Source organism: Fukomys damarensis, unplaced genomic scaffold, assembly GCF_012274545.1.
Source record: "Fukomys damarensis isolate Sample0158 unplaced genomic scaffold, DMR_v1.0_HiC HiC_scaffold_15, whole genome shotgun sequence".
NCBI lineage: Eukaryota > Metazoa > Chordata > Mammalia > Rodentia > Bathyergidae > Fukomys > Fukomys damarensis.
Genome location: NW_022900927.1, coordinates 26152026 through 26224114, shown reverse-complemented (window position 1 = coordinate 26224114; position 72089 = coordinate 26152026).

The following is a 72089-nucleotide window of genomic DNA, read 5'->3' as shown; positions in this document are numbered from 1 at the left end:
ATTCTGACTGCATATCTCATAAATCTGTAAAATTTAAAATTTGAAAAATTGTTCCCTATTATCATTTTATGTATTATCACAGAGGTAAGTAGAGACATATATGCATATTTTCTACATGGAACATTGGTTTTGTCTATTTATATGTGTACAAAGTAGTTTTAATTTACCAGTCAACATGTTTCAGAAAATCTTATGAGAATTTCTGTTGCTACTCATGTCTTCAACTGGTCAGTGCATTTTTCTCTCTTTCCAGCCCTTTCATCTTTCTTTCTTTTCTTTCTTCTCCCGCTCCTCTTGTTCCTCCTTCTCATTCCTCTTCCCTTCCCATTTTTTCTGTTTTCCTTTCTCCTTCCTTCTGTCTTTGTTTGAATGAAATGTTTTTCTATGCACTCTACTAAGTATAATGATTAAATTAAAACTTATTTTCCTTAGTGCGGATCTTTAGAACCTTCTTCCACAGTGTCCCCCACTCCTTATACATCACACAATATTTTTGAACCCCACTTTTGAAAATGCTACTCTGGATGATAGGCAAAAACAGAGGACAATCTACACATATAATGTCATCAGGAAGTTGAACATTCTGGAACCATTCATATTTTGGTGTATAGGGTATTTATAATCCTGTAGAACAATCTTTTTAAAAAATGTATTGTATACTTTGCAGTACAAGTTTACATTCCTTGTATGTAGTGGTATGTGTACATAACTCACCTTAATTTCCTTTTCATCCCCTTCCCTTTTCTTTCCTCCCCTGTATACTCATACTCTTACTTTTTTTTTTTTTGGTACATGTTTGCAGTACACAAGGTTTACTTTCTTTGTGTGGCATTGGCACATACACATAATTCATCTTAATTTATTTTTTCATCCCCTTTCCCTCCTTTACTCTGCCCTCCATATCTTGATCCCCTCCACACTTGAGAAAGATCTAAGTCTTCTTATTGACCTTTTAGAATAATATATTTTCAAATGCTTACTTTGTTTGATTCATGGAGTTGCCATTAGAGTCAAGCTGTAGAACATGATGTAAGATGCTTTAGAAGTAAGTCAACTCAATTCCTCACCTGATGCTTGGATTTCATAGGCAAACCATTTTAGATACAATTTATTTTAGCTTAAAAAGTTCTAATTTTGAGAAAAATATTCTTTATATTGTCAAGATTGTTTAAATAGGACTCTCCAAGTAGAAGATGCATTTATTCTACTGTACTAGATATTCCAATGGACAGAAAAATAGATAAGAAAATTTTGTAATCTCAAAGCTTATATTTGGTGGGAGCATATGATAAGGAACATAGTTAAAGGTAAAATAAGATATTATGGCATAAGAGAATAAAAATTTATTCTGGGTGTTCACGAAAGATATTTTACATCTTGTTAGGAAAATCAGAAATAGTCATAAAACTGTAGGGAGTATTAGATGATCAGTAAGATTGTTCTAGATATTGAACTGCCTGAAAGAGCAAGGCTTCATGTGAGTAAGGGTACGGTGAGGATGAATGGCAAGATCTTTGCATAGTAACTGATCCCATATGTTCAAAATTGAGGAATAGTGAAAAATCAGATATAACACAATTAATGTAAATCAAAATTGATTTGTTGTAATACAGCTCTAATGCCTCAGGCTTTGCAGAAATATACTTACATGCAGTTCCAAACCTAGATAATGGCTACCTAACATTAGCAAAGAATGTTCCACTACATTTTTCTTCTTCCACTAAGGCAACTTTAGTGACCTACTGAGAGCTTTTCTTAAAATAAAAAGGAATGTGCATTTACTCCACAAGAAATAGAAGTATTTACAAAGTAATATTAACTATTATCACAACTTTATAGCATAAATTATTAATAATATTCTGTCTTTGGGTAGATGAAAACTTAGTTGAGCAACAGGTTTTATTCTATTCTATTTAATTTTGTCTGAGCAACTGGTGTTAATTTTACTTTTAAAGACTCTTGAATCACCAGTAGATATTTTCTCCTTAAATTTACTAAGAACATTTATTAAAAGTTGCAAGTTTTAACTCAACAAATGTCAAACCAAATTATTATCATAATAATCTTGTAAATGCTTGTAACCACATTTTTTAATTTTTTTTATTTTTTATTTTTTTTGTACTGGGGATCGAACTCGGGACCTTCCACTTGCAAAGCAGGTGGTGGGACCACTGAGCTAAATCCCGGCCAAACCAAACTTTTAATTACATTCTTAATCATCTTGAAAAGGAAAATTAAGCTTTTCAATAATGTTATCTTTCATATAAATTGTATTTAAAAGCAAAATTTATCAAGGGATTGCCATGTGGCAATCTTAAATTCAATTAAGATTACATATTAATTCTAATGTGTGAACTCTAGTGTAAATTTGAAGAATTCACTCTAAATTATGTTCTTTCCTGGAAACCAGAAAAAGAAAAAGCACTCTTTATCTTTGACCATTTAGAGATATTAAATTCAAATTATGACAAAGGCTTTAACAAAACTCGTAACAGTGTGATATAGAAGGCCATACACAGCCAAAATGAACTTTTCCAGGTCTGATAAAAGCTAATGTTTATTGATATCACAGCAACATTTTTTTTCAAAATGAGATGCCACTTCCATTAGACTTATAATAATGTGATTTTATTTTAAATTAGAATGACAAACTAAAAAAATATTCAAATGATATTAATAACTACATTCACCTCCGATGTTCCATTATATTTTCCTATTCTATGAAGATAAAATAATAAAGGAAAATATTTTCTTACATTTAAGAGCCCCTACTTGGAAGGCAGTGTAACTACAATGAGTTATCTTGCACAGAAATGTGGTTATCAGTAATTAAACACATGATAACCTCATAACATTTGTACAATTACCTCCAATTTAAGATAATTATCAAGAAGTACTTACCATAGCAGGGCATGATGGCACATACAAGCGTTAGCACTGTGGGAGAGTGAGGCAGAATGACTGCAAATTCAAGCAAAGTTAGGGCAACTTAGTGGCTAGCAAGATCTTTCCTTAAAACAAAACTAAGTGGCAAGGAATATAGCTCAGTGTGAAGGCCTGGGTTTAATCCACAGTAACAAAAATCAAACCAGTATTTACTATGAATTGAACCAGCACTGTCATGTGTCAGTGAGAAAAGCACTGCTAGGTGATTCTGCTGGGCTATGAGCAACCTAAGTGGACTTACCAAGAGTATGAATGTGTGAGGAGGTTACCGCCGCATGACAGGATAAGTCATTTTTTGTAAATTTTTTCTATGATAGATAGTGGTTTTGGAGACACTGGACCCCTCATGCACCTACACTCTAGACAGATCCTCATTCCATAGTCATATTTATATGCCTTGGGAGGAAGACCTTCAAAGGAAACTGCAGCAATACTATGGAGGAAAAAACTGGAGAGTAACCACACAAAAAGGATCATGAAAGAAGCTACTTCCTAGGGCATCTTCAGAAGGATAAGAGCAACAAAAGGTAGGGACTGTGTCAGTCATGCAGCAGGTGCCACAGAGTATCAGTGGCCTGCTTTGCTGTTGTTTTCTCCAAGGAAGTAACCAGCAGCTTTTGTCACCACATACGCTTCTCTCTGACCTCCAGAGAGAAATTGCTGCACAGCCTGCACCAAGAAAGAGACACCACTGTGCTGCCCTGGAACCAGGCCACTGCCACCCCAGCCCTTTAAGTGCCAGAATCCTGGATCCTTGGTCATTCTGTGAGTGTTGATGCTCTACATTCTGACTCCATGGCCTCAACACACACACTAACAGTGCGTGAGCTGGAGCCACTGCTGCAGACAAGTCAGCCTCCAGGCTTTGGAGCCACTGGACTCCGCAGGCACCCACGCTCTAGACAGAGCCTCATTCCACGGTCACTCTGAAAGCACCTGCACATCAGTGACGAAGCTGCTGCCCATGTTCTTGGCAGCAGTGCCCACACCCCAAACCCTGGAACAGCTATGCCTCTGCATACGTACGTCCTGGACCTATCTTCTGGCCGCTCCCCAAATGCCTCTACCTTACCCAGCATTATCACCATGGCGGTAGGAACACACATGTGAGGCATGGTACGATCCCTCCCCGGGACCTGGAGCCATGGTGCCTCCTCTGCACGCAACTCTTCAGAAATCCGGCAGACAATACAGAAGCAAACTTCTGGCAAACAAATAGAAGAGGTTATTTCTGAAAATAAAGTCTGTGTTTTCAGTGAACCTTCTTATTACGTATTTTTATCAGTACATGTTTGCAGTACATACTGGTTACGTTTATCATGAGGACTTCGTACTTTTACATAGTCGGTCTTAAATCTTTTTGTCCCCTTCTCCTCCCCTTCCTCTTTACCCACTAATTGTTGATCCCCTTCACATTTGAAAAGCTTTTATTTCTATTTTTCAAATCTCTCTTTTTAAAAAAGAATTTATAACTGTAATATACTTAATTCAAAAAATCTCATCCAGATCTCATAAAAGAAAAAAATTTATTCCAAAAATAAGGAAAAGTTTCTAAAAATATTGTTTTATACATGATATGTTTTCACTAAATATAATTTTTAGAGGTAAAAGTAAAACATAAAGACACAAATACAAATATACAGCTAAACACACAGTTTTATATAGATAACTAAGAATGTTATTATAAATTTAATTCATAATATAAAACCTTTTTCTTTAACTGTAGAGCAAAGTTTTTTTTCTAAAAGCAAAAATAGAAAATAGACCTAAGTGACATTAAAAATGGCCAGATTTAAAAATATTCTATTGGAATTTGTTTTTAATCTACATATTTGTCTTCCATATGCAGAGAAATGTAAAAAGTTACCCGATAGCAATATTTTCTGTGAATACAATCCTCAAAAATAAGATTAAACTGTCAAGGCTCTAAAAATAACTCCACCTTCTTCTATATCATTGTAGATAGAGACCAATGACTGCACAGTGTTTCTGCTAAATCTTTGCAATTCTGTTTGATGAAGAGGCCAGATTTTTCTTTCTTGTTTCCTCAGACAGGAATGATGAGAAAATATGACTGCTAAAATAATTTCACTTACCCTGCCCTCTGAGGCAGTCTACCACAGACTATGTATATAAATAAAATAGTTAATTAAAGTTAGCTGATGTCATATAAAATTCAAAAAAAGGAATTTAAGAGGATATTATTCACTGAGTACAAACTCATTGACTGTATTCACAAATGTAGATGATACAGATCTTTTGAATATTTATTTTCACCAAAAAATACAGATTTTTTCCTCTAATATCCTATAGTCTTAAATATTGCCTAGATAACTGGATAACAATTAATTTTACTTCTCAAGTTGTGATATGGATAATTTTCAGGTTAAGAAGAATGTTGAGTAATTTTACAAGCAAACTTCCTGGCTTACCAGAGAATTTATAAATACTAAGAAAATATTATTTTTCAATTAACTTCTTAAGTAATATGGTTATCTGAACAAAAATAATTTTAAAAATCAAAATATATGCCAATAATTTCAATTTATAAGCAGTAACTTTGTCAGTTTTTGAGGTATTTGACAATATTGTTAGAAAGTGGAATCCAGTTGAATTAAAATTATTTAATTGCATTTTCATAGAAATAAGTATTACCTTTTTGAAAGACAAATATTTGATCAAAGAGGATTTAAATGTAAAGGTAAAATGTGAGAAATTTTGAAAAGAAACAAAAGGTCTCCTCGGAGACAAAGACTGCATTTTCTAACAATCTTTCCGTGAGGTTCAAGGTTAAATTCTCTTGCAGAGGACGGTGGGGGGAAGGGTAATAAGCACGATCATTCTGAGAGAAGTAAGGCCAACAGGACTATGCTTGCACTGCATAAAAAAGGAAGGGACAGTTTGAGTCCGAGATCTCATTTAATTCACATGGTGGACAGATTTTATCCCCAAAACGGTGATGTGCATAAATCCACATGTTTGTTTTTAATATTTGTCAATTTATATGGAGTATTAGTCTGACAGTGGAAAAATTAACCTGTTTCTCATCCTCAAGAAATCTTGTGGTCTTTTGCCCTAGAGGTAGAGGGAGTGACCTGCATTGGAAGCTGGCCCCAGAACTACCCTGCGCACTAGTCACAGTTCAACAGATGCTGCAACACCAGAGTAGCTGAAAAACAGCAGCGCCGCAGTCAACAAAGGCCATCTGCCCATCAGTTGGAAACTGGATAAGGCCTTACGTTGTTTACAGATTCTATCTCTTTGGGATTTGGCTCTAGCACAAAACTTCAGTGTCTGAAGAATGGGCTCACTTCACTAAGTTTCTTTTAGAAAAAACAAAGGAATCTTTTTAGTTCATCTAAATTCCTCTTTCATCAAGGTGAGGTTAAAAAAAAAAAAAAAAAAAACGTAGCAGGACTATACCCAGGGCAGGCTTTCGTGCATCCACACTCTCTTGGACATATTAGAGGAAGTGGAATAGTGTAGATTATTCACTTTGAAATTTCTTGGGTGGAGATTATGGACATTATTTTAATGCAATCTATAAATCAAAGCATTCTAGTTATTGCTGAAATATGACTTAAGCCTTACAGGCTAATTGCATTTTCACTCTTGCTATAAGCAAATTTCAGTCAACTCCCTTTCTTTACACTTCTTTTTTGATTTTGAGTTTATATGGGTACTAGTTGATCAGCAGTTAACTTGTGGATGGTAATTATTCTAAACATAGGGATGCAAATAATGTAGTTAATTCCATAGGTCAAAAATTTATTGATAGAAGTGATTATTGGGCAAGCACAATATTTTTATTTTTTACAATTAGAAAGATAAAAACAAATGCTTCCAAATTTCTTTTACAAGGCACTTAGAAACAAAGAAAGCAATAAAATAAAAATCATCCTCTTTAATACTGCAGAGACAACCTGAAAACTGTTTCTTCTCTCCTCACCTTGTGTTTTGTTGTTCTGCAAAAGGATAATAACACCATTTTGTTTGATGTTGCTGTTGTTAAATAACATACCAGTCACCCAATAAAAGCAATCAAAGTTTCATTAATGTGGGAATCTTTATGATAGTTACGATGTTCATGTGACCACTGAGGTTTTTGCCTGGGCTGTTTTGAGGAAACTCAGTTTTCTTCTTTTCTCTATACTAGAATATAAAGAATGAAGTTTGATTTACAATGTTTTTGTTTTTGCTACCATAAATAAGCAGATAGCTTGCCCCAGTCTCATTTGGTTCAGAGTTTAAGAGTGATAATGTCAACTACTGAAAAAGAGTAGATAAAATTATTGCTATTAGACCAAATAACTGTATCTGAGGAGAGAAGGATATGCTCCCAATACAGTCTATTAGAACAAGCTTGAAACAATGGGTCACAGAGACTGGCTTATCTTTCACACTGATTTGGTATTGAGGCTGAGGTGATATTTCTCAGGTTCCACCTGGGGCTTGTGTGGTGTTAGCTTTCTACTGATGCCAAAGGAGAGAACACACAGCCTTTTTTATAAGGTTGCCAAGAGATAAGGTGGTAAATAAAGGTCAATAGTGTAACCAAAAAACTGTTTATTATTAAGCATCAAAGCTAGACTTGTTATTGCAGTTAACCCTGATGTCTGATGACCAATCTTTCCAGATTTCATTACACTAAATTTTAACTGAAGTTATTTTGGTGCTTTATGAAATCTATAGCTCAGTGCTGAGGAAGAAGTTATCGAATGCCTTGCTTAAGATCTAAACATCATATATATTGAGAACTGGTACAAGTTCTCTGTTTACAACTAAGAATTTATGGAACTCAGATAGGGATGGGGAGTAGATTGATGAAGTTTTATATAATATTTTTAGAAACACATGTGACCTTGAATTATATATTGCCTATCTATGAGGCAAATATTACCCAGAATCTAAACCTTATTCTAAAGGAAGAAATACTGGATAAGAGATTATTGTTGGTATTGGCCAGACTAACCATAATTTTGACAATGACCAAAGAGTTGATAAAAATCATGCAAATCAGACTAATTGTTGACCAGTGAATCCAGTGCTAAGATCATTGTTTGAAATTCAATCCTTGGTTTCCATCCTTGAGCAGGATATTCTAGTAAAGTGATTAAAAAACAATAACATAACAACAGTTAGTTCTCTAGAATACTCCATCCATGGAATTATCACAATCGGTAAAGTATAAAAATTTCATTTGTGATTCACTCAGTTGAATTAAAAAGATTCTGTTATGTGTGGGGGGAGTGAGCTCCCACAGAATGGTGCAATCAATCTGACAATGGACCGAGGACAGGGAAGGCCACTATATCTGCAGGTAGGATATGCCAAAGAACCCAGATTTAACTCAATCCAGTATGCATATTTTCCATTTTATCAAGGAAATGATGATGAATATACAAAACTTGCTTTCATAATCAAGGCATAATGAGAAACTGGATAAGGATGAGCTCAGAGACTTTGTCAATCCTACATGCAGGTAGCATTCAGTGTTTGAATGGCTTGTGGTATAGACCCAGAGAAGTCTCTAGTAACATTTTCAAGAAATCCCTGGGTAACTTAGGACTGTCCTGTTTGATCTGCAAACTCCAAGAGGCACATAAGAAGAGCTTGCTAAAACTTCTGCCATTAATAAATGTGTAGGGAACGCTAAGAGGAGTGCCTAGAGGATTGCCGTTGGGCTGTATTTCAGAGCCTACTGGTGTACGACGATACCCTCAAAGTGAGCTGATTCACAAATTAAAGCATAAATGGGTGTAACTAAAACTACAGATGAGGAAGATGTTACCTTCATAACATAAAATGTTCCAACAGACTCTGGGCTTGTGTTACAAAGCAGATCCACAGCTATTTCTTGACAGTGTTGAGATCAAACAGCCCTTGACCTGACGAAATAATTTTGAGGTGAAGCCTTGTACTATGAATGGGTTAGTGCCCCATTCCCTCTTTATTTTAATATTTTTATGCCTTGAATAAGGATATCAAGTAAATCTCCTTTGAGAAAGGTTCATGAATGAAATATACTTTAGCTTCCGGAGAAAGTTAGATGCAGTTAGGATCTTTCCTGAAGAGCTTTTTTTCAGTTACTTCATGAAGAAATAAGAAAAAGTGCATTTTGTTCATTTGATCGTGAAGGTAAACTGTAGCTGAGAGGCTGTTTAGTCACTGAAAAGATTATAATACCTCAATGTGTGACTGCAAGGTATTTAATAATTTTGGATTGAACAGAATTAGTAATTTAGTAATAATGGTTGTGTCTTAATAAACAGAATCATGCAGTAAGGTTTCTGTAGTACATGAGGCTTTACTTTTCATTTTTCTAATGTTAAGATCTGGCCAAATGGTATAATTATAGAGAAATTCTGGTGAAAAGTACCCATTTTCACATTACATTTGTATTCTGAGTTTCAATCTTTGAAGATTTCTTTGAACTTAGATTGGACTATATTAACTGTTTTAACTTGGGTACGATGTTCAAAGAAGGTCAAAAGATTATCCCATTTTGTCAGGCTGATTCTAAGATCCAGACTTAGTTTAAATTCAATGTATTTACTACACAATGAGATAGAATGTCCATGGACATCATGAGATATTTCAGGGAAATGTGTGCTGTAATCATAGACTTGTAGGCAAGGCATTAGTTGCGGGGGTTAAAATGTGAATTTTTATATTTTGTAACTCCCAGAAAAATATAGGAAGTATATAATCTAAACTCATACAATCTCCAATATAATTTTAATTGGAACCCTACTATCAATTAAAACATTGAAGTTTGTCAAGTGCCATATCTCAGTAGATGTTAAAGTGAATTTAGAACTTACATTGTGAAGGCACAATAGCCACATATTGTTGTTTTTACCTTTTTTAAAATAAAATTGTTTTATTGTATTTTGGATTTTCAAATAGTTCAAATTTAAACTTCTGTTTTAGGTAGGTGTTTGTTGTTTTATTAATGTTATCGATACTTTTGACATACGTAATTATCATATTCATTGTAGGTAATTTGTACCTGTATGTAATATGTTTGTATTTGCTTTTGTTTCCTCCCTCTACATCCAGGTGGCAAAGATGGACTATTTCCCTTTCCTCCACCTCTTCTTCCTTCACTCCTACTCTTTGTCCTCCTCTTTCCCCTCTTTCTACTCCTCTTTACCTCGTTACTTACTCTAGCTACTCCAAGGTAGTATTGTTTCTATTCTGCCCACATTTATGTTTCTTTGTTCAGAGTTCCTTTGATCAACATTGTGTGAATGGTCTCTCCAATAGGAGTGGTTGAGACTCTTGACCCTACACGTACACACAAACTTCAAGAGGGTTTTAAAAAAGATAATGACCAACACATCGATGTCTTCTGTCACGATCAAAATGGTCTGATAGGTGACTGGGTCTACTGTTACAGTGGGTAATAGTGGCTGGAGCAAGGGTTCCAATGGGTGGGTCAGGGCTTTCACATTGTGAATTTCTCACTATCACAAAGGAGAAAGCACAAGGATGAAGATTTCTCTGTTTTTCTAAGCCAAGAGACAGAAGGTAGAGAATGGTAGAGCTTGAAAATTATCAGTAATCAAATATCAAAAATGAAATCAGTCTTTATTAGAATTCCAAATGATTCCCCTGGGCTCTGATTACTATTTATTCAATTTTTTATGAAAGAAAAATATGATATTAAATATGTTAGGGAAATAAGAACAATAAAATGAATATATATCTCCATAACATTAATACAAATATATGATAAAAAGCATTCAAAGTTGAGGAACATTAAAAATATATGTAACAAGACTGAAACTAAATTAGAATTTTATATGAAAGAGTATAATAATTTAAATGATAACTTCAAGTGCTATACACATATAATTAAATTTTTAGCTCCTTCATAAAGAATTATTTTGTGGATTGCATTAAGCTTTGTATATTACCTTTCAAAAATCTTGCAATCAGATTTAATTCTGAATGTTCTCTTTTTTCACAAGCTATCAAACATTAAATTGAATTTAAATAATTTAGTATTAATTATGTAAAAACATTAAGCCAGAAAAGTGTAGTGAGTTGTTTCAGAATCAAGAAATTAAAGCCAGTAAAATTTCAAAATACTCTGCAATTTTTATGTTCACAAAAATGACAATATTCAAGATAGAAATAGGAGTGGGTTTTTTAACATCACTAAGATTTAGGAATCAATTTAATAAACAGACTGACTGTTAGTCCCTCTAAATATCTCAGATGTGCATGAGTCATATTTTGCCTTGAGTAGCCAAAAAATGCAATTATGTGTAATTCTATTATGAGTTACCTCATTTTTTGAATGTCGCTTATTGGAAATAGAAGTCTCTGAAAAAATGCATTACATATTTCATTCGTTTTGAGTAGGAAAATGAATATTAAAGTCAACTACATAGTATCTGTTGTCTAAGTCTATGTGGGATATACTGGGGTAGTAGAAGAGAAAACATATTCTGCATAAAATTTTATAATGTATTTTCATTGTCACACTAACTAGTACATATAATTTGAAAGAAATTTTGAAATTATTTATTACAATATTTTTATTTTACTCTTTAATAAATATTTTGGTGAATATTTTGCTTTTTTTTCTAGAGCCATAATCGCAAGCAAAAGTTTAAAAGCTTAGAAGAAACTTTAAAAACTGTAAATTATTTGTTGGAATAACATAGTTTTATTTGGAGTACATCCTGGGATATTTCAGGGTTAGTAGAAGCTTAAGATTATACTTCCCAAAATTAAATATCCTCTGTACAATTTAAGATATAGATTTGTAAACCTCTCATTAAATAAACTTCCTAAACTTTGCCTATGTCTTAAACTGTAGATTTAATGAGCTGCAAAATTGGGCTTCATCCTCAAAGCAGTCACTTTAAGATGCCAATATAATTAAGAGTCTGACAAATGTCAACACTTGAAGATAAAAATACAAAATATTTACTAGAAAAAAATAAAGATTTAATTAGAAAAATAAATTGTCTATGCAGTTGCCCACAAGCACAAACTTATAGCAAAATGAGCTTACACAGCCAAAAGCCACAATACATAAAGTGCTGTCTGCTCAAGAATTACACTGAAAGTAAAGCTACAGGGGCAATTTTTTACATAATATACTTGTTTTCTTTTGTGTGTGCTAGGAATATTTCACTGGGTTTTTCAAAGTATTTATCAAATATCCCTTTTCATCAAAATATTTTATCGATTGTACAATTTCATTGTCATTATGTGCATCGGAGAATAGTTTTGGTTTCAGTTAGCAAAATACCTGACTAATAGGATCTTGAAACATAAAGAAGGTAATGGGTATTCTGTAAATAAATGGCACTCAACCATAGCTAAACATCACACAGGATAGTTGAGTCTTTCTGTTTACTGTCCTCCTATCTTTACCATTTTCCCTTTCTGTCTCCTTCCCCACTAAGTTCACAGAAGGGCAGCACAGCCCCAGAGGTACCTGAACAACAATAATAAAAGGCAAGGAGCAATGATGTCTGCATTGACTCTTGCATTAATAAAGCAAAATCTTTGTCAGAATCTCACAACCCCTAGAATATGTTTTATTTGGTGCATGTTTGTTTTACAGGATAGTGATATTTGGTTTGGGGATTGGGTACATGCTCCAGAATTATGTGGGCTATACTAGGAAAATATGGTTATCTTTATCAAGAGAAGAAAAGAAAGCCTGTATAGTTGGACTCACCAAGAGACTGATGTCCCAAAGCAACTGGGATCGACTGTATCAAGAAATCTTTGGGAATTAATCTTTTTTAAAAAATGGTTTCTTTAAATAAGATTCATAGGAGCATCTTTGAGTAAGTACATTGGAAAGAAATCCTTTCCCCTCATGAGTTGTTTTCCTCAGGTATTTTGTCACAGCGACAGAAAGCTGACTAACACAGGAGGCAAGAACTCAACCTGCTTAATAGGAACCTTTGACAGTTTAGACGTTCTAGTGCACTCAATCAGCTCCCCCTTGTTACTTGAACAATGCCTTGGCATGAATACTGATGAACAGAACACAAAACCTAAAAACCTCAAACATTTACTTTCTGGACACCTTTGAAACTGAGGCATAAGTACTCAAGCTAGACTCCAATAATCAAATGCTTGTCTCTTAGGCAGATTCAGGAACTAAAGAATACCAACAGTATAAAATTCTTGATGCCAGTGATTGTACCAACAACAACTTTTGTTTCTGGGGCAGTGATGGCTGTTGTGCCACGATAGGATTTAATGTTGAGTAGCAAAGCTAGCAGAAGCATCAGCTAGTAAAGTCCTCCTTTGTTGAAGGAAACAGTATCCTCCTGAGCTGACAGTTATATCATCTTGGATATAGTACTATTTGCTATTGATTGTCCATTTTATGAGGCAATTTTAAAGATTATTTTATACAAACAAAAAAATCTGAGGATTTAACACAATAAGCATTTATATTTTAGGACTCAGACTTTAGGTTCAGCCCCTATGTGGGATATTCTCTGTTATGTGACAGAGAAAAGACAGATGGTAAAATGATGCCTTGTCTCTTAAAACCACTGAAGTGGTATAAAAGAATTTCACTTACATTTCATTGCAAAGACAAATCCCAGGATACAGCTCATAGCTGCACAGCAAAGCACATGGCCAAGTACTATAAACCATGTTCTTACCTGTTTGCTTTTATTTTTTAATTTAGTTCAAAAAATTTTCCATAATATTATGAATTACGTGATATCTCTTAACTAAAATGCTATTTTTCTTATGTTAGTTTCTTACAACTGTATTGATAAATATCCCTAGGCTATAGACACAAATTCCTTGAATCACATGCTTTGAGCACATGCAAAAAGGAGCACAGAAAGAGCATGTTACAAGCAGGAGAGAAAAGTCACTTGCAGAAAAAAGTGCTTGGTATAATTGGGAGTGTGAAATAGGAAGAAAAGGGCTAAAGGAGAAGTGGGACTGGGAGGAGAAAGGAAATAAGGAAAAAAGAAAATTGTGAAAATATTTAAAAATGGAAATAAAGTCTCTGTAAATAGGGAAGGGTGAAGGGGGTGAAGGGAGGGCAGGGGTATGGGGAAAAATGAGAACCAAGACCTATCATGTAAAGAGACAAGATCCCAATGATGAATGTAACTGTACTGTTTTCTTTGAGTGTGTCAATAAACTTCATGGGGTAAAAAAGTGCTTGAGTGCAAAAAGGGGATAATAAGGTATCCATTTTCTAGGGCTGATATAGAATTGGAATGTATGAATGTATGGGTATAGAGTTATATGTGATGTATAGGAAGCATTTAGTTTAAATCTAATTGTTTTGTTGTTATTATTCCTGAAATAGAGCTAAGGACTATAATTTGCCCTTGTTTATAAAGTGTGTTGGAAATCCAGCAAAATATAAACACTACTTCTCCACTACAGAGTGAACTAAGAATTCAGAGTAAGATAAGGTCAATGTGCATTTGAGTAATTGCTTTAAATCACAACTCAGAGAAGCTCAGAATGTGTTTATACTGTGGCTGTATTTGGTTATCAGCACCTCCAAAGGTTAGGAAACCACCCATCCAAAGACAAGCTGGGTCCTCATGATAAGTGTTGCCATAAATATTATGCCTAGAATAGAATATTCTCTGACCAGAGCAGATTTGTTGGATGAACTATTTCACTGGAGAGAACTTAGTGCTTCTTGATTTTTAAGGGATAACTGATAATTCAGTGTATCCAATTTGGCTGAAATATTACCTTGACTCTGTGTGTATATATGGGTTTAATGACAAGAGGAAAGAGAAATTATATTCCAAACCTTTCCACAGTTCATTGTGCTGACTGCTTCTATGCATCAAGTAATGACACTTGCATAGGGACTTTTTGTTGTCAGTCGGGACTAATATATTAAATTCTTCCCAGCATAAATACTCCAGTCACAGAGGAAAAACAGAAAGGAAAGAAAGTTGATGTCATTTGGGACACATTTGATAGCTCCTTTTACAGTTTGATAATAGAATTGAAAGGGGGGCATCTGAAGGAAGAGACAGGGTGGGTGTCCGTGTCCGTTAGCACCTCAAATTCCTAAATAGGAAAAGCTCTGCTGTCTGTTTTAAAATAAAATAACAATGCAAGAAAGGAAAGGTAAATACCTACTTGTTTTCTTTTTCATTAAGGATGAAACAAAGTTGTACTAACCGGTAAGAAGGAAAAAAATCCAATGAAAATAGTTAGATGGTTTAAAATGGAAATTATAGAAATACGAGACTCACAAATGTAATGAGTTTATTCAAAGAGCAGGTAGCTACTATAATTTTTTACTTAGATTGTTAAATTGTTGATTATGCAGAAAGTAATTTTAGAAAATAAATATGGGGCCGGGGATTTAGTTCAGAGGTTTGGTGACCTGCCTTGCAAGCACAAGGACCCAAGTTCAATCCCCGGTTCCAAAAGAGAAAAGAAAATAAATATGAAAAATAGCATTTTCATTTTTCTGATTTCTTATTTAAAAATTGCAATTAATTAGTTTTTTGAATGAGCTTCTTAGATGTTAAAAAAGGCAAAAAAATCACAATAGATATCATTGAGAGAATGTGTACAAATCTGTAATAACATTATATTAGTATATTTTATTATAAAAATACATGCTTAAAAATCAGATCATGTTGACTTTCCAGGGGACTTCATTTCTAAATGTAAACCACATCAAACTATCTTTGATGTTAAATGGCAGCCATTTAACACAGTTTTGAAAAGCCAAAGAGCATATAGGACAGTCTGTGTATTGTTAATTTCCAAGATGGTTGGAAGGAAGTCCTTGGATTGGTGTGAAATATTTATTAAAATGACAGTCTTTTTCAATTAAAAGTAAAAATTTATGAGGAATGTGACTGAAAATATAAGTATCAAGAAAGTAACATGGCCAAAAGTTAATTTCTTGCTGATTAAAATATTTAAATTGGTAAGTCACCATTGTTAGGTTACGTTTATGTTGTGTCATAGGATCCACACAAAATTCTTTTTTTCTTAACCCCCCTGGTACCAGGGATGAAAGAAACTCAGGACATTGTGCTCTCTAGGTTGGTATGGTGTCAGTGAGCCACATCCTGGCCCAGCCACACAAAATTCTTAAGAGAGAAATAAAGAGCCCTGTTCTACAGTTGGGAGAGTTCATGTTCAGAGAACTAAGGATTTTTTCCAATGTCACAGGGCTGGCAAGGGGCAAAATAAACTAGGAAGAAGTCATTATCATATTTTGGACTAGGACTTTAAAACCAAAAGTAAAATCTACAGATACTGGAAAGACAGTTAAAATATATTGATAGCAAATAGACTAGATGATTGACAGATATGTGTTCAAAGTCAAGAAAGAACCAAGCTAAACAGATACCCGCATAATACATTGAATACAGCTAAAGGCTCACTCCAGCTGTATGGTAAAGGTCTCTCGTCACGGTTCATTCATTTAGACACATATGCAGGGTCTCCATTTATGGCTAAATTTTCAGCTTAAAACAAAAGTTGAGAATGGCGAAGAAGACCAATGATACCATATTTTATACTTAAAATGTATTTAATTTTATCTTAGACATAATTGACATGTAAAAGATGTGTATATCTAACATGGGTTTGAACGTTTATGGCCCTGAATATTTATATCCCCACCACCAAGATACTAGATAAGGTCAAACCCTCCCAGAGTTGTTTTGTGTATTTCTGTTTTTTATCATTTTTTTAATTTTTGATTTAAAAACATTAACAATGACATATACCCTCCTATATTTGAAAGTATAACACCATATTGTCACATAGATATAATATTGTATAACAGATCTAGAATTTATTCACATACATAATTGAAACTTTGTACTCTGACCACCACTGCCTACTTCCCTCATCTTTCAGCTTCTATAAACTGATATTGCCTTTTCTGATTCTAGGAGTTTGATTGTTTAAGATAAATTCATATAAGCGCAATCATGAGTAATTATCATCTGTGAGAATCTATTCTTTCTCAGTGGACTTTTATTCCATGAATTGCAGGTATGAAATACACTCAAATATCCAGTCCAAAATTATAATCTTCAAAGTTAAAAGTCATGTTAAATTACATAAAATAAATTTTTATTCTCATAGTGTTCAATCTTCAATATTCATATGGTCTGATAAAAGTTATTTTATTTGCTTTTTTAATTTTATAAGCAGCACTTGAACAATTCTTGTGAATACTTCAAGCACACAGGACTAGTGAAATGTTGTTACTTCTACACCACACTCCTTCTTAATGGTAATGGTCATTATTAACGATCATCATTTAAACAGTTTTTCCCTAAAACTCTTTCTGTTTATTGTACTTTCAGACATATTTGTGCATATATTAGAGACAATGGAGGGATACTGACACTTTGTCTTGTCTCATCAATAAGAGATTGGCCAAGATTTAGCACCGTGGCACTGCACCTGCCTCACAAGCGCAAGGTCTTGAGTTTCATCCTCAGTACAAAAAAAAAAACAACAGAGATAGACCTTAAAATGCTCAATAGTGTGTGCTTTGGCCTGGATTTGCTTACTCCATAAATGATGGTGTAACTCCATATGTTAATGGTATTGGGAGGTGGAATCTTTGGGAGGCAATTAGAAACAGAGATCATTGCCGTGGTGGGTGGGGGTGATTACAATAATGGCTTTATAACAGAAGGAACAGAGCCAAAAGAGCCAAGTGAGCAAGCTTGTTCTGCTTCACCAAGAGCTCCCTGCACTGCCTAAGATCTCTGCAGAGGGTCCATGCCATCAAGAAGACTTTCACTACTTGTTGCTCCTCTAACGTGAAACATCCAGTCTCCAGAGAGTAGGAAATGAATTTGTTTTATTTGTAACTTTCCAATGTGTGATGTTCCGTTATAAGAATAGAAAATGGACTAAGACACTGTGCCTTTATTTCTTTTTATTCTGATTTAGTGGTCTCTGAAAAAAAAAACAAATTGCTTAAAAATAATGCTCAATAATTAACCATATCAAAATTATTTTCATTAAATATCTGATGTCCAAGCCAAAACTGATACAGTATAAACAGACTCACATTTTTTTTTCTGAGTTTATTCTGTATGGGCACTTAAATTTCAGTTATATAAATAAGATTTAATGTATAATTGATTAAATGGTGGAATAATATGTTGAAAACAATTTTCATTGATAAGAATAGAATCTGGAGTTTTTTCAATTCCAATTTTATATATAAGCATATTAAGCACTTTTCTGAAGTTTTTATATTGAACATTCTATATAGTTAGAAACTAGGATACAATAGCTTATCCAGATTAATTAAATTTTAATATACCTTAATATTCATGTGTATATAATGGATTTGCTTTAGACTATTAGAAGGCTGGTTTAGAAGAATTATACCTAGTAATGCCTATGTGTGCATATTCAGTGCTCTATAAATGTCTAGCAGACCTCATATTTATATTTTATTTTATTTTACTGAGCATTGAGGTATGCATTTTGAATGAAAGAACACCATTCATCAATTTCCACTTGTCTTTCTATTGCAGCAGTTATTTGGGTTTCTAAATTTGGCTTAAGATTTGTGAAACTTCCAAATGAAATTCAAGGCTGAGAAAAAAATAAAAGCAGAAATTTGGGCTCTTACAACTAATTTCTAATAGAAGTATAAACAGACTGCAGTACACAAATACATTTGGAGAAAAGTGAAAATTAAGTCAAGACTATGAGAATAAAGCAATAAAGATATTCAAATGGCCAAATTCACTAAACTGTCTCTTTTCCAGTGTGTGATAAGGAAGAAAAAGTTGCAACTGTTCTGTTCATACAGTCCCTTGCTTTGAGTCTCACATAAGTACTGAATGTTCCAGAAGAGTGCCCTGGAACATTTCTCAGCAACTGGTCTTCTGTTGCCTATGGTCATGCTGCTGAACTTCTGACCATTTTATTTTTTTTCTCATTGAGTTTATTGGTATATTTTAGGTATACAGTACAGTTACATTCATCATTGGGATCTCGTACCTTTACATGACAGGTCTTGGTTCTCATTTTTTCCCCATACCCCTACCCTCCCTTCACCCACTCTTCCCTTCCCTTTTTACAAATACTTTATTTCCATTTTTTCATTTTCTCATATTTTTTTTCTTTTCTCTTATTACCTTTCCCCTACCTATTTTCTATTTCCCCTATACCTTTAGCCTTTTTCTTCAATTTCACATTGTCAACTATATCTTTAAGATCTTATGTACCATTATATTTTTTCACACCAGAGAAACTATTTGGTATTTATACATGTGTGCCTTATTTATTTCAGTTAGGAGTATAACCTCAATATGTATCCATTTTCCTATGAATGAATCCAGTTTCTCACTCTTTATGGCTGAGTAGTACTCCATTTTATAGAAAAACCACATTTTCTTTATCCAGTCTCCAACTGATGGGAAAATGGGCTGTTTCCAAGTTTTAGCTATGACAAACTGTGCTACTATAAACAGGTGTGCATATGTCACTGTGATATGATTCTTTTCATTCTTTTGGAAAGATACCCAGCAGAGGGGTGGCGGGGTCAAATGGAACCTCTAGTCCCAGCTCTTTGAGTATCTCCATATTGATTTCCATAGTGGTTGCACCAGTCTGCACTCCCACCAACAATGGAGAAGGGTTCCTTTCTCCCCACAACCCTGCCAACATTTGTTATTGTTTGATTTCTGGATAGCAGCCATTCTTTGTGCTGTGAGGTGGAATCTCAGTGTTGTTTTCATCTGCATCTCTCGAATGACCAGTGATGTGCAACATTTTTTCATATATTTACTTGATGCTTTTATTTCTTTGTCTGAGAAATGTTTTAACTTCTGACCATTTTAACCCTGAATGCTGTGTTGCATTGTATACTGTTCTTGCTGCCTAATCCATGGCAAGCATAGATAGAATTTTATATAAACCCAATAATAAGGTAATTATCTTCACAATTGTGGATGCTACATAACTATATTTTTTTCTAACTGAAAACCTGCAACTACTAAACCTTGATACTATATGTTACTTCTCCCATTCAAATCTTCTTTCTTCTATGAACATATCTGTCTTCTATTCTTATATGAAGTCACATATCACGACTTACCCTCTCTAGTTGTTTTCTTTTCAGTAGAAACCACATGATGGAGGATATTTTCTTCTTCTTTTGGGGTAATATATTTTTAATCACTTTATTTAAAAAATACTTTTTCTCTCAGAGCATATTAACAATGAACACTTTACTTAGAAATTATATTGATATTATCTAAAAAGAGTAAAATAAGATCATTCTTAGAACCTAAGCTAAAACTATTACTGAATTCTCTAAACTTTCAGCACTCTTTATAACTTATGAATTAAACTGCTAGAAAATGTTTTTTAATTATATTAACATATTTACCCATGCTAAGAGAATATGACCCAGACATGGTACTCATTTAGTATGTTAAATGATATTGTTATTACCTGTAGTTTATTTGATTCATTCATTTATAGTGATGATTTATGTTTAGAAAAACTTCATGAACACAATTTTCATTGTCTTATGATCTAGAAAGTGTAAGTAGAAAAACAACCTCATGAAGAGTTATGCTATTTTATTTATAAAAAATTATTTCATAAGGTATTTTATCTAAAAATATAATAAATATAACATAGTTTGAGTACATACATATATTACAAAAAAAACCTTTATTCTAAATTTTAGGATTTAACTATAAGTGAATTTGAAAAAAACACCACTCCTAAAAATGTTTTTTTTTTATTATAATAAGGACACACTGTGGATATCATCCATACTGTGGAGTCAAGGAGTTTATTTTTCTTTTCCTTTTGCTGGAGAAATTATAGGAAAATAAACTCTAAAAATGAGGGTGCTGGGGAAAAAATCATTAAAAGGGAAAATATGGAAGAATTTACAAAAGGAGGTACACAGCCTAAAATGGGCTGTGTTTTGAAGATTAGTCTTAGAACGGAGAGGTGAGATTGTACAGAAATGCCCTGAACTGTGAATTGGTTGCCTCATTGATATACATTGTCTGAGGCAGAGGCAGATGAGATGATGCTGTGGAAAATAGCTTCATTCAAATTATACACTGCCTTTCAGGAAATACTAGAGACTTGAATTTTATCCTGTGATTAGTAAAATAAAAGTACACATTTCTTAAGAACACTGTACTAGAAATGAGGCATGATAATCAAAATAGTTCCATGTTTTAGTAAAACAATTACAAATGACAGATAACTAGTAGAGCATAAAATCTGAAAAATCACAGGAAAAATGCAGATTGACCAAATAAATTACCCAACACTTTATTTCAGGCACTCAAAGATGAGAACCTATCATGCCTGGTAATGACCATTTGCACAGACTCTTGATTATATGACAGCATTAGTTCTCTTCCCTAGAGCTGATAGGATGGGAGGAAAGGGAAGAATGTCTTAGGGTCTCATAAATTAATCAAAAAGCCTAGAATTTGAAACTCAGCAGCTGCAAAAGACAATATTATTCTCTTATAATTTTAGATAAGCTGAGTAAAATCTATATCCTTAATATTAAAATTTATAGTTTCTTTTTGTTATGGAATAGAAAAGTCAAATTTACTTTTTATCTATGACTCATTATAAGAATTAATCAGGCATTAAAAATAAAAGCTATAACTTAAACAGTTCATCAAATACATCAGTTTAATTGGGTAAAGTAGGCTGGTTTCAAATTTATATCAGAGTTGATGTTCAGCATTTTATCAAAAAATAGTTTTGCATTCTTAAAGATAACTATCCACCAATTAGGGACAATAAGTGTGATACACAGGGACAAAATCATCCATCCTTAATTTGCTTTTCGGAAAGCCTAGTACAAAAACTGTTTTGTAGTCATTTGCTTATTCTTAGTATTTGGTTTATCTTTTCTACTCAAAGTAGAAGGTTAACAAGAATGACAACACAGATGGTGTCATTTTCTTCCACACAAGTCAAAGTGATGAGCCTTATAAAAGACTGTCAAGCATTTTCTCACTTGTCTGGTGCCTTCTGTGCCCCCATCTGCACAGAGCCTATCTGATGACTTGCACTTCTCTCACCTCTTGAAAACCAGAGTCCCATGATCAGTTTAGAGAGAAGACAATTTGTAGCCTAAGATTATTTTAATTGTATAATTATTATATTAGCAAACCAGTTTTGTAATGCAAGGTCATAGGTGTTAGATAAATTCCAAAAGAGAATTAAAAATGCCTTTAAATTCATGCATAACAGGCACACGAACGTAGAGTCCAGTGCTCCTCTTGAGCATCAGCACTGCAGCCCCGTGACATGACTGAGCACTTCTATTTACAGGTGCATGTGTGAGGAGTGAATGTAACCAACAGTGCGAATGTGCATAGCAAGATCGGGATTCTCTTCCATACATATCTTCAAGGTGAGATCTGTTTCAACAGTTGCAGGCGTCAACTAAGACTCTGCAAAGCCAAGTAATAACTTTATGAATTGGGGGGGGGGTTGATGAAGAAGATAAAAGTCTGGATCAGATAATAATCCAGGGACTCATTCTTGAATGCAGTTAAGGTACTGATAATCCTAGAAACTTTAAGATGGTTGTGTTTTCAGTCCTTTTATTATGGAAACATATTTTTAAAAGAAATTGAATTTTATGAAACGCAACTTCAGTAGTTAACATTTTGTCATTCCTCTTTCACAAGCCACCCCATTTCTCCTTGTTTTTAACCAACACAAAAATTATGTTTGATTGGTGTTGACCAGTGAGTTTGTTTTCAGCTGGAGTAGACACAATTCTAGCGATTCCCATTCAACCCTTCTACTTCCTGTTCACTCAAACGCTAATCTAAGTACGTCTGTGAAGAAAACTTTCAGGTGTAATAACGAAAAGAGATTGCCTTCAATGATGTGAGTAAACACAAAGTAATCAGTTGAGCCCTTAAAGCTGAAAAGTTGCTCAGGCTGGAGCCAGACAGGAATGGAAGCAAGAGTGATGAGACACAAAGGGGAGACCAGGTGATCATAGCAGAAGTACTAAGCTTAACACAGCTGACTACAAACATAAGGAAGGGGACCAAGAACCAAGGAATATAACGGTCCTTTGGAAGCAGGGTACAATAGAGCCAAAAGTAAACAAGTCAACGAGACCCCAGTCCTAGGGTCACATAGAATTGAATTCTGACTAGAATTTGAACGACCTTAGAGATCGACTCATCCTCAAAGCCACAAGAAAGCAATGCAACCCTGCTCACAACTTGATTAGCGCCTTGTGTAACCTAGACAAAACAGAGAGACACACAGTACATGAAAGGTTAATTCTGCCCTACACAACTGAAAGGTTAATTCCTGTTGTTTCCAGTCATCCACGTGTGATAATTTATTATGACCATGATAGAAATTAAAGACATCAGATTTGTTTCTCTTATGAATTCTCCCACCACCCTTTCACCAAATGCTTTTAGCATTCATTATTAATTATTGCCTAGATCCATTATTTCCTTAGAGATTGTAAAACGGTATTTTTGAAAGTCTACCACTACTCCTTTTTTTATTATGAGTGATTTTTTTCTATAAAAAAGACTCGCTCTTACCAACTATTGGTTATTTATTAATAAAACAAAAACAAAGCCAATATTTCTTCCTTTTTCATTATTTACCAATTTTCAGAATAATGAGTTAGTATACTAGCTGGTGCCTAAACTTTATTTATGCATTCTAGATTTCAATATATTTCACATATGTAGATCCATTGAAAGCAATACTATTTTTAAGGCAAAAATCCCCTTTCTTTGACAAGCTCCAAACTATCTCATGGATCCTATGACACTACTACAGTTTGTTAAAAAGCTTTTCTTTCTGCAACAGTAAGATACTGTAACTTAATTTCTCACATTTTATGACAGGCTTGAATCAACCATTTGCTCTCAAGAATTTTATTATTTTCTTGCTCTTGAGGGATTATTCGTCAGACAATTAGTAAACTCATTGCAACTGTTATTAGGGTTCTTACACGTCAAACTGCCCAGGGCAAAGGAATGCTATTTTACTGAAAGAGTTCTGTTCTCACTAATTTCCATTTTAAATGTAAGATTACAGGAATTTTAATTAATTGATTGCTTTACTTATTTATCCTGATTAAAGATACCAGATAACTATTTTAACAGGGATTTAAAGCTGTTTTGTGCTACAAACAAAAAACAAACAAACACCAAAAATAAATTGGTGGCTCTTCATTTGAGCCTAAAGTGCCCATTGGGTAACTAAAACCAAGATGAACATCTCTGTATTTATTTGTTTGTTTATTTCTGTCTATCTTCTGTGGTACTTTAATATTTTTGGTGTGACAACTCTAAGACAAGAGATTTGGATGGTCAGTCAGCCGCCAGTGTTTGCAGTATTTTGCTCCAAGTGCCCTAGAACAGAAGTCTGAAAGTCTTCAGTCTTACCCTACACCTAGTCACCTTAAATTCCGCACATCACCACAGGACTGAATCTGCTTCACCCTCTAAAACCATCGACATTGCATTGAAATTGATTTGCCCCTGAAGCCATTAAGAGCTTTTGAGCTGCAAAACCACATCTGAGATAATGAACAGCCAAACCCTAGCCCACCTCCCCAGCCCCTTAAAATCTTGTGAGGGTTCCCTTGTTAATGGATTAGCACTGATCTTTATCAGCGCTGTTCTCCCTTTTGCGCTCTCCTGCTTCTCCTGTGACTGTCCTTTTTTTAAGATCTGGACTGACCTCTGTCAGGGACATCCCCCTCCCCACCCTGCAGGCTAGAGTGCCTTTCTGTTGTATTTTTCAGTTAAAACTTTTGCTTGTATATTCTTGATGTTACTTCAGTGTTTGTATCCATCATCATTGATGCAATGTCCCACGCTAACTGGTAACAATTTCATATAGCTATAAATCTGGGAAAGTTAACCAAATATTCACCTTCTTACATCTTGATTACACCCCCCAAAAAATCAGGATTTCCAATTCCTAAGTTGCTTCTTCCATTTGAAATATTATTCCATATCAACAAAAGAAGTTTCTCAAGCCATTAATTGAAGTTTGTCTGGTCCCTACAACTCTATCGTTCAGGAGAGCCTACATCTTCTCACACTCTTACAGACAAAAGGTCTACCCCATCCCAGTTGTCCCTAATGTCAGCTCCACACCCATAAACTAAAACTCTGTAGGTCCAGGTTTGCAGATCCCAGACAGAGGTCCATACCTTTGGACACCAACTAACTCCATAAGCTCATACTCACAGTCTATCTATACAAACTCAGCCCCTAGGGCTCATTTAAATTATTTTAAGGACTATTCCACTACTAGTCAGAACCTGCAGACTCAAACTTTAGTACACTGTCTGGGGTCCAATTCTGTGGACACAGATGCCAACCACAGAAAGATAAACATGGCATGATCTCATTAATATGTGGAGTCTAAAAAAATTGAGCTAGTATAAGTAGAGAGTAAAATGTTGGTTACCAAGGGCAAGTACAAAGGGAGATATTGGCCAAAGAATTAAGAATTTCAGTTAGACAAAAAGATTAAGTTTAAGAGATCTATTGCACAACATGGTGAGTATAGTAAATAGCAATGAATTTTATTTTGAAAATTGCTAAGAAAGTATATTTTAACTCTTCTCACCACCAAAAAACTGAAAGTATATTAATTAATGCACATGTTAATTAGCTCAAATGAAACTTTTCACATTCTGTACATATTTCAAAAGTGTTTTACATTTTGAGTACATACAATTTGTCAATTGAGAAAAAATGTTTTTCCCTTCTTATCTTCCTGAAAGACTTAAAAACATCATATTACAGTGATACTTGCGTATCTATGTTTGTAGCAGTACATTTCACAAAAGCAAAAATCTCAGACGCAGTCTGTGTCCATGAACAGATGAATGGATAAAGAAAATGGTGTTTATGTACAATGCAGTACTTACTCCGCCATAAAGCAAGCTAAATTTGAATCATTTGTAAAAAAAAAAAAATGAATGTACTCTGAATCCATAATATTAAGTGAAATAAATCAGAGACAGAAGCTTAAATATCACATCATTTCTCTTATATGAGAGTCACAAAATATAAATAAGGAGCAAAATGAGGGGTAGGTAATAGGAAATAATAGGGAGATAAATCTTCCACAAAAGGGAAGGGACCATGAGATGGAAGAGAAATGAAAAAAGAATTCAGATGGGTTATGTACATATACCCACTCCTTATGAGAAACAGAATGGTTATGAACTTTAAAAATGTATTAATAAAAAATAAAAATTGAGAGAAAAATATACCTATATTAAGCAAAGCCGTTTAACCCCTTTCTTTTACTAAAGGAATTATTACCTATGACATTGTTGTGTGCAAAATGGCACAAATCACCAAAATGAAACACATAAAAATGAAATTTAAATCTCAAGAAATCAATGAAAAGATTACAACAATGGTTAGTTAAATAAAGTCACTATTTTGCTACAGCAAAAGTGAAGGCATTTACTAATTTAGCTTGTTAGAAATATTTAAATTTAAGTATAAGGTCAAAACATGAACAAAACAACTGAATTCTAAAAATATGTTTTGAATTCAATTAATTAAGCAAATAAGTGGCAGTTATCTTAAGTATTATTTAATAAGAGATAATATGAAAGAAAAAGAAGCAAAGTAAAACAACAATGGACAGAAAATAATAATTTCACTAAAAGCACATCAAAAGTAAAGGCAAGAAGAGATAAGTAATAAAGAGATGAAAAATAAATAGCTCCTAAACATTAAACAGAAAAGGTTTTAGCTCTTTTGACATTTAACAAAATAGAATGTAGTAAAAGGCATTAATAGGAACACATATTAGCATCGTGGAATAAAAGAAAGAATTGAATGAACATATACTAAAATAATGAATATAATGATGTCTGACTACAAAAAATATATAAAGCAAAGCCTGTGAGATTTATATGGAAATATTACCGAAATTACTACTCACAGTGAGAATGCTATAAAATTTATGAGAAAATTAAGAACAAGTACAACAAAACATTTTAGCGGTGGATAGAAAAATAACAAAACCCCTTAATTTTGTTGAATTATAGGTTGCAATAAACAAGAAGCAAGGGTTATATATTCTGATGAAGTACATATTAAACTGCAATACAAAGTAATTATAGATGAGGCCACTCCAAAGTCTAGTATATTTCAAAGGACTGCACTGATATAGTCTACATTGAACACAAAACAGTCAGGCATCAAATCTGTCATTATATTTTGTAGTTTTCCCGTTTGTGACAGAGAATATAGATGGCAATAAGTCTCAGATTTCTGAAATCTGAAAAAGTTAGGCTGACCTAATGCTGTTGGAAAAGCGGTAGAAATAATAATTCATGCTGCCACAGGAAAATGAACCATTTTCTAAAATAAACTGAGATTTAGGTTGCAAATCCCTGTGTGGTTTTCCAAATCAACACTGGAGTAATCACAATGAAAAAGTATGAAGCATTTTATCTCTGGTTGAAACTATCCTTGAGTACAGACATTTAAAGAAGGAAGAGATAAATAATTTTCAGTATTGGTTGCAATTAGTCTTTCTATCCTATGATTAAATTAGAATCTTACATTTGAACTGTGGATTAAAAACATTAGGAGGATTTTTTTGTTGTTCTTGTAAATGAGTTTGCTTGTTGTTTTATCTTTTTCAACGTATTCAGAACTGGTTTTGTTTTTGTAACCCTGGGGAATACTGTGCTTATGTAGCATAGGTAAAATCTTGAAATCCAGTAGCATAAATGCTATTCTTGAATTAGACTAAAATAAATGAAACACCAGGAGGAACAGTGTCATAAATTGAGAAAAGAAATAAGAAATCTGATTCTTTGATAGAAGAAAAAGGAAGTTCCAGGATGCATCTTCATAGTGTTACAGATAAAATGGCAATCAGAGATTTTGCATCAAGAGCATTCTTACCCTCGGGGTAGAAAAAAATAGGCATGAAGCTTTGAAAAGCAGAGTTTCCCCACTGCTAATTGTGTATGGTGACACTTTCTTAGTCAAAAGTGACAACACACCTACACATGGAGAGCACAAAGCGCTGCTTTCTCTCTCAGAATAGTGGAGCTTATTTTCTGTTCTCTCCACTGAACCAGTTACACTTCTAACATCAACTCCCCGCAGAGACAGTTAATACATGACAACCTTTCTTGGTCAAGCATGCCTTATTTAAACAGAAGTTTCTCTGGAGAGTTTTAAATGGTTTGGCATGGAGATAAATTAGCCAGTGACAGCTCTGTTCCATTTTATTAGAACAGTATTAAGAAATGAGAGTACCCTGTATCCAGCTATGAATTTAACAGGTAATCCTCTGAAAAGATTGTTTTAGGCTCTTCTTGAAAACATGATGAAGAGACATATTAATAAAAATGATTAATAATTGAATGATATAATAAGAACTATGTGGGGTAAATTAGATAACTGCTTGGTTTGACAAACATAGTAACTCCTATTCCCAGGACTGTAATTTTAGTTCTCAATAAAAGAACATACTGTACATTATTTTATTTTAAGAATTTAAAAAATTATTTGCTCTGTCTCATACGAGGCAATATAGGACTATCTTCTTTAATACTGGAAAATAAACATGATATCATGGAATTGAAATGATCAACAATGTAATGCTAGGCTAACTGCTCTCTCTAAGAAGAGCCTCATGTCATTGAAGGGAGTATTTCATAAATGAACTCTAGCCCAGCATGGTGGCACATGCCTGTAATCCCAGCACTCAGGAGGCTGAGGCAGTGAGATCCCTGTGAGTTCAAAACCAGCCTGGGCTACACAGTGAATTCAGCTCAGTCTCAACTGAGACCCTTTTGAGACCCTGTCTCAAAAAACCAAAAACAAACAAAAAAACATAAATGAACTCTATCGTAGGTTTTACAAGGATTTAGTAATGTTTTATAGTCACATGAGCTTGGACAAAACTTCACATTCTGTTCTGTTTCCAGTATTGCAATACACAATCCCATATTAACAGAGCTAAGAAATTCTGTGAGGTAAAGTTTCTCTAAACCAGTGTTCATTTGCAGTGAAACAAGCAGCATTTTCTATTTTTCCTTTTTTTCCTTCCCCTTTTCTTCCTTATTTTCTCCCCTTTCTGCTTTCTTCTCCCCACTCCTAACTCTTCTCCTTCTCCTTCCCCTCTTCCTTTTCCCCTTACCTCCCTCCTGATCAACCAACTCCTCTCTCCCTCCTCCCTCCCTCCTTCCTTCCTTTTTTTATTTTCTTTTTTCTCTTCTCCCTTCTACCTCTCCCACTTTCTTGTCTCTCCTCCATCACACTTTCTTCCAGGAGGGAGAAGAGATATCAAGTTTTCATAAATCTCGCGTTTTCAGAACAGTTTAGGAAGTTAATGTGGATATTTGTGATCCCTGTCCAAATAAGCATTGAATTAGTTACTTGGATATATGCCCATCAGGAGATATAGCACCTGTAAATATGTCTTTAGAACCAAAAAGCAAGTTTCTCCTTTTCATATTTCCCTTGTGTAGTTAATTGTTATTACTTAAAATTATTCTTGTGACTAGGAAAAATGAATAATAAAATCATGGTAAAATTTGAGTAGAACTTTGAAATTTCGAGTATTTTTTTATTTGTACATGGGAAAATTAATTTACAGTCTATGAAACGTTTACTTATGAAGAAGATAGTTTTAGTTTCTTATGCGTATTAGGTATTATAATGTCCTCATCTTTTGGTTTCTTATATTTTTAAAATTTCCTCAGAACCTTCCAGAAAAACCTGTCACAACATATTAACAGATGATAAGACTTTGAACACATGCTATTACTGTGGACAAACCAATTTATCATATTGTTATAGGGTGATATTTGTAAATTTTTATTATTAGAAGACAGTAACTGATATCCTATTTAAAGCTACAAAAATTAAACTTAATATCTTCATGCAAACTTATTTCACAAATCAGGGAAATGGCATAGAAAGATACAATGTGAGTAAAAAATGTAATAATAGTGGAGAAATAAAATTTAAAAAATAATAGAAATAGGAGCAATGTTTGCTCGTTTGACTTTGTCAATAGTTTGTGACAGGTGAACTCACTAACATGGGCTGTTAGCCTAGGGCTAGAACTTGATGAACCAGTTAGTTTGACTACACTCCAGACAAGTTTCCCCTGGATCCATATTGGATTTGACTGATGTACCCCAGAGACTGAAAACAGTGTGCGACTCAGGCGTGATCCACGTGAGATCCCTCAAAGTTTACTCCTGAGGTGAGAACTACATGCTTGCATTTAAATACAGTTAATGCTAAATATGGTGTCTCTTGAGTAATGTTGAATTTCTTTTGCATTTTCACTTCATAAAACTCAGGGAAAGTTTCCTAATAACAAACACTTTAAAAGATATTAGTATAACTCTTTTGCACAAAAGTTGTTAACTATTTGACACTAAATATTACTGAAATTTCATCTTAGTGAAACACTGATATCACTGAATAAGTACCTATTAAGATTCTATTTTATGTTCAATACCCAAAATATGTTGAGTCAATATAAACTTTTAAAAATTTTAGAATGCCTTTGTAACATCCTTCTCTCAGTAAATACTGTTACTAATAATAATATGACCTATTAAATACATTACTGAAATTATGTGAAGCTGGTCAATTAATCTTATCAGCATGCTTGGAATACTGACTTTCACCATTTAGAAATGTGCTATCTTCTTCCATTTATTCATTCTTCTTTAAGTGCCTCAATATATTTCTTATAACTTTGTTTTTTCTTTCTATACACTTTTGTCCAGTTTAAATTTTAAATGTTTTATGGTTCCTCTATTATTTCCAGCTATTCAATGCTCTATCGCTATGCAGGGGCTCGATTCTCCTTCTTATAACCCAGAACCTGAGGGGAGTTTCCACCCCTCTGTGAAACCACCTATTATCCTGGTGTGAAGGTACTTGACAATCTGAAGAGACATTTCCAGCTTGTCCTCTGTGGATTCCATTTGGCATTTTGTTTGCTATTTCCTTTTATTATTTCCTCCCTTTTAATTTTACCTACACAATCTCACTTTATTTTATCAAATGATTGTCTGTATCATCATAAGAGTGATTCTTCTATTCCATCATGGGGCTTCTTGAGAGGTTTTTCAGTTTGAAACTTCTATCTGCTCACTACAAGCTACTTCCTGCCATCAAAACTCTACTCTTACTGACAGTTTCTTTTTTTCCCCTCATGGTGCCTTCATTTTGTTAATTATTTTTGTGCATTTTTGCAGTACGTAATGTTTGCTTTTTTTGTGTGAAGTTGGTATGCATACATAACACATCTTAATTCCATTTCTCATCTCCTTACCCTCCCTTCCCTCACCCCTCCCTCCATCTCTTGATCCCCTCCTATCCGAGAAAGATCTATCATCTATTTCCTATTATCTAACTTTTACTTTGTTCTTTATTGATATTTTAGGTTTCCCATATAGGGGAGACCATGGTATATCTAACCTTCTGAGTCTGATTTATTTCCCTTAACATAACAAACACAAGATACATCCATTTTTCCACAAGTGACTCCAGTTTATCTTTCTTTATGGCAGAATAGTACCCTATTTTTTTGCCCTTCTTTTATTTCCCCTAATCACCCTTCTTCCTCTTCCCCTTTGGACCTTTTCTATTTTCCTATTTCATGTTATCTATTGTACATTTTGCTTCTCACTTACACTTTAAGTTTCTAACACAAGAGAAACTATTCAGTATTTACATATGTGTATCCTGTGTATTTCACTTAAGACTATGGCCTCAATGTGCATCTATTTAGCTATAAATGTCTCTAGTTTCTCATTCTTTATAGCTGAGTAGTACTCCACTTTATAATTAAAAAAAAAAACATCTTTTTCCAATCACCTGTTAAAAGGCACTTGGGTTGTTTCCAAGCTTTATCTATTACAAACTGTGCCACTATGAACATAAGTGCATATATCCCTGTGGAATTATTCTTTTAATTCGTTTGGGAAGGTATCCAACAAGAGACTAACTTGGTCAAAAAAAGACCTCTACTCCTAGTTTTCTGAGGAATCTCCACACTTATTTCCACAGTGGTTTCACTAGTCTACATTCCCACCAATAGGGGAGAAGGATTCTTTTTTCCTCATGACCCCTCCAGCATTTGTTATTGGTTGATTTCTTTCAACCATTCTTTCTGGGGTGGGGGGAAATCCCAGAATTATTTTCATTTGCATCTCTCAAATGACCAGTGAGGTTGAACAATTGTTCATATGTTTATTTGCTATTTCTACTTCTTTGTCTGAGAAATTTCTGTTCATTTCAGATGCCCATTTTTGAAGTGGATCTTTAAATTCGGGAAGTCTGATTTTTTTAATTTCTTTATATATTCTGGGTAGTAGACCTTTGACTGAGGAACAGCTGGTGAAAAGTTTTTCTCACATTGTAAGTTGTCTCTTCATGCTATTGTTTCTCTTGCTGTGCAGAAGCTTTTTAATAAGAAGACATCCCACTTGTTGATTGTTTTTGCTAGTTCACAGGCAACTGAGGTTTTGTTCATAAACTATTTTCCTATACCAAAGTCTTCAAGAGCTCTATCTAACCTCTCTTCCAGCCAGTTTAGTGTTTCTGTTTTTAACATTTATACATTTAATCCATTTCAATTTTAGTTTAGTGCATGGTGAGAGACAGGTCTAATTTTAATCTTTGGCAAGTTGAAGCCCAGTTTTTCCACCACCATTTATTAAAGAGGCTATCTTTCCTCCAATAAGGGTATGTGGCTCCTTTGTTGAAGATGAGGTAGCTGAGTGTGTTCGGACTTGTTTCTGCATCTTCTCGTCTGTTCCATTGATCTTAGAGTCTATTTCTTTGCCAGTACCATGCTGTGTTTATCTCAGTAGCTTTGTAGTATAGTTTCAAATTGGGGATTGTGATAGCCCCTGCCCTGTCTTTGTTTACTAGAATTGCTTTTGCTATTCTAGTTCTTTTCTGATTCCAAATGAATTTTTGGAATGTTTTTTATAGTTCTATGAAATGTGCTGCTGGAATTTCAATTAGAATTGCATTAAATCTAGATAGCAGTTTTGGAAGTACAGCCATTTTCACTGTATTGGTTCTTCCTGCGTAAGCAAACAAAAAGTAAAAAAATGGAAACAAAGTTTGTTGTAAATAGGAAGAGGTGGAAGGTGGAATGCAGGGAAGGGGAATGGGGGAAAAACAAGGACTAAGATACACTAGGTATAGGTACAAGTGCTCGAGGATCATTGTAATCATAATGTACACCTAAAATGCACCAATAAACTTAATGAATAAAATTTTTTAAAAGAATAGTATTCTAATCTGTTCATTTTTTTCTTAAGTTAAAAAAAAACTCCAATTATTCTCCATGGCCTTGGAATGTAATTTAAACTCATCTTGGCAAACAAGTCCTTCTAATAGCTTAAGGAAATTTAACTTTTTAATGGACTATCAGATGAATTCATGTGTTATCAAGGTACATATTCCAGATTGCCTGCCCTTGTTTATGAAAATTATGGGTAACTAGCATTGAGCTGAAGTTCTTTTTTTTTCCTGGTTACATGCTATATATGATGTATAGCATATTTTATATCATAAAATATAGAAGTTGAAATATAGCTAATTAAATAATAATAAGATTCATTCTTGGTAAGATTAAATTTGACTATACTGATACAGGTTTTTGCTGATTGTAAACACTTCTTACTCAGGAAGCTAAATTGTGATCTTTTCTCTTCATTAACTGAATTAATCAATATAATCTATACTGGAAAGGTTACTTAAAATAATTCAAATCTAATCTATATTTATGTCCTAAAACTATAAAGCTCTTTAAAAAAAAAAACAGAATGGATTTGGATAGCAGGTAGTTTGTGCTTCCAGAATTTACTGGAATAGATCCACAGAAGTGGTTATTGCTTCATAGAGAGTTATTTTCCAGTACATGACCCTACCCTGAAAGGTATGCTAGGAGTCCTGGGTGTAGAAGTTCCCACTGAAGATTAGTTTGGCAAATTTTTACATCCAATGGCTTAAAACAGTTCCATGTAATTTCAATTTCCTTTCATGCACACTCCCTTAACACTCTTTACAACTACTCTTTCTCCATTGTGGTTACCTGGAATAAAATCTAACTTGATAATTTAAAAGTCCGTATTAGAGTTCTTTGGTTTTATCTTAGCATCTCACAAAGATCTGGAAAAGGTCATGTAAATGCAGTTAGTAATACTCCAAGTTTAGAATCAGAAACCTCAGACAGACGCTTGGCTCTCCTTCAAAATCCTATAACTTTCCTTCTTTGTCATTTAAAATTCTATTCTCTCTGTCTTCAATCAATCTCAATTGATTTTCTTTTATTATTACTTTTTGTTCATCTTACTGTGTCTAATTGCTGAATTAAGCTTTCTCATAAGTGTGCACCTGTGGCCTAGAAACAGCACATGCAGGATTCTGTACTCTGCGCAGCTTCAGGCACATCCTGGGAAGCTTAGAGCGCGTTCTCCCAGGTAAGCTGGAGCTGCCAGAATTTAGCATCTCCCCTCATCCCCATTCTCTTCTCTCCAAGTCTGCACCTCCCTTATCAAAAAGCTGTAATCATTGTCTTATCTTCTATAACTCAGTCTTGAATACCAAAACTTTGGCCACCATCTTTCCACTGAATTTGCTTAATAAAGGCCAGGGATGATGTCAGTAAGGACAAATCCTGGTCATTTTTCTGTCCCTATACTTAAACAGCATCGTGGTCATTAATATGTGGACTGAAAAAAAAACAGAGTATCTTCTAGTGCTTGGCTATCTCTTCTCAGCTTCAGAAACGTATCGCCAGCAGCCTATATTTCATTTAAGTATATTATATATATTTGTAAATATACATATTCAAAATAAGTCATATATATTTATTCAAAATAGAGCCCTCATTTTCTGCCCCTAGGTATGTTCCTTCTTCACTTTTTCTTCCCTTTATAAAATCATTGCCTTGCGCAAGACAAACAACTACTCATTTCTCCCCTATAAGCAAATACTATCAGTTGCACCAATAAAATGTTTCTTGAATCTGCATCTTAGTTTTCCTTTGCTTTCTTCCTATTGTAAGGCACTACCATCTCTAACTTGATCTACTCTGGTAGGTTTCCTTTGTCTACTCCTGCACCTACTTATTTTCTACATAGCAGCCAGAGAAATTATATTTTGGGGATTAATCAAACTACTGAAACTTTTCTTTATATTCGTAATTTTTAAAATATTATCATATCTAGCAAAGCCTTTAAAAATCAAATATGTGACCACATTTCTTTACTAATCTCCTACCTCTCTTGATTTTTGCAACTGTCTTTACCTAAAATATGTGTTGTTTTGCACTTTGTCCCTTCTCATTATTGAGATCTCACCTAAAAAAAAAAAAAAAGTAAGTAAAAAAAGAAGAGATCACAGAGCAACTGAAGTTAATCCTGCCCGATCCATGTAAATTAGCCCTTAATCCCGACACTGTACATTAAATTGCTCTCTATCCTGCTCTGAAAATTGTACTGTATGACCTTATCACACTTGATTTTATTTGTTTGTTTCTGGAATCCTCCACTGCCCTATATTATCCCCAAACTATATTTTAAACCAGAAAAACGAAATGCATTGTGTCAGTACTCATGTCTGTGATTTCCGAACCGGAGGTTTCTGAGCGTGTCGTTAATTTTCAAATATTACCGATCATTCCTCTTTCGGACACTTGCTCTGCTCTGTGCTCCGTCTCTGCTCCTCTATTCTCATTTCCTCTCTCTCTCTCTCTCTCTATCTCCATTGCTCCCATTTCTCTCTTGCTTCTTTCTCTTTGTCCTCTTTCTCTTCTCTCTCTCCTCCCTTTTTATCACAATTATGTCTGTACACACTTGAGACTCTTCAATAATCTGCTCTCTAATAAACTCAAGAGGTCATTGACTTTTCCGTTTGTTTTCCTACTTTTAAGGATAAGAGTGAAAACTCTGTAGTTCTTCATATTTCTGAGATGTTAATTAGAAGTTTTATTTACTAATGGTCCCCTTTTAAAATAATGGTTATCATCTATATGTGCTATATAAAATAATATATTGTCTAGGTGAGAAAGTTGATAACATTCAAGGAATTAAGAAGAGCTATTAGAGATTATTGAAGTCCCAACACTATTCTCAAATAACTGTTAAAATATCGATCAACTTTTGTTAAGACTATAAATGTATATTATATGTGCCTTAATATCCCTGGGACATACTGAATATATAACTCACTACACTTCTTTGATAACTTTACATTACAGACAGGTCCCTATAGCATTAAGTAATCTTTCAAAATTTGATGATTTCTGGCTTCATACAGTTTTTGAGTTTCTTAACGGAGGTGAAATTCATAGTAGAAAAATAAACATTTTGTCCTGGTGTTTAATAGTAATCATTGCTCCATCGAATTCTCAAACATTTTCTAAGTTTGTTGTTGTTGTTTCTCACCAGGGATCAAACTCTGGACCTTGTACTAGCAAGGCAGGGGCAGAACCACTAAGCTAAATCCCTAGCCCTCAAAATTTTCATTACTTCATCCTTTTGGTTGGATGGACTTCATGCACATAGAATCTTCCCACAGTATCTGAAGGGGAGAGGGTCAGGACCTAGCCCATATACCCAAATTTGTGAATGCCCCAGTTCCTTATGTTAAGTGGTGTACTATTTGCCTATAACCTATTAACATTTTTCTGTATCCTTCAATTCATTTAGATTTATAATATCTAATATAGTCTAAATGTTATATAAATAATTGTATTTTAGGGAATAATAAGAAAAAAACTCTAGTACAGATATAATGATGTTTTTCAGATATTTTCAATCCATGATCATAGTCACTAAACGATGAACCCACACATACAGAGGGCCATCTTTACCCCATTTTGTTTATGTATTTTTGCGCCAATATTTTTGTTTGCTTCTACCTTTTACTGTGAATAGTGTTGTCGTGAATAGTCATGTACAAGTACATATGTGCCTCTTTTCAACTGCGAGGCCATACCAAAGAGTGGAATCGCTGGGTCATGTGGTAATTCTGTGCTTGACTGACTGAGAAAGCCTCTAAGTATTTCCCACCACAGGTGTACCATGTTCCACAGCCAAAACCAATATGTGAGAGTTCCACTTTTCCCACATCCTCACCGACACCTATTATTTTATGTTTTCTTGTATTATTGTGATCACATAATTACAAAATGATATCTCATTGTGGCTTGAATTTATGGACCACTCCATAATGACTAATGATGTTCCAAGACTTTTCAAGAACCGGTTGCACATCCTCTTTGGACAGTGGTTTTTTAATACTCTGCTCATTATCTAATGGGGCTCTGTTTTCCATTTTGGATTTATGTTTACTTTATATCCTTCACAACTATCCTTAACAAATGTAAATATGATTTATAAATACTTTCTCACATTATTTTCACTTTCATAATAATGACCTTTCATGTAGATGTATTTTATTTTTATGAAGAACAGCTTTTCTATTTTTTTTCACTCGTTTAAATTTTTGATGTCATATCTAAGACTTGGCTGTCAAATCTAAGAAGCAAATCCAAGGTCAGGGAGGATTCACCCTTAAATGTTTTTATAAGAGTTTTGTAATTTTTGTTCTTGCCCTTAGGTCATTGATCCATATTAAATTAATTTTTGTATATATATTGTGAGCTAAAGATCCAACTTCATTCTTTTACAATTAGATATTTCAGTAGTATTTATGGGAAATACCATTTATTCCCTTATGTAATGATCTTCCCTTCCCTGTTGAAAATGCATTTTTCATAGACATATGGATTTATGGATTCACCTTAATGCTCTACATGGCCATCACCAGTATCATATTGGGTTTTTTTTGTTTTTTGAGACAGGGTCTCACTATGTAGTTGAGACTGACCTGAACTCACTATGTAGCCCAGGCTGATCTCAATCTCACAGAGATCCTCCTGCCTCAGCCTCCTGAGTGCTGGAATTACAGGCGTGCACCACCACGCCTGGCAGTATCATATTGTTTTTATCACAGTAGCTTTGTAGAAAATGTCAAAATCAAGAAGCATGAATCTTTTGATTTTGTCCTTTATATCAATGTTGTTTTGATTACTTCAGTCCCCTGAAAATTGCATGTGAATTTCAGGATCAGTTTTTCAATTTGGACAAATAAAGGCATTGGAATTTTCATCGGATTTCTTTAGATCCACAGGACACTTTGAGTAATATCACTATCTAAAACAGTGTTAATTTTTCCAATTCATGAGTTCTTACAATAAACTTTTATTTCTTTAAGGTCAACAACAATATTCCCATCTTCATTCATAATTTGAGTAAGTTAAGCCTTCTTTTATTTCCTTTGTCAAACTTGCTAAATATATTTTTAATAGTGTTAAACTTTTCAAATAACCAACTTTGTGGGGTTTTTTTTCTTTTCTATTTGGAGGTCTCTCATTTACTCAATAATGTAACTTTTCAGAAAATTATACCAAAATAGATTTTTGCTTTTTATGATTTATCTCATGTATTTTGCCACAGTGACAGAAAGCTAACTAATGCATACCTTGTCTTGCTCCTCATTGGAGAGACTTTTTCAGTGTTCCAACACTGACTCTGAAATTAGCTATGATAGGTACATAAATGTTCAGTATCAGTTGTAACTTGTGTATAATAAATACAATTTTTATTTGCTCCTACATTTGTCTTATATTGCTTTTGTATGTCCATTTATATGAAACATGAGATAATATGAATTCTTAACACCTGACACAAGTAAATACAGTAGAAGCCGAAATAGTTGTTAACTGAAAACACAACTTGGAATTTTGACAAGCATTCAGTTGCAAAGAACTTAAAGCCATAAACCCTAAAAAAAAATTTTTTTTTAATTTTTTGAGACAGGGTCACACTGTGTAATTGAGACTGACCTGGAATGCACTATGTAGCCCAGGCTGGACTTGAACTCACAGCAATTCTCCTGCTTCAGCCTCCCAAATGCTGGGATTACAGGTGTACACCACCACATCCAGCGCCTAAAAAGATCTTAACTTACAAATTTTCTGTGTAAATAATTAGGTAAATTCCAATAACAGATCAAAGTAGATTTTGATATAACTTAGAAAAAGTAGGAGTTATACATAAATATAGGCCTGAGTTAATGCTTATTTTCATCACATTTTACCCCTGTAAAACAATAAATTCACTCTCAGTAAAAATTTTATTTTGGAAGCCAAGATAAATAGAATAAGAATATAGAACCCTGTAAGCACCTTATTTCACAACCACATGTGCATCAAACAAATAGAAACTAAACAACTAAATAGGCAAATATTTATAAAATGATTAAAAAGCAAATCAGCTCCACAGTATCTCAAAGATGTCTTAGAAGAGTTTGGGTTTTTTAGGTCATTCAGTTGGGATTTTGTTTTGAACTTATCTGTCATATCAAAAGAATAAAAGACTACGGCTGACATCTAGACTGGTGACCAAGCAATCAAATAGCTGTTATGCAAACTAAACAAAAACCACTCAAATTGCTAAATACAGTTAGTTCAGAATATCTGTGTCAACACACTTAGAAACCTGAATTCATCTACTTTAAATAGAGAAGAAGCAAATAAAGTTTTTGTCTGTATTTTCTTAGCTTTTTAAAATTAATTTCATTGGTACATTTAATGTGTACAATATAATGGCATTCACTGTTGGAAAGGTGTACCTTTCTTTACATCACAATCAATCTTGGTTCTTAATTTTTCCCCATTCCCCTAGAAATTAGAAAGCAAGCTTGAAAATGAAGAAATGGCTAACATATTGGCCTTTCTAATGTTTCTTTTACATACTGTATGAGGGCTTAAGAATCGGATGAACGTATTTGCTCAAAACTATATAATCTTTAGGATCTTCAAATTGACTGTGGCTCAACCTTCCTGGATTGGGCTTGCCTGGGCTTTTTTACCCCGATCTTCAATCTAAACTCATATCTTTTCCATATTTATTTATTCTTCAGTCTAGGCTGAAGGGATATTTTCTACCTAGAGTGTGTTCTTCTAATGTCAGGTTATAAAGCAGGAGCGAGGAAAGCAAACATCAAACTATCATAAAGCAGTTGGTGTCACACCTTCCAACATTCTGTATTCTTGTCATTTAGGCAAGCCCAAGGACAGAAAGGTGGATGAATACATTTCACCTCCTTTGTCAGAATGACTTCTCTAGTAGGGAAAGAGTGAAGAATAAGGAATGATAATCTAAACTACCCCAGCTCTTTGGGAAAGTGGCCTTTTTACAACATGTCTAGCCTGATTTTCTCCTGGAATCACCTCCAGCTTATTGAATTTATTTACTTCGAACTGATGTAAGTAGATTTATAGATTCCCTACAAATTTTCATGGGCTAGACCTCCTTCACCTGGAGGCAAGAGAGTAAGAAATAATACTAGTTTTATTTATTTATTTATGCTTTTGGAGTATAGAAAATATAAGTGCCAAGTATGTTTTGCCAAATAAAATAAAGCAATAGTCAAAGTACTGCAGTAAATGAATCAGTTGAAAAAAGTATATATTAACTGCCAAGTAAAATAGTTCTTTTATAGATTTGAAAAAGAGCCTCAGCTTCATGATAGTTTCAAAAGTTCCCTCAAAAAATGTAATTTCTTTATCTTTTCTAATCAAATAAAATTTTGCTTTGATTTTTTATGAAGTCTCAGTTTGTTTTCTAGTGAGTGCCAGCAAAATTAAATTCCTACTCTAAATTTAAGTACTAACTTCCATATATTAACCTCAATATAACTATAATTCTTTAGCCACAAACTTTAAGATATTTGGCTTCTGATGTTTTTATTTTTTTTTAATTTTGGATACATAATATTTGTATATAATTCTGGAGTAGTGTACAACAATCTCAGTTTTGAAAGTAAGAGAAAACTTCAGTACTCTCAGCTACTATTTTATTAAACATCTGATGACTCTCCAACATGAAGATTGAGGTGAAAATCACACCTTCCAAACTATCATTAGAAAGCACATTTCTGAACAAAATACAGAAGCAGATGACCAAATGGAGTTTGACTTGGTCTAACTGACAGCACTGTTTGTTCTACAAGGTTTGACTTAGCTTCATGTGCATTTGCATGGTTTTAGGATAATCTAGGAGTTGTTACTGTTTCCTTTTATGCATTTTATACTTATTTTTAGATTTTCAAGTGTAACTAACAATCTATTAGAAAATGCTGAAAATACAAGTTGGGACCAAAGTATTACTCCACTGGAGAAATCTGATGTCATGACAAACTGAGAATTCATTGCACTTAGCTATTTTATGGAGTAATTCAAAAGGATTTCCTTTTCAAATCAACCTAATAGCATAGCTAAGATAGACCATGATATTCCCATTGTGTAATGTATACCTGAAAAATGATTAATGATCCAAGTTTCTTTCTCTTATATTACCTAATAAATATGGATAGCAGCTCTCCAATAAATACTGAATAATTATCCCCAATCTCCAAATATCTTCCCATATCTATTCATCTGATATCAGGAATGGTGGGGGTAAATAAATTGTAGTGGTATTTCATGATGTTCAATCTCGAAAATATTACATAAAATATCTTTCAAATGTCTGAATTTTAAAAATTATACACAAATATTTCTTTTTGATAGTGACAATGGAGGATTAATTTTTCTTGGTGTTTCTCATTGACACTCATAGATCTACTCCCTGAATTTCTCTCTGACCAGTATTACAGATATCTACTCCACTACAGCTCTCCTTTAAACTGGGAGTTAAGTGAGGAAGAACATCTTCAGAAAGAATGTTCTCACTGGTTAGGGGAATGGGTTTGTGTCAGCTTCCCATGTAATATGTTGTAGTTTTCTTCAAGCAGCTGTATGACACTGCACCCAATATGAAGAGAAGACAGACTAAGACATCCTCCAGTTTTGCTCACTTTCCACTGAATAAAACCATTTAATTTCCTGTTGGAAGAAATTTCCCTCTAAACATAATCAGCTACACAAGTTTTGAACACAGAATCAAAAAATGTGTAAGAAGAAAAAGCATTAGCGTTTATATAAATACACGGCACGAACTGAAAGAGCCTTTAACCTTTCCACTATAGGTATATATTACGGGTATCTATGAAGATTTAGAACGATAGAAACATTATTAAGGATTTTATAAACTACATAAAAAGAATATTATAAGCTAATATTTAAATTAAAATTTTGTCAACTATTATCATGCTAGGAAAGGAGATTCAGATCTGAGGACAGGTGAACATATGCTCCCTCTTCTTCACAGAAATTGTGTCCTAATAGTATAAATCCTGTTCTGGCTTAGACGCCAGCACTTTGTCAGAATCCAGTAATAACTGATAAGGAGAAAAACAGAGTATGAAGGAGGAAGTGAAGTGTGTTCACGTCTGCATGTGTCATTTACTATTTCCACTTGCCAACCTCAAAATGTCATTGCTGTTTTTTCACTTCTATTCTATTTGCCCTTGACATTTTATGCCTCTTAAAATTATTTGCATTTCAGTGAAGTTCCAGAAAAGATTAAAATAAATCTATGTTCCACCTTACATGTTGAGTTTATATTACATTCAGAAAAATAACTACATGAAATAAAATTAACACTATTACTAGAAAATGAATTACTATTACTAGAAAATGAATATTGGCCATTAGTTGCCAATACTTTTCTATAAAACTAAAAAAGGATAGGCGGATATGCATATAGGAATAAATAGCAACAGGGATGTGACCTAATCAATAAGATAATGTTTTTCTATAAAGGAGACCTACAGCATGTAAAAGAAGCCAGCAGCATCTGCTGTGATTTCCTTTCTCTGGCAACCATACAACTAAACAATTTATAGCAGGGATTCAATGTTGAATAAATAAAAATCTAGTGAAGAAACCAGAGGAATCACGTTAAAAATCTATTTGCTTACATTAGCAATTACCATATGAGGAAATAAATAATCTGGAAAAGAATTACATCACAGTAAATGCGTGTTACTTGGCTTTCTGCAAACTTCAGACAGCTCACATAAAGATGTAGAAAATGTGTGTGTGTGTGTGTGTGTGTGTGTGTGTGTATATATATGTTCATATATATATTTATAATGATGATAGCTACAATGTTGGAGTCCCAATAAAAAGAAAAGCAAATGTTCTTTTAGAAAAAAATTGATGTAAGCTTGTAGGTTTTCTATATCAAAACTGGTGATGTTAAATGTACCTGTGCTATTTACAATACGGACAACATCTATTTTGGCATGAACTTGCTGCAGATCAGGGGATTGTCAATCAGATTATCTGCTTGACCTTAGTCAGATACTGGACAGAATCAGCAGAAATGGTTCTGCAACAGAAGCTGTGAGCCAAATAAAAGTCAGCTTCCAAATCCATTTACTCAGCACAGACACAATTTATGTTTTTCCTTTTGCTTAGCAAGCAGTTCGCTATGAATTTTATCTTGAGAATTTCGGTGGTAATGAAACATTGCTGTGATTTAGGATGAGCCAAGCATATATAAAAACGAGAGAGCAAAAATCTGTCTTTCTTCACTCAATGAGGGATTTTTTTTAAATCAAGTAAAAACATATATTCATATTCTCTGAGCTTCTTTGAGCTCTCTGGTAGTGTTCATCATTTAGAAAAAAAATCAATAGCAAAGATTTTATTTTCAATTAGTAAACACTTATCTCCTAAGGAGCTAGTCATGCTTTATTTCTATAGTGAATTTTAGAAGATTTTACAATCCAATGGTATGCAACTTTCTATATTACTATAACAATACATTTTAAAAATTGTCAGGTAATGCTCTTAAACACATATGAGTAAAGATGGATTTTTAGACCATCATACCAGGTAAACAGTAGATGCTCATTAATTGTTCTGTTGTTTTTATTTCTCTGTCCTTTACACATATATATTTTTAAATGTAGAAAGTGCTAGTCAATAATGAAAAACTACAAAAACATTCTAAAGAAAACTGTACAAAAATTCTAGTTTTTGTTTGTTATAAATGTTTACTTTGTATAGACAATTCTCATAACACAATACAGTAACTCTAATCAAAAGTTTAAAAATGTGAATAATTACTAACATATTTTAGAAACATTCTTCTAAATGTTTTGTATTTTTGACATTGACATAAAGATCCTTATATAGTAATAAAGGCAATGTGATAAAGATAAATGGTAAGCACGATGTATAGAATAAATACTGAAGATCAAACAATAATGATAAACTTGTGGAGATAATTTTTCCAAGGCAGCTTTCATAGAATGATTTCAAGTTTTATAATGAAGCTTTATAAGTTTCTTAAAATTTCAGAGATTTTAAAGGATTTTGAGGCTATGTTTTAGCAAAATGTTTATTCAGATAGAAATAATGCCACTGGTCATCCTATAGAATCCTGGCCTAGCAAAGATACAGTGGAATAGATTTCTGCAGATTCTGTCAAAATATGATGAAATACTTTAAATTCCACCAGATTAAGAACTATGCAGGCAACATGATATACACAATATAAGCACAAAAATACACAATCATGTTACAAAGAGCAAGATATCCTAACACTAGGGGTTGAAATACAGAAAGGAGTGTGTGTGTGTGTGTGTGTTGAGAATTAAAACTAGGCCATATGTTAAGCATAGGCTTAACCACTGAGCATCACTTCAAACTCCCATACAGCTTTCTGCAATGTGTGTTTCTAGTATTAAACAGACTTTAAACTTGGAGCATCTGACAAGAAATTTTTACACCTAGAAATCTAAACCTTTGAAGTACTTACACAGATTTAGAAGTTTCTAGCCAAATATTTATTGCATGTTTGTCTTTAATTGCTAAATACTACAAATAATCAAACTGTTGTTCAAGAGATAGAAAACAACTGGCTGAAGAGTAACTCAGTGTTAGAGCACTTGCCCGTTATGTGGAAGGCCCTGGGTTTGATTCCCAGCACAAGAAAAACAGAAGGAGGTGGATCTTTACATAATATAACATATAAAAAAATCCATATTGTTAAGGAAAATTAGGTGGGACTATGTGTCCATACATGGAAACATCAGTTCAAACTAGCAATGAAAATACAGAAAATTTTAAACAGTAGTTATGTCATGACAGCATCCCAGTAAAAAAAATGTACAGAAGTTCACTTTTAAGTTAGTAAATGTCCACCAATGTCCAGGAAAAACTGTATGTCAAAAACTTAAGAATGGTGATTATGATTAGCAAGCATAAAGCTGGCCTGAGGAGAGGGAAAACACAGCACTCACACAATTCACTGTTCATATTTGTGTGCACTCTGAATCCTTACAAAAATGAACATACGTATACATTAGTGTGTAATCAGCAAAACTATACATCAAAGTCGAAATGGAGCACTTGTGTTTTCCACAAATTCTGTATGATCAACATAAGCAATAAGAAGAAGCTATAATGTATTGGTCAAGAATGTGCTAGGCACCTCGGGAGTGTAAAATCTGTCAAATAATTCTCACTGAATAACTGAATCTAACATATTTGCTCCAGGTATTTCTGCCTGTTGTTGAACCATTTAATTCAAATCAAGAGCATCTATGTATCTACCTTCTGTTTATCTTCTCTCTTTTCAGAGTTTACATCTTCACCTGTCCTTGAAGGCTGCAATTATTGTTTGGCTCCTAAGAGTCCCTGCATAAAAGCCCATAGGCTAAAGGCTGATCACCAGCCTCTAGCACTTTCAGGAAGTGGTGGGATCTTCAGGAAGTTGGGCTTCACCCCATTTACAGTGAGTCCTCGAAGAGGATTTCGGAACCTTGGCCCCTTCTTGTCCTTCTCTTGGCTTTCTGGTCTGCACATCAGCAGCTTTACACCACCCTCAGCTACCCATCAAGAGGTTTCTGCCTAACCATAGACCCAAGACTGTAAAGCCAGCTGCCGAGGGTCTGAAACCACTGAAACTGAGTCAAAATACATCTTCCTTTTAATATGTTTTTTCAAGTACTTTAACTATTCCCTTTAAGTATGTCCGTATTCCTGAGTATGGGTATTTTTAATGTATTCACTAGAAACCAATTAGTGAAACGTTTATACTAAAATAATTGTTTAAAATCAGTTGTATTTCTTCACTTACACACTGTATTGCACATGCACAAGGTGCAAAGTATAGCTGTCATCTCCTGACAGAGTTATTATGCTCCTGGTCCCCTCTTCTCAGTATGTAAAGTCCTCAAATATTTTCTTCCCTTTATTATCTAATTTTGCATCTGGAACTCCATCATTTCAGTAATGATTGAGGAATATTATTTTTGTCCCACACAAACCACTATATTTTAAAAAGCAAAATTGATGATATCATCTGAAGCAGCTTAGAATTATCTTCTTGTTCCCATTTCATGTTCATTCAGCAGCACTCCCTCTTCGGCTTGATTAAAATGATATTCTATTCAGTTATCATTTTACATATCTATACACCAGACTTAAAAAGAAAATAAAAAACAAGTTTGCCAGTAAGAAACAGAAAAAGCCCTCATAGCAATAGAGTTTGTTAGGTTTACCTCCCGTTCATGCTATTTTGTTAACTGTACCATAAAATGCTTTCTTTAGTCTACACACTGGGAAGAGTTATTAACAGTACCCTTCCTTGCTAATACCTATATAAGAGGTCTCTGAGTTACGATAGTTTGAATGAGATGTTCTGAACACTAGGCTGAACCCTTCCTCGTTATTTCTCACAGGAGAACTGAAAATAACTTGTTTTCTCTAGGTAATTCTGCCTTCTAATTATCCATTCAGTTCAAATTAAGAGCAGTCAAGATCTATACAAAAAAGGGTCACTCAAAGTGACTTCTTTTTCTGAAATAGTACTAAAAATTACTCTTCTTCAACATAAAAGATGAGCATTTTCTTCACACATACAATTATGAGACACACGGGAAAAATCAAATTTCAAAGAATCTGACAAAATGTTACATTCATTAAAAAATTATTAAAGAAAGGTTTAACGATTAAAAGACACTTTTTATTTACAACTTTTTCAACTATTTGTTGAATATTTGTTTGATAATGTGTCTGTATTTCTTCCGTCTTCATTTTTATGTCTGCTATTATTTAAGAAATACTTTTTAATCAAATACTTAGAATTCTTTAGATAGAAGCTATACGTTCTTTCCGCCTATTATATTCAAGAGTTTAGTGACCTGGTTGCAGTTGTACAGATAAATATTGTGACTATAAACTATCTCATTTTTCAGTTGTGTCCTTTTCCTCACCTCTATGACAATAGGTCAGAGACAGACATTATCTAAGATTGTGTATAATGATAATAACATGTTTCTAATTTTCTTTCTTATTTTATTTTTAAACAACAAATAAAAAGTATAAAAGTTATGGCACAAAACATGATATTTTGAAGTATATATTACAAAATGGCTAAATCAAGCTAACAATATGTACTAACTTGTGTACTCATTTTGTGCTAATATTCAAACTCTACTCTCAGCAATTTTTGAGTGTAACAACGTGTTGTTACTGACTATAGTCCTGATGTTGTATAATAGAACTCATGGACTTATTGCTCCCAAATGATGTTTTGTGTTCCTTGGCCAACATCTCTGTAATCTCAGTAATCTCAGCCCCTTCTGCCTTTGGTGAACACCATTCTATTCTCTGCTTCTATGAATTTGACTTTTTTGAAATTCTCTAAATAAGTGAAATCATGTGGCGTTTGTCTTTTGATATCCTTGAAGACTCTACAAAGAAAATAATTGAAGTATATATCTACTTGAGAAATATTTGGCAAAACAAAATGTCCTCACAGGTTGTATGCATGACATTTGCCAAGATTTTAGATAAAGTCCAGTTATTTATCAAACTAGTATCCTCCCCCATCATCCCATTTTGTAAATGTTATAAATACTGTAATAACTAAATATTATGATAAATACATAGTGAAAAATCAAGGTTAGAAAATATCTCATATATTCTGTTTCTCATGGTATTTAATAGTAATTTATACATTGTAGGCTCTTCATGACTAATCAAGGAGAATTTTACAGATATCTTTATTCTAAAAGTCTATGAAATGATAATGAGCCCCTTCAAATTTTGTAACATGGAAATTAGTTTGTCCTCCCTGTCAGGAATTGAGATTTGAGATTATCTGATTTGATGAAAGAGAAATAGACAACAGGTTTCAATTATGCACGCACATGTGTGTGTGTGTGTACATATGAGACTGTGACCAGAAAAATCTTGTTTCCTCAGTTTGATCAAACTTTATATTGCTTCTTCCTATTTTTAGGCCTTTGATCTACCTATACTTATTATTTTAAATTCTTCCTCTGCCACTTTGAAAGAAATATGAATTTTCTCCAATCTTCTCACTGATTTTATAACCTAGGAATGTTATTCTCAAGGATCTGCAAACCATACCTTTGAAATGTAAATATTGAATAAAATGGCTCCCCTATCTCCTAATTTCTGTAGGAGGGTTGGGTCTTGCTCCAAATTCTGCACCTGCCTCTTATCATGAAAACAGAAGAAAGTGTACATTCTCTTTGAGTAAAGCATATCAGCTAATGAAAATAGCTAAACCCTCAAAAAAAAAGAAAAAAGAAAAAAAAAGTCCGGGCATGGTGGTGCACACCTATAATCCTAGCACTTGCGAGTCTGAGGCAGGAGGATCCCTGTGAGTTTGAGACCAGCTTGGGCTACATAGTGAGTTCCAGGTCAATCCCAACTACATAGTGAGACCCTGTCTCAAAAAAAAAATAAAAATAAATAAATAAATAAATAAATAAATATCTCCTCTCCCAATGCCCTTATTAACTATTCAACTATTTAGCCTTTGTTCCCTCAGAATCGACTTATCTTCTTCCTTTTGCAAACTTGTCTTAGTCTGTTCTTAGAAAACTTTCCTTTGTAAAGTTTACTTTGCCTATTTATAATTTTTTAAGGCATAAACTTTGCTTTGACACCTGAGGACTACAATAAAGAAAAAGTGTATTGAATTTTTTCAATTTAGAACTTTATAAAAATCAACTCCAAAAATTCATCATGCCATTGCAAATATCTTGTCACTTACTTATATCATATGCTTATAAGCTGTTGAGTTAGGCTTGCCTTATAACAAATATTTTAAATAATTCTTCTGTTGCAAATTACACAATAGTTACAATTATTTTTTTCATGAAGTCTCAGGCCTTAGTACTGAAGACCCCTGCAGTTAGGTTGTCACGGGCCTGAGAAATAAATATATGAAAAGACAGGACTAAGAGAGAGAGTAGGGTGCCAGGGGGACCAATGCCAGGACAAGCGGCAAAGTCCCTGGCCAGTCCCAGGCATTGACTTTTATTGGCAATCAACCAAGGTAAAGACAAGCTACGTGCTGTTTCTATGGAAATTAATATAAACAAGGCTCATAAAGGACAAGACAAAGAGTTCTCAAATTAGGAACAGAATAGACAATAGATACAGCTGTAATTAGAACACTGTCCTCTAGTCGAAAGGTTTTAGGTGTAGGAATGGAATTTGGGTGCGAGTTATTCTGAACTCAGCATGTAGGCTTCAGCCGGACTCACTTCTCAAAACAAGCCAATTACGGGGTTAACTCTTCCTAGCCTGCTTTGGGCATAATCAATATTATAGTCCCATGCACATTAGAATTACAATTCTGAGCTTATCTTCTGTTGATTTAGAATCGTAGCAAGTGGTTTCTGAATCTGTAAGAGCTTCTATTTTAATAGAAAGGACCAATATTGATTCAGAAAGAATTACTAAAAGCCCATAAAAGAATACTGAAAGAGGTCCATGAAAGTATGCTGAAAGAGGTCCAAACGTGAGGTTCACTGTTGCTTACGTGCAAGTTGGGTACATTATACATGTAACAAAAAAAATCACAGAATGTGCCCATAAGACAACGAAGAGCACTAACAGGAAATTCCTTACGCATTGATTCTAAATGCAATCCCATGAATATAACACTCTTTAATGTTTTTGAATCTCGAATCACGTTGATTGTTCTTTAAACAATGGTCTGAGTTCGCTTTTAACAGCTAAAGATGAAAGCAGTTTCCATGCAAAAGAAAAGAGGTTTTTTAAAAAGCTAAGGAAACACAATAGACACTTCAAATCTGGATGATGGGACTGGAACGTTCTAAAAACGTTAGCGAGGTGACAACAATAATGAAGTATAAAAGAAAGAAGCCCTTAGATTTCTTTGTACATTTGTTTTTAAAAATCTCTGATAATTTCACTACCATGTATTTCACATAACTGGTGGGCATCATTTTATCTCTTACTTTCTCAAGTTTCCACAACTTTTTATTTTAATGAGAAAAAGAAACTTCATTGACGTTTTACATACTATGTTAATTAGTTGACAAAGCACAAATTACACATCTTAATTCAGATCAAAATATACTTTGCCATGCCTGTACTGCATTAAAAATTATTGGTATAACCTACTGAAGTGTAGGAAGGCAAAATCATCTAACATCACTTTTGTCTCTCAGAATTAACTAAATCAAGTGGTCATTTAGGTGGCACATAAATTTTAATCTGGAATAAAGTTTCATTAAATGAAATATAAAATTCTTCTTTACATCATTCTTTAATTTAGGTATTTGGCCCCTTTTTTAGACTGTACATATGGACTTAAAAACTGAAAAAGAATAAAGGGATAAAAGGCTTAAAATGTCACAAGAAAGAGGTCACAAAATTCTTTAGCTCGGGGGAATCAGAAGGCAGGGCACTGCAGTCACCGAGGTCATTCTGATCTAGCCCCTCAGGTTTCTCTGAAGCCGCTGGCACCATACAGATAGATAACAAATATCCTTACAACAACTTTTTCCTGCTGATTGCTCTGGCTCTCTGGAATGTGTAAGTGACCAAGTACCAATCAGCAGCCTATGCTATTCTTGTCTATCACTGAAGTTGTAACCGCAGTTCGTTGCAACCTCCTTCTTGTTAGTATGTTCAAGCTATCAAGCCAAACCCTTCAGAATCCATTTCAGGAACACTTGCTCCAGGCTACTAGAATTTGTGTTTTGTCCCCAGGTGGCCATCCTCATTGGAACTCAAACATTTGTTGTCAAACTTGACATACCTCAACTTACCATTTAAATTGACAGAAACAAATCCACAAAGTACAAAAGTGATCATGGTAACTGCACAAATGAAGCAGAAATCATAAAAAATAATTGACTTTAAAATTCAATTCATAAAATTAATTAGAGCTAGGCAAAATTGAAACAACTTATTTCTATTTAACACCATTCCATGTGCAGCTTTTGTCATTATTTAGGTTTGAACAGATTGTGTTTGAATAAATGATTTCACCAAATGTAATACCGATAAAATTTCTTTCCAAAAGCAGTTGGTCTATGTGAATCTGTGCAACTGAATTAAAAAATAAAACAAAACCCTGAAAATAATTAAACAAAGGCTCTGCCTGCCACATTTTTGTAAATTTTACATTGTTTTATAGTTAAAGCGACAAAATTTAAAAATCATGTAATCTTGACACTTGAGAATTTAAAGGTTATTTGGTCCAACAACTTCTCCAGCACTTAAATCTGCCTGGTAGCATGAATGACATTCCTGCCTTATTTCAATTCCTAGAAATTAAACACTAATCAAATAGGCTTACCATCCACCAAAGATAATGATACCTAGGATCTTATGTTTAGCTGTCCCATAAGCCATAGGATTATCATTTATACTTATTAGCACCTATGCACAAAAACAAAATACAGAAAAGTCCAATTCTTATTCCATTTAACAGTTCCCTGAGCACTTGAAAATACTTCTGTATGATAAATACTATTAAGAAAGATAAACTAGATACCATTTAAAATATCGCAACTCCATCCACATTGCTGAGAATGACTAGCTTTCATTCTTATATTGATTGAACTGAATTTCATTGCGAATACATGCCATTTTTATCCACTCATCAGTTCACAGATGCATATGTTGATTAAATTTCTTCATTATTGGGAATAGAACAATAAATGTGGGAGTACAGATACAAACATATAACATACTAACAAAGTATGTAACACACTGATATACAACATACTGATTTCATTTCCTTCAAAAATATATTGTACCTAATAGTGAGATTATTAGTTATAAAGTAATTCTATTTTCCTTTTTAAATCTCCATACTATATTCCATCATGATTGTACTAATTCATTCTCCATATCCTCATCAGCACTTACTATATTTTGTCTTCCTTTGGAGAATTTCTATTTAGATTATTAACTATTTTTAAACCAGATTTTCTTGTATTGAGTTGTTGAAGTTCTTCATGTATTATGGAGGACAGACATATACTAAGTAAAGTAATCCAGGCACAAAAAGACAAGTATTGGATGATCTCACAGACATGTGGTGTCTAAAAAAGTTGATCTCTTAGAACTTGACAATAAAGTAGTAGTTACAGAAGCTGGGGAGAATATAGGGGAAGAAAAGATAGGGAAGGCTTGGCCAATGGGTACTAAGCTACTGTTTGGAGCAAGAAATTTTATTGTGCTATTGGAAAGTAGGGTGACTATAGGTAACAATAATGTATAACATATTCCAAAGATCTATTAAAAACACTGTAAATATTTTCATCACAAAGAAATGATCAGTGGTTGGGGAAATAGCTATGCTTATCTTTGTTTTAACATTATACATTATACTATATATACATGTAGTGAAACACACTTGGTACTTCATAGATAGATAAATAGATAGATAGAAGCTAAATAGATAGTTATAAATAAATTCTACATGTCAATAAACCCATTCTCCTTTTCCTGAATATTTTTAGTTTGACAATCTCACTATCCTAAAAAATATGATCCAAGACCCCTAATATTATGTGTCTCTATAATAAAAAAATTAATAACAATATTAAAATATCATTTTCTTTTTGTAGTAGTGGTGAAAAAAAACTTTTAAGCACAAATCAAGATGGTGGCACCAAATTTTTAGTAGAGATTGAATTATTCATTTTTATACATTCATGTAAAATATATTTTCTTATTCATATGTGGAAGCTAAAAGAGTTCATATTTTAGATTTGGAAAGTGGACTATTATTAGACACCAGAGTCTGGGAAAGAATGAAAAGATAAAAAGAGTTTGATTATTGAATATAAAATATAGTAGGGTAGGGAGAATAAATTCTAGTTTTCTATAGCACAGTAGGGTGACTATAGTTAACACTAATTTATTGTGTTTTTAAATAGCTAAAAGATTTTAAATATACCAAAAACAGGAAATAATAAACATTTGAGGCAATGGACATGCTAATTACCTCAGTTTGACCATTAAACGTGGTATGTCTGAATGTAGTATATAAATCTGTACAATTTATTTGTTAACTTAAAGCTTACAGAACAGCCAAGTTTAAAGGTTATAATCTTTAATAATGAAGTTAATAAAAATCTCAATGATAAAGTAAGACTGATTAATGTCATATTTCAACCCTTGTGGACATGTCCCTTTTGTGTTCTGTGCCATGAGACAGGAAGTACACCAAGAACGCTTTGAAAGCATTTGGCAATTTTTGATTTGCAAGCTAAACTGTCCACCTTGTGCAAAACCATTATTGCTTGAACAAAAACCGGAAAACAAGTTATACTTATTCAAAATTAGATATTTGCCAAACATTGTCTCAAGAATGACTCAAGTAAGCCTACTCAGAATGAAAACAACATTTGTTGCCAGTAATATTTGTGATTTCTAAAAATTAGGAACTAGATTTTGCCAGCATGAACTTGTTGCCTCCCAATACTGAACATTTTTTCTTAAGACATCAGCTTGAGATAACATTGTCAACCTCAAATGTTACAAATGTGAAATCATACATTAGCAAAATTGCATTGAGAGTACAAAACAGATCAGTGAAATTCCAGTGTTAACAGTATGTGACACGTTCATTGGCATAAGATCTGACCCTTCACCGAAACCGACCTTTATCTCATTTGCAGCAAGTTGACATGTTCTTCACTCATCTGGTCTCTTTTGTTATGAAATATATGATTCTTCCCCCACTGTTGACTTTCTCTGTTTTCTTCAGATCCTAAATTAGGTATAAAATGTAAGATATTCTTCCAGAAGCCTGTTCTCCATGACAGAGAACTATGACAGAGTCTCTTTTTCACTGAAGAGAGCATCTAGCCTATTGTATTTTAGTCACTTGTTATATTGTCTCTATACTTAATGTCTCATTTGTTCATACTTGAAATTCCTATATTCTAAAAAAGCTAACCTAGGTTGAGCACTTTGCCCTAGGCACTGGCTGACATTTTACATATAGTATTTAATTTAATCTTGGTAGCAAGCTTATTAGACAAGTACTTATAGTTTCTTTTAAACAGGATAGAAAATTATAATAAGCAATCTAAATCCCACTGTCAGCAAATATCAAAGCTGAGACTCAAATGGCAGTCATTGACCTATTAAAATTCACTTTAGTATCAGGAACCTCATAAGAATTCAGTAAGAATTTACTAAGTAGAATTGTCTTTGAAAGAAGTTTTCAGTACAGCATTATATATTTTCCTTTAATGTCATTATCTGAATAATTGGTTTTTGCATTTAGACACAAAAAACAAAACTCAGACAACAGAAAACTTAATATATTCATGTGTGCTCTATTGACAAGAAAATTGAAATTATTGAATTGAAGTATTCCTGGTGATATTTAGAAAAGGATTTTCAGAAAAATACTCAATTTTATTATTACTAGAGTCTCCTAAGAAATACCATAAGGGCAATTCTGAAACACACCATAAGAATGTAATCTCATTCTTACAAACAGTTTTCAAATAAACAAGTGCAAAGTCCACTGACCATAAACTAAACTAAAGAATAGTGCAACTGAAAGTTTAGTATTGCTTTTCTTTTATGAATAAAATTCCATTTCTAAATAACATTCCATTTGATATCCCTCAGAGCAGCCTCATTTGATGTTGTAAACTATATTTAATATTTGGAATTGCAATTGAAAGGCACGTAGGCAGATTCACATTCTTTTCCATACTCTCTGATGTCAATTTATTTTGCTGCAGCATCTATTAGTTTTTCAGTGTCACCATAAACTAGAGACAAAAAGAGATAAAATTTAAGTTCCATTCAAGTAACCAAATCTAAAGCCAAGTGCATACTACAAATGATTTGGGTCTAGAAATTGAAGCTACACTGAAATGCTGACAGGTGCTAGAGTGTAGAAATCTAAAATCTATGTGAAGCTGTCAGACAATGAAACACTTGGGCCAAAATGAGATGGAATGAAATGCGTTAAGTAAATACTCCTGCAGGATGTCTTTCAACTCCCCATTTGCATGTAGCCACTGAGAGCACAATAAATGTGTAAAATTTACTTAGAGAGTCCTTTCTTACTTCTCTTACACTTATATTTTAACAGCTCTTAAAAGTCAAATAAAAGAGAGAACATAAGGTATGAAAGGCAGAAAAACCAATAAAGTAAGTGTTAATTAACTGATGACCTCTGTGAAGTGAGGGCTCGGCCCCACTGGGCAATCCATGCAAAATCACACAGACTACACCTCCACTCAGATAAAGGGTGTGGCTCAGCTATTTACTAAATCCTGTTCCCCACTTGCTGAAAAGTGACCCAGAAGACTTTAACTATAACACTTTCCCACTTATCTACAGTTTCAGTTATACACTATAAGCTGTGGTCCAATATTTAAGATATTTGGAGAAAAAAATGCACATTAACATAAATTTTATTACAGTACACTATTATCATTGTTCTATATTATTACTACTAGGCTCTTACTATGCCCAATTTACAAATTAAACTATCATAGGTATGCATGCATAGGAAACAACACAGATGTAAGGTTGGTTACTATGCAGTTTCAGGCATCCCCAGAGGATCTTGGAGTAGATCCTCCAGGGATAAAGACAAGTCCTGCATCTCAGAATCTCTGTTGCTATAAGACGTGGAACTTATAACTGACTGCAGGTAAAGAGAAAGTCGCAAGGCAACAAATTAGACTGAACTACATGTATCTGAAGTCAGATGGGTGAACACAACAACTCTGTTGAATTCAGGGAGCTGAGACTTAGTGTGGTGCTTCATGAGCTCAGATTATCAACAGCCTCACTAGAATCTATTTGTGCCCCACATCATGTCTACTCAGGTGGCGATTTTTCGAGGTGGTCCTTGCGGCGACCTCTAAAGACAAGATCTGTTCACAGCAGAATAAAGCAAGGAAGTTAAACTTCCCATCTGCAGCTGATACAGAGCTCATCATCTTCCTGTATTCACTCTGGATTTCCTCCACTCTTGGCCAGAACTTCAGCTGGTCTGACATACTTGTCTGATGCTGTTAGCCAGAGAGGTTTCTCCGGGGTACCAGGGCTCTTCTTGTCTTTGGTCTTGTTCAGGGAACTTTCAGCAACTGCTCATGTGTTATTTCTACCAGTAATGAAAATTCTGAGAGATGTCTAGTAGAAGGGCAAGTTCAAAAAACTCATCCCAGATGCAATTAGGTAATATTAACTGAATTTTTCTTATGAAAAGTAAAAATTGTAATCTCCATTAGTGATCAAGTAACAGGAATAGCTTTCTTTCAGAGGAAACCTCAGAATATTTTCTGATGGAGACATACCAACTGCCTACCAGAAACTCCTATGCACCATATCCTAGACTTGAATAGGCACAAAGCTCAAATTTTACAAGGTCACTCAGGGAAATAAGAAGAGTTAGTTCTATTTTTACCCCTTGGAGAAACTGACATATTTAGTATTTATTCTAGTTCTTAGGCAAGTTCTCTTTAGGTTTTCTCTGCCTCTGTCTCTCTTCATATATACACATATACACATATGAAGATCAATATATATATATACATATATATATTAATATTTTATATTTATTATTTTAATACCACCTTACATATTGTTAACCCAGAGATGTTCCTTGATACAAAATATTTCTGTGTGATCCTATGTTGACGACTCAAGTTTTCTATTTTTAATTTCATCTTTTTTCTTGTACTGGGGATCGAACTCGGGTCCTCACACTTGCAAGGCAGGCAGCGGCAGTGGGACCACTGAGCTAAATTCCTGGCCCAAATTTTGTATTTTTCAAAAACCACAAATTATTATGACTTAGAACTGTAAGCAGGGAAAGCAAGTACATCTAAAGAGTAGATGAATATTTCAGTAAAACCAGATTTTTTTTCTGTGAGGTTGAGGCAGGGAGATCACAAGTTTGAGCCCAGCCTGGGCAATTTAGAAACTTAGCAAGAACCTGTCTCAAATTTGAAAAGAAAGAAGGAAAAAGGGAAGGAAGGAAGGGAGGAAGGAAGGAAGGAGAAAGAAAGAAGGGAAAAAGAAAGAGAGGGGCAGGGAGAGAGAGAGAGAGAGAGAGGAAAACAGATGAAGGCTGTAGCTTTTTATGCAAGGCCTAAATTTAATCTCAAATGCTGCAAAAATAAAAAAAAAAAAACACCTTTACCGTCTTCATAGTAAAAGTTTTCTGATGTTATTACTGTAATCGGCTTGCTTTTTTTTTTTTTTAATTTTATTGAGTTTATTGCTTTTAAAGGCCTACCAGATTCCTGAAAAGACGCTAGCACACCTGCGCCTTAGTAGGTGTCTCTTCTCTCACGGCTGGTTCTGGGCTTCAGAAGCAGCCTCATCAGCTGTGGCGGGAGAAGCCCTTGCTGTGACTTTGCGGCCTAACTTCCATCCGTGATCCCACCGCTCCTCCGTAAAACTCATAATTTAAACATCTCTCAGCACGTAAAACAATCACAGAAACCTGAAACGGAAAGTCGTCATTTTCCTTTCAGATATTGCCTTTTAGTCTCAGCGATTAAAATATATACGAATGAAAAGGGCTTTATAACGAAAAGTCAGTGAAATAGGGATTTACTCAAGATTTATTTGACCTTTAAGTTGAAAAGATAATTTATGAAAGCAGATATATTTTCACCTACTTTCTAAATATTTCAAATTAAAATAACTCTTTTTTAACCTTAGCTAGACATTACCTGGAAAACCAAAGATAATCCTTCAAGAAAAGATTTAAGTTCATGTGTATTTTAAAAATTTAATTATGAACTAAAATTATTCTCCATAAAGTAATGGGGATCTTGGGATATATGAAATGTCACATTTGAAAATTCATCTCAGAGTAAGCAAGTGTTTACATACTTCAGATATTATACATAATTTTAACATTCCACATACTTTTAACTATGAAGCTTTCTGCAGTTCCCACAATTGGTCTATGCCATTTCCTAGAGGTGTGGTATGTTATGTACTAATTCTAAAATATTTTGATCACAACACATCTGACACTCATCCAAGATATTACCTACATATTTTTACTATCCCCTTTTAAAATATGAAATTAAATTATATCATGAAGACCAGGAATTTATCAAAAAATAGTTGTCTTCATTCGTTCAAAATGTACTGGGCAGCTTTTAAAAAGCAGAAATTATTTCTCACAATTTTGAAGGCTACCTAATTGAAGATCAAGGTGCCAATAGACTCTGTCTAATAAGCTCCTACTTGCTGATTCACAGAAGGTGACTGTTGTGTTCTCACACGGTGAAAGGTGCAAGGATGGTCTCTGGGCCTCTTCATAGGGACACTGGTCCCATTCCTGAGTGCCTCACCCTCACGAACTAATAGCCTCCCAGAGCCCCCACACCCAGTCTAATGCCGTCATATGGGAATTAGTTTTTGAATTTTGAGAGGATGCAAACATTCAGATCATAGCAAAAGTGAAAATTCATACAGCCATTAAGTGCACAAAGACAAGAAGATACTGAAAACTGCTCCCTTTATTGTAATAAGATGTTCTGCTTTAAAAACAAATCTTCGTCAGAGTCACAAAACACCATATACCTTTATTAACTCATTCATAAGTTTGAGCTATGTTTATGTACCTAATTATAAATTACTAAAGTTGAGACCTATTTGATGTGGTACATTTTCTGGTCTTCTATTGGGAACTTATGTATTAGCAATGCCTATTCAAGAGAAGGTATTTGAAGACACACATATTAAGTGATTATATCCACATTAAGATATTATTGCTGTGGTTAATATTGTTGCTGTATACAATTCAAATCTGATATCTGAGTGAAACAGAAGGCATCCATATCTGAAAACAAAAAAATCCCTTTGAGCCAAAGAGAAACTACAGAATGCTATTGTTCCACATTGTGTTTTTACTATGATGGTAAGATTAATTTCTTTTAACCAGTCTCAGAGAAGTAAAAATATTTAAAATTATATTTTCCCACAAAGTGCTCAATTTTCTTCTCAAAAAGCTTTTGAACTTGGCACAGCAGAGGATATTGTAAATAATTTCTAATGAAACTAAAATTTGTTAGACAAATTCCTATGCACGTTTGCATATTTACTAAGTGGCACAGTCTGCTCACTTCAAAGCACGTACTCTACTGACAATGTGACATGAGTATAATTCTCTATTTTTCTATTATTAAAAAGTGAGACTTTGTATCAGAAATATTCTTTAATGGGAATGTGACAGTTGGGCAAAAGGGCAGAGAGCTGTGACATTTTTTAAAAGCACTTAATCTAAAGCAAACTATTTGGAGACATCTCAAAGAGCTGGGACTAGAGGTTCCACTTGACCCAGCCATCCCTCTGCTGTGTATCTTTCCAAAAGAACTAAAAAAATCATATCACAGTGATGTATGCACACCCATGTTTATAGTGGCACAGTTTGTAATAGCTAAAACTTGGAAACAGCCCATTTGCCCATCAGTTGGAAACTGGATAAAGAAGATGTGGTTTTTCTATAAAATGGAATATTACTCAGCCATAAAGAAGGAGAAATTAGATTCATTTATACGAAAATGGATACATATTGAGGATATACTCCTAAGTGAAATAAATCAGTCACATGTGCAAATATCAGTTTCTCTGGTGTGGAATAACTGTAATAGTACATAAGATCCTAATGAGATAACTGATATTGTGAAATGGGAAGAAAAGGGCTAAAGGTGTAGGGAAAGTGGGAAGGGTAGGGGAAAGGTAATAAGGGAAAAGGAAAAAATGTGAGAAAATGAAAAGATGGACATAAAGTGTTTATAAATAGGGAGGGGAGGAGGGGGTAAAGGGAGGGCAGGGAAAAGGGGAAAAAATGAGAACTGAGACCTGTCATGTAAAGGTACAAGATCCCAACAATGAATGTAACAGTACTTTATCCCTAAAATGTACCAATAAACTCAATTAAAAAAACAAACAAACTATTGCTATTTCTACCAGCAAGAGCATCTTTACACTAAAGCAAATAAAGACAATACATTACTTGGAGAAAGGACAAAAATATGATTTTGAATTTCTCCATGGGCAGAAGCTTGTACGTTTCTCAGTGATGACAGCTTGTCTTGATAAAATGACACCTTCTAGCTAAGAAATCTGTGTTAGTCAGATTTCTATTACTCTAACAATTACCTGAGATATTCAATTTATAAAGAGAAGTAGTTCATTTGGCCTCATAGTTTTGGTGGCTATAATCCATGATTAATTGGCCTGCAGCCTTTGGACCCATGATGGACCAACACTTCACAGTGGGGGTACTTGCCAAAGAAAAACTTCTCATCTCATGTCCAGGACTCAAAAGAGACATAGAAAGCAAAGGGCCAGAGTTCCTCAGTTCCCTTCAAGGGCATACATATCTTCAGTGACCTAACTTTCCACTAGGTGCCACCACTTAAGGAATCATGCTACCCCTCAGCAGCAACACACTGGAGACTGAAGACTTACCAAACAGACCATTAATGATATCTAAAATCCAACCTACAGTGACCTCCATATCCACTATCATAAAAAATTTAGCGTAAAAGTGTTATCTATTTTCCCAAATTTGAAATCCATTCTTAAAAATGATGCCACAACAGGAAATGTAAAAAACAGTAAAGGGAAAAAAGCTGTATCACAATATACCTGGTAACTGGCTTGAAGACTTAATTACCAGTAGCTCTTCTGACATTGTTTGAAGCCAATGGCTTGACTTCCCTAAGTGTCAAACAACTCACAGATGACTAAACTTTCAACTAGCTCTTATTTCTATGATTTTAACTTGTACAAAGTATTTATTGAGTTGCTGAGAAAGTGTAGTTTTACTGTTCTTATTTTTTTCATCATCATTGTTTTGCAGAAGAGTCTGTAATGAGTCAAGTAGTTTTATCTATTTAAATAGTTTTAAATATCAATTTCAGGCTGATCTTTTAGGAATATCTTAGCAGTCAAGTCATATGGGTGTTTTTTTAACATGAAAGCTTCAAGGTTTGATTAGAAATAATTTCAAAATGATTATTTTTTCAAGAGTTACAGTCATAAAGTTGGGTGTCTTCACTAAAACTCATTAGACTTTTCAAACGAAGAAGCGCAACAGTGACATTTATAAGTGGAATCAATAGAGAATTTAGCTTCACTGCACTTTGATACACAATAGAATCTCATATTTATCCTAAGTCTATTAAAACACTTCACTGGACACTTGCCTCAGCGGAGCACACACTGTCACGGCCAGAACGTCAGCACCGCTCACACAGAAGGTGCACATATAACTTCTCTTAGATTGTTTGGCATTATTTTTTTCTAAACTTCTTCAGCTGAGTAGCTATCCTATGAAAACATGAGAACTCTAGAGGTGACAGAAATTTACCTGAATTTTCTTAACAGTTTTATTTCATTAAAAACTGGAAGTACCAGTAATGTCCATGAACAGATGACCGACACTGAGATTGTGGAATATCACCACATCAACAGACTAGTCAGGAAAGAAAAATGGGGTAGAAGATGAGCCAGTGAGATACACAATCAAGATAAATATGCTAAATGAAAAATATAGCCCTCTCAAAGTTCCATAAGATGTTTCCATTTATATAAAATTACAAAATGCAAACTATGGTTAGATAAACTAGATCAGCATGTGCTGAGATGTGAGGGTAAAGAGCAGGGAAGAGGAATCACATGGAACAGAAGAAAACTTTGGGATGATGGATATGTTTATTGTCTTGAGTGGGGGTTCTTTTTTTGGTAGGTGTTTATAAATGTGAAAACCTATCAAAAACTGCAAGTATAAATAGTTTCTCTGGTGTGAAAACTATAATAGTACACAAGATCCTAATGATATAATTAACAATGTGAAATAGGAAGAAAAGGGCTATAAGTGTAAGGAAAGTGGGAAGGGTAGGGAAAGGAAATAAGGGAAAAGAAAAAATATGAGAAAATGTAAAAATGGAAATAAAGTGTTTGTAAATGGGGAGGGGAGGAGGGGGTGAAGGGGGAGCAGGGACAAGGGGAAAAAATGAGAACCAAGACTTGTCATGTGAAGATACAGGATCCCATTAATGAATGTAACTGTGTTGTAGACCTAGATTGCACCAATAAACTCAATTAAAAAAAAAACTGCAAGTACATGTACTTTTCTGCATATCACCTATACCTCAATAGTATTTTAAGAAAATATAATTGTGGTACAAAAATGATACAAAATAAATTCTTAATATATTTATGTATCACAAGATTTATCATATTTGGGAAAAAATTCAAATTCGAGTTCTCATTTTTACTATCATTGTCAACCTATATGGTATGGTAAGTTTCAGATTTTAAATTCAGTGCTGAGTTTAACTTTTAATTGCCAAACAAAGAGCTGCATGCTATCTGTGGTTTTCATGATTTGAAGATATTTTTAAATTCTGCTTTAAGATACACTGCTCACATTGTTGTAGTAGTTGCTACTGCATGATAACTTCAATATTATTGTGCCCCACATTGGAAAATGTTAGGGGGAACAGGCTGGGCATTTAACTGAGCCTTCTGCAGATGTCCTGAGATACATCTTATCTCAGTTTTTGCCACTGTTTTTACTCTGTGAATATACCTTCACTTATGTCTCAGTTCCAGTAGCTAGTGTTCTCTCTGTTCCATGATAGAACTATAAATCCACATCCTGCAGACCCAAACCTCTGACATGCTTTAAAGAGATTAGATCCCTTTCTCTGAACCATGTGACACTTACCCCCAGGAAGCTTACTGTCTTCTTGTTGCTTTGGAATCTTAGCTGCATTTACACATTGGGCAGCATCCCTACCTAAATTTTGAACATCACTAGTTTTTCTGCAGTTTTCTAGCTTATCCATTTCCTCAGATTCTTCTACACAGATGAAATTATTTACACATAATCACTTGTAGGGATATGGATGCCTGCCTCTGACCATGACTCCTGGCTAGAGAAAAAAATCTTTCTGTTGAACGATAAATGAAGTATCCTATTCAATATCACAAGCTTAGTTACTTCTCAAAATTGTTTCCACAACCCACTATTGCAGCTTCCCAAGATTGTGTGGGCCAGGATTGGCCACCATGCGAGACCATCGGTCTCTTGGAAACTGGTTTGCCAAAGGAGAGTCTGATTCACTCCTTGATTATGTACAATCGATGGGTGCTCCTAAAATATTGACTAAGTTTATACTTTCTTACCTCAGAGGATTCAAGTCACCGCTAGGCTTTGGAGTGCTGCAAGCTCAATACCCTGGTTTTGGAATCTATAACATCTAAAGAGCAACATTGCAAAAAAAAAAAAAAAAAACCCAAAAATATTACTAACTTAATATTTCAAAATAAATCTCAGAGAACCTGTTCAGAAATGAGCACCAAACTTACAATTTCTAGATTCAAACCTAAACTCTGAAAATTGAAATTCAGGACTCATTGATCTGATGTAGAAATTGAATGCCAAAGGAGTGCTCTGTGCCTGGATTAGTGATTCTGAATTTCAGCAGCAAGTAAGAAACATATGGAGAGTATCTTTACAAAGCTGATGTCTGGGCCTCTCCTAACTATATGAACCTTAACCTATGAATATGCATAATATCTGTAGTTTTTCATGTCTATTTGTGCATGCTTGCTGTACATTATTACATTTGTTGTGGGGAATTGTTGCATACACTAAACCCATCTGAAGCTTTTAATCCCTATGCCCTCTGTTCTAACCCCATCTCCTCCATACCATTTGCAGAAGAGCTACCTCCCTATTTTATATAAATAATTAAAGAGCAAGATAAGTGTTTATAGTTTTTAAATCTCCCCATTCTTTTTAAAATTAGAATGACAGAACTATACTAAGACTCTCCTGCTCCGCACAGACACATACTAACATTTTGAGGTATAAAAACTGAATATTTAGATGCGGCTATTAAGAATTACCACAGCTGGCTATGAAGGTGGGCTACTGGTGGAGCACAAGCCTAGCATGTAGGAGGCCCTGGGTTCCACCACTAGCATGGAAAACAAACAAACAAAAAGAACCCACGGTGTATCTTTAGCAATGCTGCCTTTCTGAAATCCTTCCCGGGCTTCCCCGTGGTGAGATAGTTTGGGCACCTAAAGAACTTTCTTCTTCAGAAGAAATCCAGCATCTTTTTTTTTTCTCCTCACTCCCTTACTTGCATCCTTTTTGTCTTTTTCTTTCCTTTATTTTATGGTAGTCTACTTAATCACCACAATTTTTAATTTATTTTTTCTTTTCTTTTTACTTTTATTAGCATGTGTTTGCAGTACATAGTGATTAAATTCACAGTAGGGAATTGGTACATGCACATAACACATTTCAACTATTTTCCCCCCCTTCTCCTTACGGCCTTTTATTTTTCCAGCATCAGATTCATGTATTTATGTTATAAGACCTTATAAAGTTAATTACTAGATAAAAAGATTGGAAATCAGATTCACAGGCCAGGGCCAGGGATTTGGCTCAGTGGTTCTACCGCCTGCCTAGCAAGGGCAGGGGCCTGAATTTGATCTCCAATACCAAAAAAAAAAAAAAAAAAAAAAACTTTTCCCAGCAACAGATTCACAGGCCAAAGAACACATAAAACATGTAAGATGGTTATACTAAGTCAAGGTACACTTTTAGATACGTTACCCGTGCTCCTGAATTACAATACCTTTTCTCTCTCTGTCCCTCCCCTCCCTCTCCCTCCTTCCATCTCTCTCCCTCTCTCTCTCTCTCTCTCCCCCCCGTTTCTCTCCCTCTTACCAGAGACAGAGAGTTTTTCGTATAAGAGAAACTATTTGATATTAAACTTGTGTATCTGAGTTACTTCGTTTAACATCATGGTGTCAAGGTGTATGCCTTCAGAATGAATATTCTCACTGATTATGGGAATGAATATATATATGTCAGTTTCCCATGTGACATGTAGTAGTTTTCTTCAATCATCTGTAGCACCCTGGGTAAAATACTCAATAAATTTAAACAGCTTTTCATTTAAAAATCATGAAGAACATTATCAATACAATCCTTTAATATCTTTCATGTCATTAACTATTAATACATCTTAATACCTCTTGCATTCCAATAGAATGACAGTCATAAAAAAGATCATTTACTAAATAACAGAGATGTGATTCAACACATCTCAGAGTCAGTTCACAAACACAATTGCATAATCTAAATCAAGAAGAGCCTTTAATATTTTAATTCATTAAATATTTTTCAATTTTGTATAATTTAATCACAAACACCTTTAGTGAAATCTGATTAAATAAATTACTATAATTATGTCTTTAATTGCTATTAACTGAAGAAAATATTTTTGTGTTCTAAGTTCATCAAAAACGCAATAAATACTTCCATACTAGCTTTTGAATTAGTATTAAAAGGGATAAATTATAAATTAAGATTGTCTATCTGTTGATATTAAAATGAAATGTCAATAAATTACTTCATTATGAATTGTAATAAAATCATGGGAGTTATTTCACTAACAAAGAAGTTTCTGGAATAGTAAGTATAATTTTTCCATTTTTAGGATTGGAACATCAAATATTTTCAAGGTACTAAAGAACTTTTGAATCTTCAGATAATATAGGCAGTGTATTTTAGCTGAATATTTAAAATCGATTTATATTTTTAAAAGAAAATTGGATAAAACTCATCTATGACTTATGTTGACTTACATGAAAATTGCTGATATCAATTAGCTATCAGTTGGAAATATCACACTTTGACAATTTATGACCAATAAAACATCACTTTTGTATGGTTCAACCTAATATGTTCATAGCTAAGATATTCATTACAGTTAATGCATATTTTGAAGTTATCTAATGTCATATCTTCCATGTTCTTAATTTTTCTTCTATCGCCTTGAGTATTTTTTCATTTTTATTCCCTCATACATAACTCTAATAATTTCACAACAGCTTGTAATTTAAGAAGCACTTCATGTACATTAATAAATATAAAATAGTTCTCTAGTCAGAAATTTGAGTCTCCATTTGACAGATACTAAAAGAGAGACAAAAAGGGATTAAGGGTGTCCCTAAATCACCCAGCTACTAACCACTAATTTCCACTATAACATTTATTGTCTCATTCATTTGTTATTTTTTGGAGTCAGATTTTCATACAGTTTTGTACTCTGTTTTTTTGACAAGATATGTGACGTACATCACATCTATCTGGGTCCTCTTTCTGTTTGTATTCTGACCATTAAGAGGAAATCTGTCACATTGGGATAAAATATAAATCCATAAAATGTAGCACAAGCTTTTTATTATGCAAGTGGCAATGTGTACTATTGCATACCCTATCTAAGCCAACTGATTGTATTTCTACAACCCTTTATTTCTAAAACTAATTTTTACAAAAGTCGGTGTGTAAAAGAAATTGTCAAGAATTCCTCTGACTTTTCATACTCCACATCATTTTCTCAGAAATGTCTCTTGATATTGAACCTCGTTAATTTCTTCAGTTTGCTGAATATCCAAAGTAACACTCTATTCTAACAGGTACACAAAATGTGAAGACAAGTTTTGTTATTTTGGGGTTTCCTATGATTAAGAGGGATTTATAGACATCTTTTACTTTCTTCCTTTTCTTTTTTTTCTTTTTGTTCTTTATTTTGACACAAGATCCTGCTATGTACTTCAGGCTGTACTTGAATTCACTATGTTGCCCACGTAGACCTTGAGCTTGCAACAGTCCTCCTACCTCAGGCCAAGTACTGGAATTACAGGCATACACCAGGCTTAGAAGTCCTGTTTTAATAAATGTGGGAAGAGTGCCTAACCCTGCAACATTCCCAGAACATCTCTCTCATGTCTCCCTACATTTTGTAAGAGGCATTTGGATATGTCTTTTTCCAAGATTACTGTGCTTAACCTGATGGGAGCCATAAAACTCAAAGTCACTAATCCCTTTCCATATAAATCTACCCAAAGCATTTATTCCTTATTCCTCCAACAATCTCAAAAGCATAATTATTCTCAAGCATCATATCACCTTGTTCAAAAGACATAATTAGATTCCCTATATTTGAGCATGTGGTATTAAAAATTGTTCATAGAATTTTGCATCATCATATAAAGGCTTATATGTTGTATTAATGTCAGTTACATCTACTTATGTAAATTTTTAGTTTTAAAGACATACAATGCATGTCCTACTTTCCTAAAGCCAACACAGGGAGGCAAGCAGAAATAGCAGGACCTGATTAACCAGTAAGATTCTTATCAATGGGAACAATAACTGCATCTATGAAGCACCTGCTAGGAGAGAAACACAATGCTAAGTGCTTTTTAATGGGTATTTCTGCATTAAATATTGGTCAACAAAACTAAAATACAGGTTTCCATATTTTTCCCATTTTTCAGATGGGGAAGATGAATAGAGGTAATAGAGGGCAGCTCTTAGTAGAAGCACTTTAACCCCAGGATCTCTGATTCCCAACCATGATTTTATGTCTTCAACATATGAATCCATTTTATCAAGAACATAAGCCTAAGAGTGCCCATTTCAGAACACAATTTCATAACTGTTTCTCTGTTCTGCTCATTGCTAAATGCATTTTACTCATAGAAATAAGAAGAAAGTAATTTTGCCTACATTACAAAGAATAAAGATGAAGACCACAAGGAAATTGCTTCAAGGTAGGACTGACCTACCTTTAATTTGGTTCCAGTTTATGGGCTGTGTGGTTTTCGGCAACTGGTCTTACCTCTGACCCTCTGCTGTTTTAGCTGTATAATGAAAAGCAAGTCTGCTTTTCCAAACCCTACATTGTCTTAAAAACTAAATAAGATAAAATTTCTATCTAATGTCTAGTATGTAGTAAGTACTCAATTTAAGATGATTTAATGCACCTAGTTTAGTAGATATCCATTGTGTCAGTTCTTTTATCATGACTCAGACTGAAAATCTCCACTCACAGAAGCAAGCCAAATAGGGCTTGGTTGTATTTTTATACTATTACAACAAAGTAATTTAAGTGGTCATTTGTGTAAATTTAAGTAAAATTTTGTTAACATAAATAAAAGAATGACAAATGTATTTACAACAGGGAAAAAAATCCTATAGGCAAAATAAATAAGACAAATATTTTACTTACTAGCATATTTGATGCAACAATTTCCCTGTTACCAATATACACATTTATCTGTAATATTACCTTATACAATATACACTTAATAGTTTATAAAATATTTTACATGTTTATGAGCATAGCAGATGGCCATGATATTAAAATAAACAGGAGCTGGAAGTGTTTTGACCAGATATCCTTAATATGCAAACTTCAGGTATAGAGTTCACGTCTGACAGGACTCTCAATGGTAAGCAACAAGCAAACTTTACTTTCTAAAATAAAAATACAGAAGTAGGGTGGAATGACTATAGGCAATAGTTCTCTGGTTTATGTAGTTTTTAAAGCATATATATGTGAGATCCTGCCCCCAGACCTATTGAACCAGAATTGTCAGGCATTTGGTATAGCATCTGTAATTTCCTTTAAATGGCAAAGTTATTTTCTTCTGCACAGCCTGGACTGAGAACTTTTGAATGAAGTCTTTGAGACAGACTGTTCTGTAATTCAATTCTGTGTCTGCCATTTCTATGCGACGTAGTCTTACTGACATATGACAGACTAATTCTTGTTTCAGAGGGTTGCCATAAAAATTAATAAACATAAAAGTGACTGGATTGTAATGGGCACTAATAAAAACATCTGTCATATGTGTAGGAGATATTGATATAGACGTAACACAGATGCAGATATAGATACCTCTCTCTCTCTCTCCCTTGATGAACAACAGTGAAAGTACATCTTTAATCTGTGTCCCAGGGAAATCAGCTGACAAGTCTGACAACAAGATAGACCCTTAGCCCTCCTTAGTCTGTCTCCACATACAATTCTGTCACATATATTTCAGAGTGTACAACCAATAAGAAACAGCCACAGTCTGACAGTGGCAGGCCTAAGACAATCACAAGAGTTGCATAATCATTTCTTAACCACAAGTTGTGGAATCATCCTGCAGTGGCAATTTCATGGTGTTGTGCCTTTGATTCCTGCCTGGTGTGTTCAGCTACCAAAATTACATTGGCCAATGAACAGCAAAGTCTTATGGGCCAGATCTCATTAGTACTTTGTAAGCTCAGAGGAAGAGTTTGTTGTAAAACTTGTAATTCTTTGGATAAAGTTGCTAAAGAAAGCTGAAGCGAGGCTCTGTGCTAGGTTAACATAACATTTTGACTCATAAGAAATCATTAGTGGTTTCATTTGGGAATCCAGGCAGCAAATTAATTCCTATTACATTAAGGACGTTAATGGACTTGAATGAGTAGAGCCATACATTCAGCTAGCAGAAAATTTTCAGAAATGGTATAGATCCCTTTATCAGATCACTGTTTATATTTAACTCATATGCTCACTTTGGCAGCACATATACTAAAATATATATAATTATCTCAAAATCATAGAGAATGATATATGTCAAAGGAAAATATGCCACAGAACTACTAATAGATAAGAACCAAATGAAATGTTTATTACAATAAAATGGTAAAATATTTAAAAATATTTGAAAACCAAGGATAATTAATTAAATGTATGATGCGGCAATGGTGCGACTCTTCCATGGAAATTGCTTCTCACCCTACAATGCTGAGGCTGTTCTTAGAGAAAAACATGACCTCCAGGCTCTACAACCTGTCAAACTTCGTTGTGGGATGTTGTTCAGATCGATGTACCTCCTCTTCAGGCAAAAGCACTCATTTATCCTCAGCTGCTGGGACAGCTAATGGCTGAGAGCTCTCTGAATTCTTTCAGGGACCTGAGATGTGGTATAAAGGCTGACTCCTTTGGCCCAATCCAGAATGACAGTAAGAGGTGATCTCATCTCCAGAGCTCCTCATGGGATTAACGAAGGTTTTTGTGACAAGTGGTTCAATGTTCCTTCACCCCACCCAGTTCCTTCAGGGTTGATTTTTGAGCATTTCCCAGCAAATTTCATGAATCTCTCTCCCCAGCTGTGCTACCCAGAGAACAGACTACTAAATTGACTGCTTGCCCAGAGTGGACACCTTCACTCTGTTGCACCAACACAATCACATTCCCACTTTAGGAGCTGGCTATGGAATTTGAAAGCCATGCTTCAAATATGTCTTTACCATATATGCTTGCAAGTGTGTGTATATGTGTGTGGGGGTATATTCTTACTATTACTATTACTTGTTTAAGGAAATACAGTATTTTCTTCATATGATTATTTTTTTCATTGAGTTTATTGGTACTTTTTAGGTATAAAGTATATATTATTTTAAACTACTTGTCCATAATAAGGAAGAATATTTATATTTTACTTATATAATATTATACATATATAGGGAGAGAGAGAGACAGGCAAAGAGGTATGTGGTATAATACCACATTTACACTTTTATTTGTAAATTTTGCTTTCATTTTTCAATAAATCTAATTTGAACTTCAACTATATAGACACAGTAATTTAGGAGCATCCTTAAGTAGAAAGCAAAACTGGTTTATCTTAGTTGGAATAGATCAACCTCAAGCATAAATAGGTTTACCTGGTCAATTTTAATGAATTCATAATTTATCTCTCCACCTCAATTGTTGACCCTCTCCAAATAATCAAACGTAGTGCTGAGATACAATAATCTTTTAATATAGAATTTATTAGCAGATTGCCTACGAAGTAAATAAATAAACCTCATATTATTCAACAGTCTAGATCCAACTAAGCTTTGCTTGCCTCACATAGATTTTAGTCTATTTTTTGTTTCTTATCAATTCTAACTTCATACTTTTTGTTTTCCTAAAATGTCTTTTTCTGGTTCTCATATGTACAAATGTAATTCTGATAAGTCCAGATCCAGTGACAATGTTTTGCAATTTTACTGTATCTCTGTGAGAAGAGAGAAATTTTGCCCCAAGTAACATATTTTACTTCTGCTTTTCTTCTAGATATAATATTCTCCTTTGTGCCATTGCAACAGGTGTCAAGCGTATTTGTCCTTTCATTTCCTACCATGCCCACTAATGAAATGTACTAAAAAATTAAAATAAGTCATAATAAATGAATAGTTAGAGAAAAAGCATGTGCTACATGAAGCACATGTTTTTCTAAAAGAAAACATTCCTGAAAAATAAAATAAAATATTCCTTAATAATACAGAAATGTCTCACTGAGTCAATACTTTTTTTTACTCTTACCAATAAAATCTTTTTAACTTGCTAAGTTTTATACATTGAATGAAACCCAGTAAGAATATGCTTTCTTCAATACAGTGCAGCCACCACCTCATAAGAGAAGTTTTTTCAGCAATATCTATGGCCATATCTTATTCCATGAGCTGAAATGGAGGTTTGCAGATGCTAAAATAAATCAATCAAAATAATTTAGGTGTTCGCAGTTTACTTTGGCCTATCAACACTCCAACTAGAAATGATTCAGATTATGAAACATCCAATTACTTGACAGAGTATGTTAGACCTTCAAAAATATGTGGAGATTTCTATTTGACAATTTCTATTTTTTTAATTTCCTAAAGGAAAAATGAAAAATATTTTCTCAGTTACTATTTCTGCAAAACTGCACAGACAAGAAATTAAAAATATGAACATTTTTTGTATTGTCAGTTATACCAATTGAGTTTTATGTAATTGTTATTATTATTATTCTTACTACTATTTACTTAAGGAATCTCAGAACTTTTTTCATATTGCCTTATACTATTTATCCATAATAAGGTAGGTGAAAGGGAGAGGATTTACATGTTTAAAATATAATAATAAATAGACATTATA